Source organism: Pleuronectes platessa, chromosome 8 (assembly GCF_947347685.1).
Source record: "Pleuronectes platessa chromosome 8, fPlePla1.1, whole genome shotgun sequence".
NCBI lineage: Eukaryota > Metazoa > Chordata > Actinopteri > Pleuronectiformes > Pleuronectidae > Pleuronectes > Pleuronectes platessa.
The window spans coordinates 18,333,121-18,404,490 of record NC_070633.1 but is presented as its reverse complement, the minus strand read 5'-3'; the positions used below and the strand labels follow the sequence as shown (position 1 = coordinate 18,404,490).

Here is a 71,370-nt window from a genome sequence, read left to right as displayed (position 1 = left end):
CTTCACAATGATCTGGCATTTTGACTTGTTCTTCAGTTATAACACTCGTTGTTTACTGCTCTGGTTCAGTGGCTCATTATTAATACCCGCGACCTCCACCTCGGTGAATCATTATTATTATTATGCTGCTCCATAGAAGTGCGTGCTACCAGTGATGCGATCAAAGCGACAGTCAGACACATGTTCTCGCCCATATCTCATCACCCTGTCACACTTATAATCAGTGATTTGGACTCTGCTGAGACACATGGTGAAACAAAGGAGAGCAAAAAGCAATAAGGCGTTAGGGATTGAGGAATCGAACATGCTCAGGGGAGATAAAGTCAAAAGCTCCGTCATTATGTCAGAGTTAAATTTTAATAAAGCCAAGTAGATGCTGTGCACTTTTAAAGATGTTGTGTGTGTGTGTGTGTTTATGTGTGGAGAAGATCGGTATGGCTCTTTACTTGTCTGATATCGGATAAATAAGTTAGAAGAAAAAGTTTCTCCTCTCTGCTAAAAGAAAAGACACAATCTGGCAGTTGTCTAAGTAGAGATTTTCAGTCAGTTGTGCCTCTGCAGCGGGTTTGGATTCAGGCCCTGAGTTTCTCCTCTATCTCTGGAGTAAATACAGAGCCTGCAGCCAGATAGGCTTCCCAGTCCCACCGTTTCGCCTTAATTAACACAGGGCCGGGCTGAAGCATGGTGCCTATACCCATTTTAAACTCCAGCAGTAAAAAGGGACATTATCTGTGCCAAAAAATCTTTCTATCACTGGCATCGTCTTTTTTTCTGCTGCTGATTTGCATTTTGGTGATGGAGGATGCACTGCTGATTATTGCAGCCGGATAACTGAGAGACAGAACTCCGACAGTGTGCGACAGGTGTTCACGGACAGACAGAAAGTAATGCAGCTTTAAAATGTTCTTTTAATGTGCAAACTAGTCAAAATTAAGGACACAACCAACCAAAAGGTTCATTGATTAAACGAGAAAATCATCAGGAAATTAAATGCTCATGAAAATAAGGTTGAGTTACAATAAAGGCTGCCATGTCCATTCATCGAGCCTGCTTAACAATCAACAACAAATATAATGTGTAATGAGTGTAGTCAGAAATATTTTGAATACTGCCTTAATTTAGCAGAAGTGAGATTGGATTTTAGGTCTAACAAATGACCCTCATGACAGAAATTACCATTTTTGCATATAAGCTCTGAATATAAACATGAAACTTGTATAAAAATTGTTGAATTGACTGACTGTGGCTACTGGTAAACAGATTATACTTCTCCAACGTACTGTCTGTCCTTTAGATGTCATTGAATTTATTTATTTCATTTAACTTAAGCAACATTTGAGCTGAGTCAGTTGTTTCTCTCAGAAAGTTAAAACCCTCCTAATCGCATTCATGAGCACACACTCGCGCACACACACACACACACACTAACACACTAACACACACACCCAAATGCACAGAAAGTTAACCCTTCCTCAAGCAGCTCAAACACCACACACAGAATCACATTTTCAGTCCATTTTTTAACGCCCAAACCAACTCATCACTACATTGGCTGCGCTCCGTCCTTCATCATTCACCTGCTCCTGCCTGAATTTACACTTTCTCACAAATACTCAACCCGATTGGTCGATGACTAGGGAGTGTTGTGTCTGCCCCTCTGACCTTGAGCGGTATATGTGCCTGATTTTGATTAATGAGCATGCGTCAAGCTCCATTAGCTTGAAGTGCATATGGGGTCATTATTGATATTTATCTTACATTCAGTTATTACAAGGATAGATTGTATTATTTAGTGGTAAAGTCACGTGGCTAGCCTGTGAGAATAGACCCCCCCCCCCCCCCCCCCCGCCCCCGTCTCTAATAAGGGACTGTGTGCCACTGTGTGATTTGCTAGTTTACAGATGCCCCAGTTTAATGACGCTTGATGACTATGATCTGTGGAAACTCATCTTGTTTCCGCCCAATGTGTTCAGACACAAGTGTAAGTGGCTCACAGCCTTGCCTGTAGTTTTTGCCTCAAATAATATTTGCATGATGAGGATGTTCATACTACAGTGGCAAGTTATACGTTTTTATTTGCTCCGATCAAAAAGGAAAGACAATTTTTCTCAATGCATATACAATACAATAGCCGAATTGACAACACACTGACATCAGACACACGTCCTTCTATAAATGAATCCTTGGAGGCAGCCCATGTTGGAAACAATGACAGGACTTATTTATGTTGTACAAAAGCTCCCTGAATTGCAATGAGAGACCAAAACTAACAGGATCAAAGACATGAACCTTGGTCTGGACCATGGACCACACGTTCAGATGTGAAGAGGCCCTTATTCAGATCCAGGCTCTGTGCTGACACAAGTGTGTGAAATGAAAATGACCAGTGATGTAGCAGCAGATACTGTCAATAGATTACTTTAATGTTCATGGTTTCTATAAAGTTAAAATGATACATAGGGATGTATTAAGTGTACTTTCTCTTATGTAGGAGGCTTTGAAAGCTGTTGTACTACATACAGCCTGGCATTTGGCTGTTATTTTTTACTGCATGTTATTAGTTTATTATCACGCTTGATTGAATCTGTTTAAACAGCCAGCTGATCCCAGCTACTGGAGGACAATTTATTGATTAAGCCATTGCCGTAGACTTTGTAGCTGTGGATGTCAGAAATAATTTATTGATGTGAAAAGGCATTGCTGGAAGAGCAATTTATGGCTGGTTTGAGAAAAATAATAAGCCTTATTTTATAAAAGCTTGTGCTCTTTATGTCCACACTTGATATCATAATGTGTGGTTCAAGCATGATGGCAAATATAGGAGGAGAAGTGGACTCCCATTTCAGGGCTTTTATGTGATTATATGAACCCGTATAAATCGTTGTCTGCACTTTCCACATTAGGTTCAGAGGTTCCCCCATCTTATCCTCAGATGATCATCCCTTAACAAAGCCCACTTGATCTTGACACATCGGGAAATAAAGCAATTACACTTGATCTTATACTTTTAGTGAGCCTGCCCTTTTCTAAAGCTTTACTGGATACAAGTGGAGGCTGAGAGGAAAAACCCACTCTTTGTTATTTGGCCTTGTCCTTAATCCGATTAAAAACTGTTTATCTTACCCATTCCGCCTCTGCAGTCGCATTAATATTTTACCGTGTTTTGTGGTAATGAACACTAGTGGCCGCGTTCAATACTGATTTTGTATATTTACTTTGTTCTGTAACTTTATCCTCCCAGGGGCCGTTTCAAGCTTCCATCATTCCTCTCTGTCACCCCTCACTCCAGTGCTTTAATGTTTGTCTTTCTGTTTCTAAGCTCCTGTTTTTCTACCATGCAGAACGGAGGTAAAATAGAAGAAACAATCACTTTTTAATGACCGGGGAGTGATGGTCATTTTTCTAATAGCAGGAACCAGTCTCTCCTCTGGGAATGGTTGTGGAAGTGCTCACTTAAACTGTTTTGAATTGTGTTATTTGCTGTTGGAAGCTGGGCAGAGAAAACACCAGAGAGCAAAAAGCAAATACGACACAAACATGTAAATCCGACCTTATACAAGAACCTTTAACTGGCAACATATTTTCCTTAACCTGCAGGGTGAACGGCTGAAGAATATGGACTTGTCAAAGTCACGGCAGGTCACAGAAATATATCCTCATAGAGCTCTGTAGCAAATAATTAGAGGCTACCTTCTTCTCCGTGAAAGGGTTTGCTGGCAAAGTGGCCTGTTCCCTTGGACTATCTGTATTATCCAATCAGTGCTGGCCTCCGTCCAGTATCAGAGGATGAAAAGACTGTTTCATCCTTTTCTCTTCTTTTGGACTTTTGTCTGAGGACACATTGCGTTTGGAGTAAAAAGGATACAGAGCCAAAGACTGATTCTAGGCAGGGAAAGATGTCAGACACCTTTCTTGTAATGATTTTTTTTTTTATTCATGCTTTACTGTTATTAAGAAGCTCCGCTGAATGTGTTGAAGCAATTAAACAGGAAAAACTGGTTTTAAAACACCTGGACTCTGTAACAAACAACCGTATTGGTATTTATCCACCATCGATAATTATAAATCGAATTAAAGTCCTACATGTTTTTTTTTAGACTGATTCCATCTCAAGACTCTGTTAAAAAATGTCGTTATCACCTTTCACCAGGGAGGCCTTGTTTTTGTTTAGATGTTTGTCTGTGTCTCAATTCAGTTTCACTTCCTCTCAGCACTTCCAACAGCAGGGATGCAAACACATGCAAGGGGACTGGTACACAGACTAAAAAGTGAAAGTAAACCTTCTGCGTAAGAGAGAACTGCATTGCATCCACTTGCGGGTACGTGTACCACTGCAGCTAAACTAAAATGAAGTTTGACCGTCCTTCTGGACAGTTAAAACTTTATGGGCTATAGAATGAGCGAGCATGCTGCAAATAGTGCTGCATACAGCTATAAAATATAGCAACGGAGCAAAAAACTAAGTAATAGACCCTATTTTACACCAAGAACTGCAAAAAAAGGATTGGTGGATTATAAAACTGTGGGGGGACAAATTTAAATATGTTACGAAGTCATAGTCTAGCAAAGTTTTGGAAAACACTGCTTTGACAGGGCGAGTTAGAGCCTTAGCTTTGGGAGAAGAAAAGTTTTATCTTTTATCCTATCTTCTTTGTCTTTACTGCATTTTACTTTCACATTGTTTTTACTTTCTGTTTATCCATAAATGATTTTAAAGCTCTTTGGATAAACTCCTTTTTTTTATTATGTGCTAAATAAATCTATTGAACTAGACTTGAATTGACTGGAGCGGCACAACTGTTGGCCTTTTCTATTCGACTTCACATTAGTTTTTAATGTGCTTGCCGGCTCTTTCTGTGCCAATGACTGATTTTGTATTTGCCATTGTTCACATAAAACCATGATGAACATGATGAAAGTTTCAGATTCAGAATACTGCCATAAGAAAAAAACAATAGCCCCTGCACAGTATAATAAATGCCCGATTGGCAGATTCAATCATAATACTCTGAGCTTGGCTGCGGTGAGCTGATTAGTGTCAGGAAAAATACATAATCAAGCAGAAGGCAACCAGGGGACGGCAATAAGGCAGAAGAAGTAATATGAAAAATAACAGTCATCGCACTGCTGCTGTTTTAAATTAGTTTCGGTTTTGTGGAGCCGAACAAAGAGCCCCCATGAAGAGCACTTCAGCATTTTTTATTTTCTGCTGTCACTCACGCCACGTTCTTTGTCAAGTTTACTTTCACTGAAATCTTTGTCTCTGACTTCTAAATGTGATCGCTACGAAAGCTATTGAAGTCGCATTTGTATTGACTCTGCAAGGCAGGTAAAATGTCCTGAACCTAACTTCTACCAGCTCCACCACATTAAGGATCTGTAGGTAACGGCCGTAAAGGTTTCAACAGTGTCTCACATGCATTTCTCTTTCCGAGCAGATAATCACTCACAGATGTAATTATCTCTACCCCGGCAATTAATAGCCTGTGATTAATAGGTATCACGCACAATTTGCATAAATCTCCATTGTCTCCTCCCATACTTGTGGTCCTGCAGCCCCTGTTAATAGATGATGCATGTCACCAGAAAACACCATTATTGAACTTTATTTTCTTCTATTGTGCAGTAGAACAGCAGTAATTGGACAACACATCATCTATCTATCTATCTATCTAACACTTAATAATCCTGCAAATTGTACTTTAATAGACTACACTGATTATAACAGTCATCTTCTTTTTAAACTGTATTATAAGCTCACGCTAATAAAGGCTCCATTGACGCTGTAAGCTTTTATAAAAAGAAACTTGTATTTCAGATATGAATCTCCAAACTGAGGTATACTCTAGTTTGGAACGAGTGTCTTCTTGTTTATCTCACAGATATGCACATTTTCGAAAAAACATTGTACTCTCTCTTTCTGTTCCTGTAAGTGAAACCAAAATGAGATGATATATCTGAGCGGGTTTTTCCCATGACAGTAAATGTCTATGCTCTAAGATGTGAACCTGAAGTTAGCGAGCTCATTGCAAAAATATATTTTTATTCCATTTGGTCACAGTCCTCATTTCCTGTACCTAAAAATATATGATCAATATGTGACCACTCCCCTGCACTTTGTCTACTCTACAGAGGATATATTTTACTTTATTATTCAGAGTAATGTTAAAATGATGGTAACCACTTCCACTTTGAATTTTGAAAAGGCAATCCACACATTGACACATACATCATACCTCTCTTTAAGCCAGTATCAATGATATATTCTCATAAATCAAATGAGTCCCTCAAAGAATTAAGAGTCTTTTCACTGTGTTTTTATCTAAAAGCATCTGGTGAAGATATCATCGCACTAATTTAACCCTCGCATAGTCTCTCTTTATTCTGCTGCTTTTTTCTCATTTATCTGCTCATGGAATTATAATACTAATCACCATCGTCCTAGAAATCGTTATCAGAAATCAGTTCATTCTAGCACATTGGCTAATGTCAATGTCATCGCACTGTCGAGTTTGTCGAGTCTGTGATGTTTTCTGAATGAGAATAAGAACATAAGTTAATGGGAGGAATGTAGATACCAAACTGTGAGACGAGTAAAGAAGAGAGAGGAGAATGAGCAAATACAGGATGTGCAGAGTGATGGGCGACCGGGGCTTAGGTCGACCACGAACCAGAGGGTTGTTGGCCCGTTCCCCAGTTTCTTCTGTCCACTGGCTGTAGAGTCCTTCAGCATGCCACTGAAGGCTTAAGTGTCCTGATGGTTGTTGTGTGAATGATGTTTGATTTTAAAAGAGTTGTATGGATAGGAGCATGTGTCATTTGAATGTGCTTTTAGACATCCACTGAACTCCAGAGAATGTTCCTATTGTTGAGGGGCGCACCTGACCAGGGGAATCTCCTGCTGTGTTTTTTTTTGTATAGGTCAAAGGCAAACTTTGGACCCCAGATCCCAGTGTCTGGACATTTTTTGGAGTTCACACCTGGAAACAGCTTAACTGTAAAGTGTTTTGAGTGGGTGATGCTACTTTAAGAGCACTACATAGATACAGCCCCTTTACCACCCCTCATTGTGATGGCTTGACATCGCTTAGAACTAGAGTCATAGCAGGAACGTTCTAGGTTCTAGAATAATCCTGGATTTCTATATGAACATAACATGTTCTCCTTGTGCCTGGTGGGTTTCCTCTGGGTACGTCCTCCCCCAGCCTGGCGTCAATAGGTGTTAATGTTTGTTAGTTTTTGTGTGCCAGCTCTTTGGCGACCTGTCCAGGGTGTAACCCGCCCCTCATCCTGCAGTATCAGCCGGGATCGGCTCCCTTCCCTTGGTGTAGCTGATGGATGCCCACTCTACTTTTAAATGAATCAAACTTTTTGCTCTCTTAGTTATCATTCTTTGGAGCTCCCTCTTTCATCTCCCCCGCTCCTGCCTTTGCTTCTAACCTTCTCTTCTTATCAGTGTCAGTACATATATTCTTCTTTCTTCTCCACGGTTCAGTCATGCTGTCATTCTCCTCTCAGCCGTATTATTTGACTTCTCCTGGAAGCCTTTATTCTACGTATTATGCATATGTCGTTCAATCTATAGCGTTAGGTCACATTTCATATTCAGGATTCCAATGAATCTCTTATTATTCAGGTATTTGTTTCTGTGACTGTGCAGGTGTGTGCATGCTGGTGCATACGCTCAGACGGCTTACTTCTCCATCTTAAAAAGCCTTCAACTTGCCCCTCTCATTCTTTTATCTATCATTTTGTCATAGCCGAAGTGTCATATTCAAGTGAGGAGTTAAGTCATGCAACCTCGAGCATTGATAAAAGGAACTGAGGCCAAGACCCCAATCAATACGCTAAAACTTCAGTAGGAAGCTGGGCGCCCCCCCTCAGTGGTCTTTGGATAGTGTGAATTTTTATGACTTCAGAGAGAAAAGAAATGACAGGGCTTTCCTTCCCAGAGGATTCGTTTTATTTTTGATTGTATCGAAATAAGTCTTGCCAGCTTTATATTTATGTGTGGCTCTCTGCATGAAAGCCTAGTTACCAAGGCTATTGGGGTATTATTAGAGTAAGTTTTTTAAATATTGTATTTTAAGCAATGACTCGTGTTCATTTAATCAACATTTAAATAACACCGTTAAGAATATGTGACTATGTCCTTTTTAAAGAAACAAGAAACAAAAACATAATTTGTGAGGCTTAAGCTATTTCATTTTGTGATTTACCTTCAATTTAAAAACATGTAACATGTAAACAGAAACACAGAGTGTGATGAGGCCAGGACCAAGTAAATGTTCACATCAGTCACCCGCTGTGGCTAAAAAACAACCCATTAGGCCCCCAGTGGAGACAAGGCCACTCTCAAGACGTTTCCAGCCTCCAGCTAATGACTCGTACAGCGTGACTTGATCTCTTTGTCAGAAACCGACAAACCGATTAAAGACTTTTTTTTGAAATCCAGTGTACCTCACTCATAGGCTGTTTTCTGCTATGTTTCATATTTATATATTTCCTTCTCTTGTCTCTGTTTAACTTAAACTGTCAAGTTCTAAAACTTCCTCCACCTTCATTTGTTTTCGCTAAAATCACCAGAGAAATCAATGTGGACAAATGTGGGGCTGATGCACCAAAATCGTTGTCATTAAGTTCCTTGTACTGCAGGAGACCCACCCTACAGTTTATTTAGTGTATATTAGTTAATATAAAATTAGAAAAGGGTTTATTTTTACATTTCTTCCATAATTTTCTACTTTTTATGGCCTTTTTCATTGGTAATTGAGATAACAACCTCTTTATTTGCATGTGGATCTTGAATTAAATTGTGCTTTTAAAGCTCCCTGAAGCTGCATTGTTTTTGGATTCCTTCTGCCCCCCGATGGCCATAAAATGCACAATGCAGGTGTAATTGATTAAAAAGGCAGCATGTACTGCCCCCATCCTGAGAGGAAATGATCTTCACTGAGACTTTAGTTTAAGAAAATGATAATGCAGATGCATGATTTCACGATAGAATAACAGTTCATGGATTGTGTCTACACATAAACTATAATAGTGACTGCATTTACTGTCACCCTGGTTTGTTTTTGCTCCTGCTCTCCCACTGTTCCTCTCCCAGTGTGATGCCCAGGAAAGGAAGCCTCGGCCATGAGAGCAAACAAAGTAACTGGTGCTCATGGGAGATGAGGGGCGTGCTCTCAGCTTCAGTCCAGTCCTGTGTGTTTATCTGAAGGCCTCCTCTACTCTTATGAATAAAGGATCACATGTTAAATATTCCTCGTAACTTGTTGTAACTTCTGAAGTGTTCAGTGCTTTCACCGAATGTCCTCTATTGTCCACGTCACCTTCACTGTGACACAATGATAACAGAATTATGGTCTAGGGACAGAGCTACCGCTGCTGTTAAACACACATGCATGCTTTAAATAGAGAGGAAGGAAAGTGAGTGACTGTCCTCGCCCGTTTCACTCCTCTTTGTTTTTTGGATGATGAATTGAGACAATATAACCCCTGAAAGAGGGAGTTGTAAAAGACCATTTGAGATGTTTTCAGTGTGCCGACAGTAACGGGGGGAGGTGATCTATCTCCTGGGTTTTCTCTCTCACCTCCTCCCTCCCCCCGACAGATAATTAAATATGATGTGAACACAGCACTGTTCTTTTTTCAACATATTCAAATAAAAATACAATAGCAGCACTGTCGAGGAGGTGAAGGGTGCAGAGAGATTGAATTGAGTTTTCTTTTACTGAAAATACAGTTTGGAGAAAGTTAAGGCTTTGTGCAGGATGTTTTTTTTTGTATAACGTGGTTACACATGTTTATGTATAGCTGTGACACCGTCTGAGGTAGAATTTACATAAAACACCTCAATTTTCTTTTTTACAAATAGTCCAAAACAATTTCTTACCATTGATTTACCTGAAGCTGAAATCGATACTGTTATTATAACTATATTTATTACTATAATTATTCTAAGTAGTCCATCTTACTTTTTGCTTTGCACTAGGTTTGCACTAAAGTAATGTCAATTACTTTAGTGCAAACTAAAATGTCACTGGCCATCTTTGTGTGTAATTGTGTGTCTACATGACTGCCTACCGGACACATCTGTTCAGGGAAGATTAATAACAAGTGATATTTTTTATAAGGTCCTCATATGAAGATTTAATGATCCATGCTTGGTGTTGTGTAGTTTTAAGTTGGAGTTCCTGAGCTGCCTTATCAGTGAAATGGAAGCGACTGAGACCAAACCAGACTGAGAAGATGAGTCTTCCAGTTTAATTGTGAGATAATAACTTTGTTTAGATTTACTTCTTCCGCCACCCTAACCTGAAAGTCAAAAGTACTTAAATGTCTTGTTAAGTTTTTTTTATCATCGTGTCGTCGTTATCTTTTATTGGCAGAAGTTTCTTAAAAGAGCAACAGGGTGATATTTACAATGGGATGTAAAAGTAAAAGGTTATGAAGCATTAGCTCGCCCGCTAATCAGCTTGTGTGTGTGTTTTTGTGTTTGTGGTCCGGTTATTACTCACGTTGTGGGGACCTAAATCTGTTAATACCGTCACATTACACAACCTGGGGGCTGAACTTTCATATTCGGACAAGGAGTTCATGTTGGCAAATAGTAATAGATGACCAAAGTTTTCTTGTTCGTCTTTTTCATTCATTCTCCTGTTGTCACATAACTTTATTGACACTGGCAGCATGTATGTGCATCTTCTTTATCTGCCTTAAAAGCCCAGCGCTGATCCATCTAACTCTACAGTGTGTCTGAAGCAGAATTATGGCCACTGCACATTGAAGCTTTTCAGACTGTAACCACATTTGTGCAACCAGGCCGTGGTGTAACCCTGGGACTTTAGGGGTCGTTCAAGAAGCTCTGAGAGAGAATAAAGTATATAAGTAGATAAAAGAGAATTTTCAGAATCAGGAATGATTTCTTAAATCCAGTTTCAGTTCAGCCTGTGTGACTGAGGAGCAGCGTTTGCACTATCGACACACCAATCCACTAAAAATGTCCTGATGTCCCTGCAGTATCCAGGTGATTTCCATCAGCACTGCAGGAGAGCTCGAGTTTCAAACCCCTGGTTTTTTAAAGGCATGCAGGTTAAGTTTATCTACAACTCTAAATAAGTGTTATAGGTTATGAATGTATGGGGAGGGGAGATTACAAGCTGGAGTGTTTGGTTTGTTTCTTCGTTGGAGTTGGATTGCTCGTATAGTTGAATGCGTAAGTCCACACAGTTCCAAATGTGACCAGATCCAATTTGAGTGAGAAACATATCGCTTTGTGTTTTCTCTGCTTTGTTTAGTGCCATTTCCCTATCGATCGGAGTTAACAAATACTGCATGAAAGAAAGACAGAGTGAGGGAGTGAGGGTAGAGAGCAGGCAGGAGAGGCAGGAGGGTAATTCCGAGCCATGATCCAGCGTTTGATATCTGACTTGTGGATCAGATCAATACTGTGTGTTTGTTGAGAAACACACAGCCCTGCAGCCTGACTGTTAACCGCAGCTTCCTCCTGGCTGTATATGAAGTCCAGCGACACCTGCATACACCGCCTTCCTCTCTTTTGTTTCCCTCTCACTTTCAGCCCCATCATCCTGTCATCCATCATGTTTTCACCCGTCAGTTTGTTGGTCGGTCAGCAGGATTTTGCAAAAACTACATTAATGACTTGCCTACAATATAATGCCACTCGGTGGCCAAAGGTCAAGGTCACAATGACCTCATGTTATTGTGTTTCGGTTTTCAAAGGTAAAGGCCAGAGTGACCTTTATATGAAAAGCAAATGATTAAACATGTACATAGACACTGCACTGGTTGGCGGAGGCATGCAACGGCAGCGTGGTAATTCTAGTTTTCATTTTGATGGATGGAAGGTTCAAGGCAGTCTCAATCTGCAAAACATTAGTGTTTTCATATCTTTTCATTTTCTTTACTTATTCAAATATTCAGAAATTAATTAGATCCAGGAGTCGGTAAGAGGCCAAATCAAGAGCATATTGGAACCAGGTACCCAGCGCTGTTCTCTGGTTGTTTAAAAAGCTTTTTTGATCATTTTTCTCCCCTTTCTCTCTATTTCTCGATCCATCTCCGTGTCATCCCCCCCTCTCCTTTCAGTGCTCTGTTCTTATTCGTATACTTCACTGTGACACTTCTGCATAACGGGCAGATGGATGACCGGTACATCTTGGCTGCAAAGATGAATACACCGTCTCACCAGTTCTCTCTTGTCCTGTTTCACAGTGTTTGCTCTTTGTTTATGTTCTGCTTCACTATCAGCATGGTGATTAGGTTTACATTTATTCAAACATCCTATTCTAAAGCTTACTAAACCTCAAAGAGGCTCTGCGGTTGATTTAGCAAACTATATTTTTCATGTGGACCGAGCATGTGTGGCTGTGATGTGAATGGTTGACCAACACGGGACCGCAAGCATGTGCATGTGCAGTGATACATGAATTAGGATTTATAGCGGCAGCCATATTTCTCAGAAGGGACATAGTAACTAGAGTCATCATCCGTGGGGCAGTATACATTTGCTCATGGCATTTCACATTGATTTCATACTGCTGATGATTCTGCACTGGATTACGTGTTCTCCTCTGTCGTGAAATAAGCAGAGAGCTGTGGCATCAACCGAAAGGAATAAAAAGAGATGATGGGATGGGTCATGACTCAAGCCAGGCTCACATCATTAACAGAAAAATACAGAGTCCTAAATGTCTCAGGGGCACATGAGTAATTATCTTTTAAAAATCAAATGTAAAATGGCTGAATAATGCATCAGCACACACCACAGACAAATTATCATAGAGATGAAATCAACACACATGTCCGAAAAGTGCATGCTTCAAATATGCCAAGATGTATACATTTTACCATAGTTGCTGTAGAATGGAGTTATTGCAATAATGGAATACCAAAGTGACATTTGAGGTAATTTAGTAACGGTGTTAGAGAATAATACGTTTATTCTTCACATTTCAAGTGTCCAGAAGACAGAATATCAAAGCAGTCACCTGTGAAGAGGAATTATTATATTTTCTTGCATTGTACTTTTTCAAATAAAACAAAGAAAGTCTCAAAATCTGTTTTCCATCTCTTTATTTTTACTATAAATGGAAGACTATTGTTGTATTATTATCTATCTATCATATTTGTCTGCCTGTCCCTCTGTCGATCTGTCGATCTGTCTCTCTATCCGTCTCACAAGATAGTCTTTCTGTCTGTCTGCCTGTCCCCCGGTCTGTCTGTCTGCCTGTCCCTCTGTCGATCTGTCTCTCTATTTTGTCTCACAAGATAGTCTGCCTGTCCCTCTGTCTGTCTGTCTGCCTATGATCTGTAAGTATGGGTTTGTGTGGAGAGTTCTGTTTTTTGCTCTGTCATCTCACAGAGTGCACGATCAGCCACAGTCTGGTCCCCTCAGGGCTGTTCGGTGCAGATTGTCTCATTCAAGAGGACTTCAGCAGGGTGAATGCCTCCCCTCACATGGGGCCTCTATTGAAGGTCTCTGTTAACCACTAAGCCCCCTTGTGCTCTGAATGTACAAGTGTTCCTCATGCGTTCCCTTTGGAACAACTTTGATGTCAGTTCTGCGTCTGACACTGACATCTTTAAGCCAGGCCTGACCCCAGCTGAGCCGCTGAAAGAAACGCTTAACACGACATTTTGTCTCTGCGTATCTTGTCCCATTGTGTGTGTGCCTCCCAGTGTGCAAATGGTTTCTGCCCCTTCTTTCTGACTCACTGCCCAGCAAAAGGACCTCCATCACAGGCAGCAGTGCTGTGTGCCTGTCACAAACAATCTGGGTCATGCCAAGTGAATCAGACAACGGGGGCCCCTCTGAGACTCATCGCAGGCCTCAGTGCAAAGTCTGAAGAGAGGCGAGAGGCAAGGATGAGGAGAGGGAGGGAGGGAGCAGCAGGAGAATCACAGGAGCAACAAGCAGAGCAAATGGGTGAACAAATTACGTTTGTGTCTAAACACTGGCGATTGACAAGGGGAGAGACTGAAAGAGCTAATGGGAACATTCAATGGAACAATCCACTTTCCTTAGCTCAGCTAAAATCTTGCATTATGTCTATTGAGCTGCTGAGAGTAGATTACAGTAGGGTTAGTTATCATTTTGATTTGAAATTATTGTGCTTCTGATGATTCTCTTCTTGCGTCACATTATATTTCTACTATCATAACTAACTCAAGGCCAATGTATGCTTCTCCGTTTTGACGGGCTGTCATGACACTGTTTCTCAAACACCGTCAGGTTAGAAGCAAACACGTGGTAGAAGTTAGTATCGGGAGTCCCTGCTGACTGTGTGTGGAAGCTGGGGGGATGGGAGCTAGCTGCTTCTGTGTAGCTTCAAGTAGTGGAATTAGCAACGCAGTTCGGAAACAAGACCGGGGAACCACTGCGCTAAGAAACGATAATATAAGCATTATGACCCGCTGGGTGTCACTTTATTTTATTGAGTTGCCAACATACACTGTGTGTGTGAAAAGCCGGGAGCAGCTACTGTTCTGGCGCCCAATTGTTTTCAGCTACAGAGAACTATAAATCAAAAAGCGTCCGATCCGTCCTTCCGTCCGTAGGGGACTCGGAGAAGCATACATTGGCCTTAACTTACACCTATACAACAAGTCACATCTTATCACTAACCTCAACGAGGACATGAGAAATATTTTACCTCATTGGAATCAGGCTCTGGTCCCCATGAGGTCCACCTGACCTGACCAAGTCAATGTTTATGAGGTCCTACAGAAGTAACAAAAACGAGTGTGTACACACACACACACACACAAACACACACAAACCGAATATGCAGGTCAGATATAATTTTCAGATTGTGTTCCTATGGTAACTGTCAAAACGGTGTGTTTTGTGTTGAAAACAATTTGGAGACTTAATAGAGAAAAAAATAGGTTATTTAGAAATTCTGCAATATTCTGCAAAGACGGCAATATCAGCAATTACATCTGTGTGTTAGACCTGATTGTGAGGATGTTTTTGAGTTCATGTGAAATGCAATGACACAAACACAGGACAAAGAGCTGCTCGGGGCAGACTCACACCAGCAGACGCAAAATCTTTTGCCAGCTCTGACTCTGCCACAGGACGTGAGTACATCATGTGCGTGTGTTGCTCTGACTGTAAATCTTTGTCCCAGTTTCAGCCTACATGACTCGGGATAGCTCTTTAAACAAGCCAACATTGGCAGGAAGGGGGCGACTACTTTTCGCTCATTTACTTTTTTATTTTGCATTACTGCCCCCTATTGTTCTACTTTCCATCTGCAATCAAGTGTTGTGCGGTTTGCTTTTAGAGAAGTTACTAGACAAAGACATTTTTTCACATCGGGAGACTTGAACATTAAGTCAGACTAGTGCAGTAAAAGCAGGAGACAATTAACTGTGCGATGGTTAATACTGTTTTGTTTGCATGTTTTGTTTTTCATGTGTGCGTTTTAGTCCATTTTGAATCAGTTTTAAGGACATTAGGCAGTTGGTCTTTCCACTTAAATGTAGTTGATGCTAAAATTAGTCAGTGCTCAGTGTGTTTTTTATATTTTTAAAAGCACTCACACAGAGGCTATTCATCCAGGGTTGTTTTTTTAATATGAAATTATAAGTATAAGCATGTATGCATCTTATAGCCTAACATGTCTTTTTTCGAGCTCTTATGAACTGATTGCTGGTTTAATTTGAGTCACCAAATGGATAAACACTTTCCTGAAAAGCCAAAGCTTTAATAGAATAGTGTTTTCCCATTCATTTCAATTTAGTTTGTGTGAGGATATTGTCACAGAAGGAATACAATTCACAGAGCCAACACTATGAAACATATTCTTTCTGACATGACATTTCTTGGTTTGACTCTGAAGATTCCTTTTAAGTTTAGACTGGCTTTATCCAAAATGCTACTCCTTCTTAGGATATTGTCATGAGTTAACCCTAACCTTCCTCTGTCCGAACTGCTTTCTAGACTTTGACCCACTGGGATGGATGAACTTTGACCTCCTGCTGGACCAAGCAGAAATGAGCACCGTCGACCTTGACAAGTATGAGCTGTGCATGAAGCCTCTCTTCCAACTCATCTCCTTCAAGTACTGCAAGCTGTCTTACAACGAGCGGTGTTACTGCTTCCAACAACCTGGGGGTGAGGGAGGGAGGAGAGTTTCCCAGAGCCTGATGGAGTCTGACAGAGACAATGAGGCAGTTGTTGAGGATTAAAAGATGCAACGGTGAAAGTGAATTGGACATGTTGGAGCGGAAAATTTAACTTGCACTCATTTCAGCAACCAAAAAAAGCTGCAGCGGACATTCTCTGCAAGAGCTTAAGAGACCATGATGGAAATGTAAGTGGTTGTACTGCCTCCTGCAGCCTGGTGCAGAGAGAATGACAGGAAAGATAGAGCAACGTGCCACATGGACAGAGGAGAGAGACTGTGCTGATGGAACCGAATTGCTAAGCATAGGAATGTTTTTGTATACATTTTAGAGAGGTTATGGTAAGGAAACAATGGATTCTTGAATTGGGTTATGAGGCAGACTTTTGAGTTGAATGCAGAATCATTATAAGCTAAAGAAAAGTGTATCGTATGTGTTTGTTACAACAGGATCTTGTTCTTGTGTGTTTGTAGGTTTGACCTGCCAAAGTAAAAATACGATCCAGATGCAATTGAAGGACACCCTCAGGTCAGTTTATCTGACAGCTGTCAGTCACTCATTCTGTATCCAAGGACAACATGCCCACCCACAATCAAAATCACACTGTATATTTCAAGTTTGTATTTCTGAGATTAAAAGGGATGAGTAACACATGCACATTTAAAATCCTTTCACATTGGTCTCATTAGTCACCATTAGTCTTTTTGTCGCGACAATATACCAGTTGAGTGACGGCCCTTGTGAGCGTGCATAGATGTGTAGATGCTATTGTAGGTGACTGGTTGCCTTTAAGTAGATGTAGTAGATTGTAATAAGTGATTTTTGGTCATGATGAGACATTAGTTTAATCTGAGCACAGCCATGTTTTTCCTTTTCACTGGTTAATATTTTACACGTTCCTCCTTTTAATATTTGTCTCTCCTTTCTTTCTCTCCTCGCTGCCTCTAAGTTCCTACTAAATAATTCTCATCGTTCTGTGGAGGACTAGTTCAATATAACCCAGGGTGATGGAAGCAGCAGCCACTGTCAGCGTGTGGACAGATATGGCTATTCCAGAAAAGTGGACCATAACTTACTGTGGTGACTTCAGAACAGATGGAAAATAAATGTGTTAGACAGTGACTTTGGCTTTCTTCCACAGTTCAATTGGGGTTAGGTAAACTGGAGACTGTAACTTGGCCATAGCTGTGAGTGTGGGTGTGAATGGCTGTTGGCCCTGTGATGGGCTGGAGACTGTTCAAGGTGTACCCCACCTCCTGGACAGCTGGGATTGTCTCCAGCTTTCCCACGACCCTTAAGAAAAAGTGACATGCTAATGGAAGGATGGAATTTATCATTCAAATTTCCAATAATCTTCGCATTACTCTTACAACCTAGATTTTGTTTGGACGAACAGTTGATTAAAAATATCAAATTCTCTTTGGCACATTATTATCTTGACTTTTCTCTGTCAGCCAGCCATTTACTTGTTTTGGCTCTGCACAATGTCACACTGTCTAGGAAAGGTATAGTCATTAAGTTGTATAATTTTGTTGCATGCCAGAGAGAGCAGCACATTGAAACTATGATCTGAACCTGCATCAGGCTGCACACTTAATATCTGCGTGATTGGCTGCAATTGTTAATTACGTCGCAGGGAGCCATTAGAATTCAGTGTTAATAAAAAAATGTATCTGTACGCACTGAGATCTGTTGAGTGAAGGCCTGCTCAGAGACAGGCTCCTCGTAACTTACATTATTCCTTTACTAAGAGAAAAGACACTTTTATTCCGATACCCCCTGCGTGTGTATGTTTTATTTGTGTTCCATTTCCCTTTGTGCTCAAAATCTCTTAAATCTCTATCTTTCCACCAAGGAGATAAAATGGCATACTTTGTACATGACATAAGAAAGACTGTCCAATTTAAGATCATCTTTGTGAGTTCATGTATTTTATTTTTCCTGCAGATGAGGAGCAGGAGGCCCCAGGGAACCGAGAGTCCTAAGAGAATGAACAAGTTCAAACCGTAAAGGCAGCAGAACCAGATCCACCTGAGGAGCTAATGAGGACATGGAGGAAGTAGTTCTGCAGGAGCTGTCTTGTGCATTAACACCCAGAAACCAAAGTCATAACAAAAATGAGAGGGTGAAAGTATATAAATTTATAAATTATCAAGTTAAGAACCTACACTAAATGTTTGCCTAAAGGTCTCTGGATTGAGCCATGTGCACCACTAACGTTCAGCCAAGTCAGAAACGGCTGTCTCTTTCTCCACCTCTCAACCCTGCTGAAATATATGGAATTAACTTTTCTCTTCCCCGGCACTTTTATCTATTTGTCCATTTATTTTCCCTCCTCCTGTCTTTGTCGCTGTGTCTTGGTCGGATCCTCTGGTCTCAGTCTGTGAGGGCAGAAATAAAAGGTTTAGCCCCAGCTCGTATGGTAATAAATGTTTCATGTTTCTTTCAGGAAGGCCACATTCAGTTTAATGCCTCCTATCAGGTTTTCTTCTGTATTTCACAAACAGGCTCTTCTGTAGGTTTTGCAGCTTTAACTGTTTGTTGTATTTGGGACCCTGAAAGGTGGAGAAAGTCAAACAAACAAATTGTTTTTTTAATTGAATGTTCAGATAAAATTGTAGAACACAGTAGAAAAACAGTTAATCTTTGGCTGTTTATTTTCGGCTTTTTCTGTCTTTTGCTGTTGTTTCAAGGATGCAAATGATTACATTTTAAACTCTTGCCTTTTCCACCAATCGTAGGCTTTTGTCTCCTTCCTGATGATCTTCAGTCTCTGCTCTTCAGTCTGTCTTAACCTACAGCCAGACATCACTCTGTTACAAGGCACTAGTTTTTCACGGGCTCGATTCCATCAATAGCCCTCCATGTTTGAATGTGAGGCACTGATTCATTCATTTAAGAGACATATGCGTTTATTTCGCCTCCTCTTCTCAGAGGTTCACATTCAACCATGTCATCCTGTAAACAAGGAAATACCAGGTCCTCCTGATCACTGTCTTTCTCAGTTGGTCCTAACTGAGGCTACCTGGGACACACACACTTGTCCATGTGTCCAACCATTATCTATAGCGCTGATCCTCTGAGCCAATCCCCACTGACACTGGGTGAGATGGGGCGTACACCCATTAACTTGTTTTTTCGACTGTGGGAAAACATGCAAACACCCCCATGCTGCCCTACACACAGGTGTACACATTCAAACTGACACAAACACAGCTGTTCAAAAACTGAGTAAGAAATGACCATATTTGCAAATCTTTTGTTTGCCTCATGTAAATGTATAGATTTAGGAAAATGTTATCTCCATGTTGATCTAGTAAATTCACATGTGACACTTTGTTTGTATAAACTGAGATGTGTGATGGCTGCTGTCCTCACTGTAGCTTGAGCTCTCCGTCTCTCCATGAAACCACTGTGAGCACATTTTTCAGTCTTGTTTTCCATCATATTTGAAATTCTAATGAAGTGGTGATGATACCAGCGGAAGCGCTTTGTTTTACCGTGGCACTTCCACAATGTTTGTCTGAATATGTTTAGGTCTCCTCGTTCAACTCGGCCTGTTCAGTGTCCTTACTCCAGCAGCAGCAGTCCACATGTGCCAGAACCAACACACCCACACACACACAGATAGGTTGCATATATTGACTTCAACTGCAGTTTCTAAAAGTGTTTTAAGATTATATCCCACACAATTAATCATTTATTCAGGCGTGAATGTGAGTAATGCCTTTAGGGGAGTTTTGTTCAAATGATTTCACTCGGAGACATTTGCATATCACCTAAATGGCATCAACTTTTGATTGTTCCCATCATCATCCTTCAAAGTGAGCTTGTCATGCTTTTGTCTTCATTTAATATGCAGTATTAAATCCATTGAACGGATGTTGCCCTTTCTGTAGTCAATTTGATTAATGCCGCTTAAAGAAAATCCATTTTCCACCGGGCTTCATCCCACTTTTCTCATCTTCCTTCCCCTATCAGTCCATCTGGGAGGTTGTCATGGTGGTGGCTTGGATGTAATGATTTCAGACTAGTTTAAAGCTGTACTGCATGAGTGATGGCATGGATTGCTGCACAGACTGGACTCACTGGTATGAAAACTTGATCTTTCCTGGGGAGTGACGACCAAGAGCACTTCTCTAATCCTCAGAGATACCGCGGCTGGTGAGGAATTGGTGCTCTTTCTGATGTAGATTCATCTCACACAAATTCCCTCCTTCTGTCTTTCGTTACTTGTGCTAAGAGCTAAAGGAGCAGAGAATATGTATGTGCCGGGCACTGATGGAACAGATGTTTCAGAACAGCTGGATTTAGCACAGTTTTGCATAGACAAATATGTGTTTTTCCTCTAGAAATGTTTACATGTAGACCATTTTCCAGTATAGAAAAACAATATAACCAGGCCCTGCTAATGCTGTGAGATTGATGGGAGCATGTGGTATTTTCTCCTTGGGGAGTGATGGGTGGCATCCAGGTTTTATCAGCTGGATGTGTCGACTGGAGCACAGCACTATCCTCCAGGCTAACAGTGAGAGCTAGCACATTGATTGCTCAAGCAATTCTGCTCTGCTGTTCTTTCAATATCTATTGGTCAACAAATATCACAGAAACGGACAATAAGGCAGAAAAAGAGTCAAACTTACGCTGCAAAATACCCAGCAGTCCTTTCTCCCGGAGGTGTGAAAGACAATTGGATTATGCCCACGGTCAGTGAGTTGTGTAGGCAGGCCAGCTGGTCCACATTACCTTTGGGTTTAACCCCTTTCCAATGCATCATTAAGATTGACTATGTGTCCTGGCCTCTAAATTGAGGTTATTGGTCTTAATACACTGCACTGATAAACTCCTAATAGCCTGCACTGTGTGCACATGAAGCATGTCTAACCCCCGCCTCATAAAACCTCATTCATATTTATGACAACCTTGACTCTCCATTCCTGATTAATCCACTTAATATTAGGACACAGATCCGTAAATCTCCCCGTGCCTCTGTGGAGAGCAGTAAGAGGGCCAGGGATGTGACAAGCATGTCAACAATGGAGATTTTCACAGTGAAACACATACTCACACCCAAAACCTCCCGAATCGTTGCACTTGTCCCAGAACCCAAAAACCCACAGTTGTGCAGGAGACGGCTGCCAGACACCAAGAAGAGATGCACATTCTCATGCCCGTACAGCACATCCTAAGAAGATTGGTTTGAGTCACACTCGAGCTTTTGAAGTGCTGACGATTATGATCCTCTCTTTCACGCGGAAGGACAGAGAAAGAGAGGCTGAGAGACAGACACATACTGAGTCAAGGATTAGCCCGTCAGCAGAGAATAACTGCTGCTTAATTCCCTCGGAGGAGTTCAAAGGTGTCCTCGCGTGTTGAGAGCGGCACCGCACAGACGGAGGAGCAAATGGAAGTTTTCACGGGAGGAGAGGCATCAAAGCTCCAACGTGCCCGTGACAGCGAGGTTACACGAGTCACAGGAACACGTGTCACGGTGCCTTCGATTTGTTTCATGTTTAAAGCGTTTTGAATCATTTGAGTCTGACTAACTTGTACAGGTCAGGGATGTTAGTCCTCTCTGATATGCGGCCAAGAAGTTGAACTCTGTGTTAATGTGCTTATTATGTAACTGCCCCCGTGTTTCTACCAGGGACTGAATGGACGTGTCCTCACTCCCTCACTCCCTCACTCTTTGTACCCCACTCACATTTTCTTAGTGATGACAAGCGAGGCTGTGTCCTTGAATGCCCCTGAGACTCCCTCCTCCCGTCCTAACTCACCCACAACTCTATTTAAGCAGATGGCTACAGATGGGGAAACGGGGCCCCTTGAACCTGGTGGCATCTGTTTTGGGTCACGTACTCCATAACTCTCCCACACGCATGTACACTCAGACTATTAGTCACTCCTGCTATGACATCATGACATGGTTATGAAGGTTGGTGTTGACACAGTGCAGATCACAGTGTGACATTCAGGGAAGAGACGACTGCTCCGGATTGCATAGCAATGACATGCAAATGAGTTGTAATCGATCAAGCTGAGTGTCTCTATGTCATAACTCACCCATCACACTGCAGAGAATTGTGCTGTTAAGTTGTACCGGCTGCAGAAACAATCATCTAGTTACATTATTAAAGCCAAATAGAGTGCCTCTCAGATCGAGGGGGACTCATCATGGACTGTTTGGTTGTTTTGAAGAGCCAATGTGGAAATTAAAGCATTTGAGCACTCACTCACATTATCATTTTGATATTATAGTTTGGAGTGTGTAAAATCTGTGGACAATATGTATCTGTCTTTCCAATTGTACAAAAATGCATTTAAACAAATTGGTATTTCTTCCAGAGAAAAGTGGAAAAGTATCATAACAAATTTAAAAGTCAGCAGCACCTAACTTTGTAATTACAGGTTCACTGAAAGATTACGTGGGTATAAGGTCATGAGTATGTACTAGTTAAGTGCACAGAGCATCAGCACCAATCAGGATCTGTGAGCTGTTGAATCATCATTTTAAATGGCGAGGCCACCAAAGGTATGTCTTTGTTATGTATTGAGAAAAAAAAATGATTCATTATTTTTGTAACATAATTTGAGGCTCTTTCAGAAGAGATTGCAAATTTAGAACAATTTGTTTTTTCCTTTCTCTCAAATCCTGAGGCTTCAAGAGCCTGTCAACCTTCTCTGAATGCTTGTGTGTGACAACAACCAGGTGAAATGAAGCACCGGCCAGAACAGCTCCCATCCACAGCGAAGCATGAGCCATCCATTTCCAAGTGACAGATCATTACGGCTCTGATGCTCGACAGATGGTGATGAATTGGCACAGATACCGATGCTTGACAATTTTGGAGGCAGTTCATTGCACAAACTGCTATATCATTTTTTCTCCATGATGTCGCCGTCCTGAGTGTGCCAGATAATGACAGAAGCTACACCCGCCTCCTCCCTCGCCCCCACAGTTCACCAGAGATGGTTCATACCACAGGGATGAGCACGCTCGTTGCTTCATGCACAAACAGATGTTTGTTCTGACAGAAACAATCACCATTCACTGAGGACACTGACTAATATCCAGCAAAGCTAATAAAGCATGCCGCAATTAGTTCGACAAATACACAACAAGGCCTGACTTCTTAGTGTCCCACAGAGCAACACAAAACACACAATGAATGTCTGGGGATATGATGCACCTGTTGGATGAGATTTTGTAGAAGTCTTTCATTTTTCAACTATCCAACGCTGTCATCTAGTGGTCCACATCTGTAAAGGCTCCAGTATTATTCCAAGGGCTCCATATAGAAGAATAAAATGGTTATTTCTACTTAATGACCCATTCATGCTTGCCACTCTCCTTCTGATCTAGGCCCTTACTGGTGAAAATGATATAGGCCCTTACTGGTGAAAATAAACCGTTAATATACACAGAGAACCAATGTTTTATTGAAAAATTGGAAGAAAAAAAACTATGTTGGCAGATTTTTTAAAACATCTTTTAGACAGATGTCAATGGAGAAATACCATTGTGTGTTTGATTTTCAGGGGAATTGCACAATATTCACAAATGCAGCAACTGTTCAACATATAATTCAATGTAAAAATGTCTTAATAGGATTTAGCTTATGTAATCTAAACATATTAAATTAACAGTTAAGTATAAGTGTGAGTATAAAGTATGATCGAATTGTTTTCTGTATTTTCTCTTCTATCACATCTTTTCATGTCAAATGAACAAAATGTATAAAAGTCAAGGGATGAAAAATGCCAAAATATGGTATTTCATTGAATGTGACCCGGTTCATCTACAAAGGGCTTTGCTTGTTGTATAACAGTGATCTATAACCTTAAATAAGAGCCAGGCTATACTTACGCTCCAATCTTGGCCTCACCCAGTGTCTCACCCAATAATTTTCAAGTGCATCATCAGCCTCAACAACAGACGGCGGCCGGATTACTGAGCTGCCTGGTTTAAAACGTACTGCAACGTTTTCTCTCTCCCTTCAATACCACCATCCACACTAATTGCACAGCTGGCCTTTCAAATGGCCCACTCAGCAGTCTCGAAAGCCACATTGTCCCAGAACTCATAGCTGAACAGATGATTGGACCCTGCTGACTTGGATTTACTGAAATGTTTCATGAGTGTAACATTCGAGATACCGGGTGTGTTGTTAAATGCTGCAGTTAAAGTAGAAATTTGGTACATGGAACTCGGGAAGAAAATGAGTTTTCCAACCGCCTCTGTTCTTTCTTTCCTACGTCAGCAACAACCTGACAAAACATCCGTAAAAGACAGAGGCCATCTCTGCCGGTAGCATTAAAGGGATAGTTCACCCGGAAACTCACTCATTATCTACTCACCACTAGGCCGACGGAGGGGTGGGTGAAGTGTTTGAGTCCACAAAACACTTTTGGAGTATCAGGGGTAAACAGTGTTGCAGCCAAATTCAATACAATTGAAGTAACTGGTGACCACTTCTTCCAACGTAAAAAAAAAACAACAGAAAAACATATAAAATGCCTCCATACAGCTCCTGTGGTGTCATCCAAGTAAACCCTAACATTAAAATTCATTTACACTATGTTTTTAGCATAAATGGTCAGTGTTATCCTCCTCTTGAGCCACATTTGCGTACAGCTAACAGCAGACATTTAGGCTAAAAACATGTTGTAAAGGATGCCGTTACGAGTCGAATTAGAATGTAGAAACTCCAAAAGTGTTTTGTGGCCACGAACACTTCGCCCACCCGGCCATTTGCATTGAGGTGATTGGATAATGAGTGAATTGTTCCTTTTTGGGTGAACTATCCCTTTAGGTGGTAAGCTGAGATTAACTTTTACGGAACACATCAGCCATAATGAGCGGGAGCGCTTTTATTTTATTTAGTAAAACAGATACTAGCTCATCCATCTGCCACCATTGGTTCATCTGGTTTCTGAGGGCAGGCTGGATGTGTCTCCCAGTGGACATAATTTAAACCAAGTGAGAGTTGTTGTTATGCTTAGTTTCACATAACTAACCTCATTAGACAGATTATGCTGAGGGAAACGAAGCATTTTAATTAGAAGTGAGTTGAAATGAAATGTTTTGGGGGGGGAAGTGTGAAAAAGAGTAACAGCAGCTGATGCGAGAGGAATTTATCTAGCATGCATGTTTTAAAACTGGCCAGCAGATGTCCCTGTTCTCACTAAATAGTAAATATTTATGGAAAGAAGTAACTAGATTGCAACAGGTGAAAAGAACGACTCCAAACATAGAGATAATTATTAAGTATCGACGTAAAAACTTCTTCGGGACCAATTTAAAAAATCGCTGTTTCGCTAAATCTAGTACGTCAACTAGAGCCGGGTCGTCTTCTCGCCAACTACAAGTCCCACAATGCACGCTGGCAGACGCCCGCCCGGCTTCGATGACGCTTGGTCGCGTCTGTCCAATGGCTGTTCAGATCCGTTTGATTGCCACGCGCGCCGAGGGATCTCATTGGTTTCCATGCGGTTTCCAGGAAGTGAACGCCGCGGTTCAAACCACCTCCCACATGTGCGGCCCCGTCGTTAGCACCACGCGCGGCGTGTGGAGGAGAGTGGAACCGGTCGGGAAGGCAACGTCACACCTCGGACCACCGACCCGACGTAGCGCAGCAGACTGAGAGCGGAGCGGCGTTGTCCGAGGCAGGTACGGTACCGGCTCCATTTCTACCGCTGGACGGAAATCTGACAGCTGGTTTCCATGTGCTTTCCGAGGGATCGGGGGGGAATGTAGGTCGTATTAGATAAGAACCGGGTGGACGCTAGGGCCTGGCAGACTGTAGGCCTTTCATTCTCCACGCACTGTACTGACATAGAGAGGCCGGGTAGGGTCTTTCCCTCACGGTCAGTCCAGCCGCCCGCTCTGGTCAGGTGCCTTATCGGACGCCGCGCCGCTAGTTTGGAGAGGTACTCCCCCCGCCCCATCCCCCGAGCCGGCACGAATGATCCATCTGGCCACTGGGGCCGCCAATCCGGCTCCTGCTCGGCTCACCGCATGTGTTTTACTCCTCTTTTTCGCGTCTTTTCAGGTGCTGAAGCGATTACAGCAGAAAGATGGCGGACGACCCCACCGCGGCGGACAGGAACGTGGAGATATGGAAAATCAAGAAGCTGATCAAAAGTTTGGAGGCTGCCCGAGGGTAAGTGATCGATTTAAGGTGCGGGTCGATACCGTGGTCGGTTAGCGGCACCGGGCGGTGTGGTTTCGGCTGATGGTGTGAAAGTGGACCGCCGCAACAGCTGGAGATCGGATAAGTGCGGCCGAGTTTGGGAGTGGTTAGCTTAGCTTAGCATGGGTAACTTGCTAATTGCTAGCCGCTAACTGCTGGTGCATTTGGTCTTCTCTGGAGGTCGGGAATAAAGTTTTAATGTGGAGGACTGTGGATTTTTAGCCGCCCACGGTTGTGTGGTATCGGTGACAGCGCGCGGTTGGTCGCCTCGAGTCCCAACAAAGAGTGCACAGCTAGCCGCGGTAGCGTTAGCTTAGTTGCTAATGAGACCCGTTAATAGACGTCATCTCTGGAAAGAGGCCGCCATCGGTGCCTGTATAGAGCACGTTGATGGGTAAATGCTAGGCAGGCTAGCTTACAGCCTCCACATGTTCCAGACGTATTTCACAACTTTGAATGGCGTTTGCGCGACAATTTTACACGTAGATCACATGTCAGATCTGCTCGCTACCGCGAACACACAGTGAGTTAGTTGGCCTCATGGCAGCCCGGCGACTCGGCGTTACATTAAAGTTTGGTTGCTACATGGTGGCCAGGCGGAAAGAAACCCAGATCAGTTGTTTGCCGGTAGGGACACTGTGGCCTTACTGAATAGTCAGACATGTGAGATATGGGAGCTGCTACACTGGCTCCTAGCTTGCCGTCTAGTGTTGAGCAGAATGTGCTGCCCTGTGCTTCACTGCCTGCCATGCTACACACAGTTGACCATTTGCCCTATATTCATCTAGCTGCTGCTACCTCCGCCTGTGTGTGTGTGTGTTTAGTCGGCCAGCAATGGCATGCTTTGCCTTTGAGACTAGAATCGAATGGAGGACAACTGTGTAGCAACAGAACTGTAACTCAGTCCTTGGCTTCAAGGGCAGAGATTGTTGACTGACTGAAAGCTCACCCTCAACTGTTCAGAACTAGTCACGGTGATTTCTGGCATGTGAAAGAGGTGGCGTTATATTGAGGATGTTGAAGACAACGGTCCAAGTTGCACTTCCAAATAGTTGAAGTTGTGTATAGTTGGCATGGAGAATTGTTACTGTGGTGGTACGCTATTTACAGAAGTAAGTTTTGTTAGACATGGCTTGTTTACAAATACACTAACATGAAATCATCTCTCTCTCTCTTTCTTTAGTAATGGCACCAGTATGATCTCGCTTATCATCCCTCCTAAGGACCAGATTTCCAGAGTGGCCAAGATGTTGGCTGATGAGTTTGGCACCGCTTCCAACATCAAGAGCAGAGTCAACAGGCTCTCTGTACTCGGGGCCATCACCTCTGTACAGCAAAGACTAAAGCTCTACAACAAGGGTACTTGTCACAAGGCAAACTTAAATATAACCTGCTCAGCTTGGTTTTTAGAGTTAGCTGGACAGAACTGATTCCCACTACAGTGTCTTAACATAAATGTGATCCTCATGTTCTCAGTGAAAGGGAGTCAGCTCTGGTGTTTATTGACATTTTAATGTTACCATTATAGAGACACATGAGTAGATGAAACAAACGCAGCCAAACAATCACCCAGAACAGACAATTTCATCAGATTTCAGTGCCTGTGTACACTTCATTCCAGATTTACAAACATGATCACCTTTTCGGTTACAGTAGCTCTAGATTGATCTAAAATTATAAATGTGTTCATCGAACATCTCTCCAGGCTTGCAAATCTTATATTTCTTCCACGGCAAAGACATTGATTGGACACAAATATTCATTACAATGCTATTCATCCATGTCAAGCTCCTAACCATCTAGTAAATGAGAGGGTGGTAAATGGTCTGTATTTATGTTAGGCTTTTCTAGTCTTGATATCCACTCAAAGTGCTTTACAGTTCAGCTCAAATGTTCCTTTTTACATCAAGTCAGCAAAGCAGTAAGCAGATGAAGATTGTGGTCACACATTGACTGTCATTTACTGTGAATGGGCAAGGACATGTCAAATTTGGGATTTTTAACCCAGTTAGAGTTGATGTACTGTACCATTGAATACACCCGGTACACTGTGTACTACATGTGAGTGTAGTGTACAGACTGAAGTATCTGATTTGAGCATCAAATACGGCATAAATGAAAGTGGCTATAAACATTGAGGAAGCGTGTGTCTTGCCTTTAGCCACAATGTCGGTGCATCAATATATCATACACCAGAACAATCCAGGGAGAACGTTGGACATTTTGTCACAGATTATCATGGCCTTTTCAGAGCCTCGCAATGCAACCAGCACAATGACATAGATGAATGTCAGAAAGCTTGATGATTCTTTAGTGTCTCTCTCCTAGCACCCCTCTACATTGTGTGCCACCTCTGGCCTCTCCTGCAGAAACATTGCATTGTATCTGCATCTGTACAAATGCAGTTTCTTGATTCTAATCACCTTTCACTTCTCTTTCTAGTGCCCCCCAATGGCTTGGTTGTGTACTGTGGGACCATTGTGACAGAGGAAGGCAAGGAGAAGAAAGTCAATATCGACTTTGAGCCTTTTAAACCAATCAACACCTCCCTGTACCTCTGTGACAACAAGTTCCATACCGAGGTGAGAGCTGTTGTTGCTTTCTGTGTCTTTAGATGATATATTTTCTTGTAGAGAAGATTCTTGAGATGGGAAGTTCTCTTTTAGTATCTTGCATGCACTCTGTCACATTCTTATGATCCCACTCTCCTAATACAGGCACTGACGGCCTTGCTCTCTGATGACAGCAAGTTTGGCTTTATTGTGATCGACGGTAGTGGGGCGCTGTTTGGAACACTACAAGGCAACACCAGAGAGGTGCTGCACAAATTCACTGTGGACCTACCCAAGAAGCACGGTAATGACCCACTACGCTCACACAACTCTGAGATTTAGATATGTTCAGGTTCACAAGCAGGGATCTGCAGAGAATATATAAATATTACTTTTTGTTTTGGCTTTTACGTTTGCCCTCAGCCAAGCAGATTCTAAATATTGCGTCTTTTATCTCTCTCTCAGGCAGAGGAGGACAGTCTGCTCTGCGTTTTGCTCGTCTGAGAATGGAGAAGAGGCACAACTATGTGAGAAAAGTGGCTGAGACGGCTGTCCAGCTCTTCGTGTCCAACGACAAAGTCAATGTCGCAGGAATGGTCTTGGCTGGCTCTGCCGACTTCAAGACAGAACTCAGCCAGTCCGACATGTTTGACCCAGTAAGTCTGTCTGTGTTCTAACAAAAATAAGTACTTGGTGTTTATTGTGTGATATATTGGCAATTCAAATATGGTTAACACATTTGAATGACTGGCTATATTGTGTTTTTTTCTGTTTTGTACTTTATACTTGTGTGTACATCTCAATGGTTTATCTTTCATGTGCGTTTGTTTCTATAGAGGTTACAAGCCAAGGTTCTGAAGCTTGTGGACATCTCCTACGGAGGAGAGAATGGTTTTAACCAGGCTATTGAGCTCTCAGCAGAGGTTCTCTCTAATGTCAAGTTCATCCAGGAGAAGAAGCTCATAGGTGAGTCATTGGGCTGATTACAGGTGTCACCAGCATGAGCTGGAGAAGCTTTTAATTTTTTTGTACTTAAGATTTTCCTACTTGCTCTTCCTCTGCATAGGACGGTACTTTGATGAGATCAGTCAGGACACGGGGAAGTACTGTTTTGGTGTGGAGGACACACTCAAAGGCCTGGAAATGGGAGCAGTGGAAATCCTTATAGTCTACGAGAACTTAGACACCATGCGATATATTCTACGTGTGCACGGGGCTGAGAGCAACGGATTGGAGAACGGTACACAACCCATAAACAGTATATCCTCCATTGCTGAAAGATTATTTTAAATTATAAATAGGATTACAATGTTATTGAAATGTTGTAATTTTAGTGTCCCTCTTTTGTTGAATTTCAGCTGAGAAGACCTTGTACTTAACGCCGGAGCAGGAGAAAGACAAGTCTCACTTCACAGACAAGGAGGTATGCTTTGCAAAGAAAAGACACATCCCTGTGATTGAAGTTAGACCAATTAAGGATCATGACATGTGTCTCTGACTTCTTTTTGGTATTTTTCTAGACGGGGCAGGAACATGAGCTGATTGAGAGTATGCCACTACTGGAGTGGTTCGCTAACAACTACAAGAAATTCGGAGCCACGCTGGAGATAGTAACAGACAAAAGCCAGGAAGGGTCCCAGTTCGTCAAGGGCTTTGGAGGCATCGGGGGTGAGCACACAGTTGTTTACGCCAGTATCTATGACCCTGGAATAGTACATTTATACAACATCCAGGTAGAGGGGAAGGAGGACATTTACAGCTCAGTGGTTATTCCCTTCAAGTGCGCAGAGAGTAGATGTACTGCCCTTAAACTGGAGAGGTCAGTCTCTGTCCTCTGTACCTCCCATGCTGAATAGGTGGGGGCTGCAAAATATAAAGGTTAGCTCAGGACTGCTTGTCAGCGTATTTAATGTAGGAAACAAAGCCTCAATTATCAGCCACATAAGCTTGTCACAAGAAAGAGATATATATATATTGTATTCAAGATGATCTACTCAACATTAATTCTATGCTGATATCTGCAACTATTAAGAGACTGATAGCCTATGATTTACTGTATGACTGCAAGAATGTCTCTGGCTAATAATAATTATCCGCAGAGCACTATGACCTATATGTAGGAGAAATAGCTCTGAAAAATGCTGAAAAGATGCCATTGTGGACCAGATATGAGAACAAACGGTTAAAACACAACCACAGCTATCTGAGTGAAACAGTTACTATAGCACTTCGGCACTGACATTGCATTGGCTCCTTGGTAAAGCACCATTAGATATGTTTTCTGATAGTAGGGAAGACAGATTGTTCCAGCGTGGTTCTCTTTCCTTCTTGATTCACTTCCCCCTGACTCACTCCCTGAGTAGGTATAGAAATGTGGAGGCAAAGTAGAAGCACCCTGAATTCATAATGTCCCTTTGCTGTATATGAAAATGTATGTGGTCCCCCCTTTTTGATGACCAAATGTCACAAGGAATGCCATGATATCAATAAAGGGTAACCGTAGCTCATCTTTACCAAGTGAGTGCTTGTGCGTTCAAGCATTTATCTTTAGGAGAACATTCATCATCTTGCCAACCACTCAGTGTTATAACTATAAAAACAAGTATATAATAAGTCAAAGAATTAAACATATATTTAACATGGTTTCCTGCTACAGGTAAGGCTGGTTCAAACTGTAAGGATGATTTGCTACATAGGTATTTGTGTCAGTCATGCAGAACCTTTGTATTCTGTGAACAGTTGAAATACCAGAACATAAAGCAGGACAACTAAGGAATTTGTGATGGTCGAAAAATGTTAAAAGAATGCATTTAAAGTTCTTTTAAAATTTCCTATTTTGTCTAAAATCTAATACTATGTGCGTTTTTAAACTGTAGGTAGTTCTTTAAAAAAAAAAAGAGAGAGAGAGAGAGGGGTGGAATTTCATCAATTCATTATTTTTAAGAAGGTAATATTCCCTCCCAAAAAGCTAACGAGGCTTAGCTTATCCTAACACATTCTTCCTTTAATGCTGCCAGAATCTAACTAAACATGAAATAAGCTGACTGGCCATCATATTACCCGTGCTAATCTATTATCTCTGTGTTCCTCAGGTATCTTGCGGTACAGGGTGGATTTCCAGGGCATGGAGTATCAAGGAGCGGACGATGTGATCTTTGATTTGGATGACTACTAGGTAGTCGGGGACTGATTTATTTGGAGAAAAAAAGCAAAGGAATGAATGAAGAAATAAGGAAAGAAAAATGCCACCTCTCTTGCAGCAAGTGAGAGGTGCGACAGTGTTGACCATATATATGACAGACACACCTTCCAATTAACCTGTTGCATACACAAACTTGCACATACATTTCATCTGTACACACAAGAAAAAACATCTTGCAAGCTGAAGAGGAGTGAGAATTTTTTCATCCAGAGAGGGAGAAAGCCCTTCCTGAATAAATCCCTGCCTTAGAGTGCTGGTTCCTTCCCCTAGTTGGATTGGACTCGACTCATTTTTGTTCATTTTTTTTCTCTCCTCCCCTCCATTTTGAATGAACACAACAGCAAGTTCCCAGATTCCTCGCTGCCCCCAACCCAGTCTGAAGATGGATTTTGGACTCACCCCTCACATATAGAAAAATATATTTTCCTTTCTTGCCTCATCATCTCCCTACCCTCTCTCTCTCTTCTCCCCTCTATGCTTTCTCTCTCTTTTTTTTGCATTTCATTTTTTTTACTGGTAACTGCTGCTGTTGTATTTTATGAGAGTGGGGGATTTTTTTTACCTGGGTTTCTGTAGAGAAAGGGGGACAAAGTATTAAATTTGAACTGCTGAAAACCATTTCTACCTCCTCATCTGCTGTGGTCTCAACCCTGTGCTTTTGTCTGTCTGTACCTGGAAGGGATGATGTTTTGTCTGCTTTCCTGACGATGGAGAAATTAACATGTTTTCATGGTCCTGTGCTAGTGATGAGGACACTTGCTGCTTTCAGGGAATTCGTGAGGATCCACCTCATATCGGAGCTAAATTATTTTTTAATTGCAGGAAGTAATGTAGTACTTTTATAAAGATATTCATTAGTGTCCTGCTTGATATAAGATGTTTTCTCATAAAACAACATATTGAATCCAATTGCCAGTTTTCATCTATGACATATTTTGAGAACCCCTGTAAATTACAGCTTTAATTGGGTACAAAAATTTCCTTTTTTTAATGCGTTCCTTTGGATATATTTTTTAGGTTAATACTTAATCATCTAGAAATTTAGATTTGCCAGTGGCTTGACTCAATCAAACATGAACTTGAGTTATCTATCAAGCTTTGGGGAATAAATCCAAAAAGGCGGTAAAATATTGAAATACACCAAACCCCCAAACTTTTTATAAATAATTGTTTCCCAGGAAAAGCTAAGGATGTATATGGAGCACACGATAAAATTCTCAAAGTACGATCTGTACTGGAACAAAACATACTGCACAATATAGTGCTAGAAGTTTTCTAGTGAATCCATCTGTGACTTGGGATGTGATTAATTCAAACAGTGAGTTTACTGTCGACCGCGTTTCTCTAATTCACCTGGGATTCATTGGATAGCACCAGCAAAGGTGAACTAAGGTAAAGGATGGCAGGGACACAGCTGTCTGGGTTATTTTGCTGAATCAAGCCTGGAGCGTAACACTTGCTTGAATCCTTGTTGAGCGGGAACTTCTGGGATTTATTCTGCAAAGATGCACTGTCAACTCTGTAACCCTGACTTTTGGAATAGGCACCTGATGTAATGACTGTTGCATTGTATCATCCCTCTAATTCCATTGCATTGATTCAAATCCTGCATGATCCTGTGTGGATTTGCTCAAATATTAAGCTGGATGTAAATGTATTGAAGCTGACACCCATACCTCTTCTCTTGAATTGTGTTTGAACGTATTATCTCAAAGCTACAGGCATGCTCACCTCTCAGCTGCTGGAGCTGCATTTAAAAAACCGTTTCCTCCCGGTCTCGTATGACATATTGAAAACATCCTGCAGCATCTCATAGCAAAGCTATGCGGATGATTGATTTCGCCTTAGTGTATTCCTCTTCAGGATAGCAACAGCATCTTCATCCATTTGCCCTTTTGTTTGGGGGAGTCACCGGGGAAGCCTTGGTAGCACGGACAGCCAATCAATAAATGGCTAAGCCGCGACACGACCCTCCTTTTTGGCAAAATCTGTCCAATCGGCGCGGTTCCTCCGGAGCATGGGCGTTCCCATCCCCCACCCACCCTTTGACACTGCCCTACCGGAGCTGTGTGGCTGAGCGAAGTGAATGACGTCTCTGCATTTGCGGGCCGCCGACGCAGGGCTGGGTTTCCATTTTCAGAGCGAGTTTCGGGGGGGATCGTCAACATGGAGCCGGAGATGGAGGACAAAACGTTGGAACTGATGGTAAGGATCGTGTCGATGCGGCACCACGGACCCCCGCGGGCGGCAGTATCGGTGTTTTATTCGGGCGGGGGAAGCGCCGAGGCTCGATTCGACGGCAGGGACGAGCTGAGGCGGCTTTTCGGGAGAGGTGGAGGAGAAAGGAGGGGGGGGAACCAGAAATCAGAGGGAGGGCCTGAAATGATCGCTACATTTGGTTAAGAACGCTCCGCTTACGAGCCGGATAGCTGAACAACACCGAGACCATATCATCCGACAGGTGTAAAGTGTGGGGGTCTTGAGGTAATATTGGCAATCAGCGGGGAAACGAGAGGCTCGATGGGCAGCCGTCGGCCGGAGACAGCGGAGGGTTCTCGGTGTAGCGTTCACTGCGGTGACGCTGCGCCACTTTAACTGGGCCCTGTCTGATACTTAGCCATCCGGCTAACGCTGGCTAGAAGGCGACGAAGCACTTAAATTCACGGGTAATGTCACATTATCCCGTTTATGTTCGGAGCCGCCGACACGATGACTGGCATGTGGAGCAGTCGGGTCGTTTCCACAGCTCCACGGAATACAGCTGATATCGTAACAATGCGCTGCCTACGTGTTTATATTTGTCAAGTGCGTAGAAGGAAGTGTTGTGCTTTTTCATTCACACAGGCGAGGTAGCAATTAGCTTCATAGGTAGCGTGCTAAAATGCTAAGTATCCTTGACGTTCATTTACATATCAAACAGTCCATTGATCAGGGTGGTTGTAGCTAATTTGGCGAGCAGGAACCTTAACAACCGTTATAAGACAGTTTCCCTCCACGTGAGGTCAGGTTAGGACAACATGTAGCCTAGGTTTCTTGTGAAATGATTAGCTACCCCGGTAAGCTAGCCAGCTAGGCTAACTTTAGCTGACTAACAGCTAACATTAATATTACAGGGGTCGAAGTGGTCGCAAGGAAGACGTTAGTTGGGATGGGGCCACAACATGTGTTTGGGTCATTTTGCTTCCATGGAGTTAGTCTCAGTTTGACAGATTAGACAATATAAACACCACATCTGAAGTAGAGAACATCCTTCAGGTTTCCAAGCAAACAAATCCATGTTTATTGTCAGGCAGACCAACGATAGTGAGATAGGCTTAGAAAACGACAGTGTTTTGTAGATGTTATGGACTTAACGCATCCTGTGTGGCCTGATTGGTTCTTAAGTTAGTAGTGTGTCTATTCTTGCTCAATAACCCTCTCTACAATCACTATAGATGTCTATATGCCATGAGAGGAACTATGACACAAAATACATCAACGTTACGAATAGATTAGTTTGTTTATATCCTTTTTAGAAAGGGCACATGCTGGTGTCTATTTCCCATCCCATCTCTGACTTCACATATTGTAATATTAGGCCTTACATAAACGCAGGGTGTGAGGAATTACATTCTCCAGTCCTGAAGAAAAGTTCGAAATTTGTCTGGGTTGTGTCTGTGTATTTAATTTGAATTTTGAGTTTATTTTCTTCCCAGTGTTATTCAATAACCACCCATGAGAGTGGGGATGGCAGAACAGTGGGTCGGGATTCTGTCAAACCAAAAATGGCAATAATTGACAAATTAATCCCATTGCCCCTCCCTCTCCTCTACCTATCCCCACCCAGTTCACGTCTAATAATGCTTCTGTGTGTGTGTGTGTGTGTGTTGGTGTGTGTATGTGTTTACCAGTCTGTATCTTGTGTGTGAAAGAGTGTGTTCCTGCGCTCACTGTGTCAATGTGTGTGTAGCTCTAATACTGGTTTTTCCCCTCACTATCCCCCACCTCCTTCCTTCTTCTTTTCCCCTCACCTTTTGATAATGTCCCTACTCACCTCCTCAATATCAAACCAAACCTTATTTATTTACATTCACATTATTTCTGTATTCCTTACACTTTCCCACACTCTTGCTCCTAAACAACTACTCACCACTTCCATCTGTCCATCCATTCATCGATCCATCCATTCACTCGTCTCCTTTGGTTTCCTCCTCTGAACATCCCTCATCATCCCCCGCCCCCTCCTCTTTTCCTTTACTTCCCATCTCTGGTCTCTTGCTCTTCCCTTTCTCCTCCTCCCTCACCCTGTCCACTTCGTTCTCCTCCTCCCTTCCTCCCTTACTCTCTCTCTTTCACACAGTGCTCTGTGCCTCGCTCTCTCTGGCTGGGCTGCTCCTCGGTGGCTGAGAGTTTGTGTGCACTCAGGTGCCTGCAGAGCATCCCCTCCACCCGGGCTCACAACCAGGTTCTGCCTCTCTCCTCCTAATTCTGCTGCTCCTCCTCCTCCTCCTCTCCCTTTCCTTCCTCCCTCGCCATCTCCTCACCCATCACTTTTCCACACCCACTTCTCATGAGTCCTAATACCACCAAGGTGTGTAATGCACCTACTCACCCTCCCCTCATCCTCTCACCTCCTCACCTTCCGTTGTCCTTTCCTCCCTGTTTGAAGCATACTGCTCTCAGGTTCTTCTCTGGTGTGTCCTCAAACTCGCTCTGCTTTAAACTTAATTTTAGCTGTGCAAACTGTAATTGGCTTCTTTATAATCATGTTAAATCACAGTTCTTGCATCTAAATTAGGTCACAGAACGTTTAAAAAGAAAGTCAAACAGCGATTGTGCCCTGTAATGAAAACAGGACTCTTTTATAATCAGTTTAGTTTGAATGGTAAAATACTTCCAAAGTACTTTGGTGTGGGTAGAGGGAGGCTGCTGGGGGTACCAGAGAATAACCCTGCATTGAGGAGTAATGTTTTCTCCTCTTCTACCTGGAGATGTGAGGGCCGAGGTGGGGGGTCTTCCTTCAAGCTCTGAGAGGCTACATGCTTGCTTGCCTGCCTGCCTGGCCAAACATGGTCTGTCTGTTTTATTTCTCCTTTCTTCTCTTCTTCTGCTCTGCATGACCATTAACACCAGCAAACTAGCTTCTTGTCCTGTCTGCTTTAGTCTTGGTACCTGTCCTTTTGTTTGTATGTTTGTTTGAATCTTCTAGTGGCAACTACTAACATGTTCTATGTTGGTTTTGCTCTCCACGTGTAGCAGCACGGAGTTAGATGGATAACTAAAATGAGTAAAGCCTGGCATTGCACTCTATGATCCAAATTTGATGGGGTTCTCTGTTTCATTAGAAAAGAATATCTAGATAATTTAGCAATAGCAATTTTAAAGAGGCCTCAGGTAGACCACCTATGGCGATTCTTAAGCTTCTGGAGAAACAACAACAGATGAGCTATTACAATAGAGAGACAGGCCTCTATTCTAGCTTTTTCTCCAGCATAGACATTTCCCGACTCTGACCTTGTACAGATATACAATAGCTTTGACCCTCTCCTTGGCAAAGGCCTTGTGTGTCCCATTCCCCCGAATTAGCTTGTGATATACACTGTTAGGAAAAAACATATATACCTAGGAGTGAACCTGCAATGGATTATTGTACAGTAGTCCCTTTTTGCCCTCTGACACGGCTTGACTGTATGTTTTCATGGCGGAGAATTAGCAGTATCTAGAGCCGTCATTTTTTTGTATAGGACAAGATGGTGAATATCCGTTGTACGTTTGAAGGCTTTGCCAGTCAAGTATGTGCTAGTTTGATCAGAATCCTAATTTTCATGTTGACCTTAGAACTAGTCCTTTGTATCTTCAGTCACAGCTGCAAGCTGTAGATAGCAAGCACCCGTAAGAGGAAAACAGATCTCCATGTTGGTGGTGTATGTATGAAATGATGAATGCAACAAAATGATATGGCTGCCTTATTGAATATGACTTCCAAAGAAGTTTGCATGCCATAAAGAACTTGCGATTTCCCTAATAATTCAGATACAGTCCATTCTCCTGATGATGATTTAAATTATTAATAAGAACTGGACAAATGGTCGCCCCCTGTCATTCTGTCTCTGTGGATATGTGAACTTAAGGCTCTAGGCATGATAGAAATGACTGGGATCCGGTTGCCTCTCAGTTTTTTCCCCTGTATTCCATATATGCTGTAAGACAACTATCTGACTAAAGTTTCATTACAGTCATGCCTGAGCTTCTGCCAGTGACATACCCAAGATGCTGCAGTTTAATTTCCTGTCCAGACTACATAGCCCACATCAGACGAGCAAGCCGATAGATTCCTTTTGTTGCAGCTCAGTTTTTTTCGCTCGATATGTTTGTGTGTATGCACGTGTTTTTGTGCGTGCACGCCTCAGAAGTCATAATAGTTACCCTTCCTTGGCTGTCTCTGTGGCACTCATGTGTCCAGCACTATCTACACCGCTGCCCTGGTTCTCACAGTGCCTTCAGCACAGACACAAAAAGACTAAGACACTTACCTGCACCATTTCTTTGTTTTGTCCTTTTTCTACAGAACACATCAGGGATGGAGCCGCAGAACCTTGTGGACGATCTGTCGCCAAAGAAGACCACAGTTATCAAGGTGTGTGTGTGCTTGAGGGTAATATGTGGGTGTGTGAACTGTTCGTGTATCTGAGACCAGAGCTTGGCGAAGAGTTGAGATCTGCACGCTCATTGATAAAGTAACATTTATAGCAATGTTAACTGTGGTGATTTTTGATTTAACAATATACAGTGACAGCAGATTTTTTTTCTCTGCATGGACAGTTCCCTTCAGGATATTATACAAATAAACACTCAACACTGATGTTGACATTAACATGTTTTTCTTCTGTTCCCACACATACACCACTGATACACTGCATTGAAAATGTATTTTTAACTTAATCCATTCTACAACAGCGAGAGACTTGATTAAGTGCATAGAGTGCTGTAAGGCCCAGAACAGCTACATTGTTACACCCCCCAGTCTGATCTGATTTACTCTTTTCATACATGAAAAAAACATTTTTAATTATTTTAGGTGTTATTAGGTTAGTTCCACTGTAGATGCTCGATTTGGATTTAAATAAGATTTTTTTTTAAACTCATTCTAATCTAAGATGCTCATACTGACATAACATCATCTGACAATTTCTCCATATGCGGAAATAAAGTTTGATATACAGCCCAAATAAGTGCCCCCCACACGACTGACATTTCTTATTCAGTATTTTAATTAATGTACTCTACACTATAATAAAGATATTATAATTATATTAATGATAACAGAAACTTTCAACACGTTTTTAAATGTCTAATATTTATGTGTTCCTCATCTTTATAGCTTAGTAACGGCCCTGTTGTGGGGTCCCGCAAGCGTCCATCGGAGGGAAACTATGAGAAGGAGAAAGATAACTGCATCGTACTGTTTGACCAGTGGTCAGAGGCCGACCAGGTGGAGTTTGTCGAGCGACTGATCTCCCGAATGTGCCACTATCAGCATGGCCACATCAACTCCTACCTCAAACCCATGCTACAGAGGGACTTCATTACTGCGCTGCCAGGTACACATTTGTAAATGCAATATTTACACTACAGTCCGATGGGACACAGTTTAGCACTTCTTTTTTTTTTGGTTTAGCACAAATTTCCTTCCAATCATATGATTTTATAAATAAAGGGAAATCCTACTTTACCTCGTAATAATTTTGAGGCAAAAAATTAACTCTGATCCTTTTCTGTAGCCCAAGGCTTGGATCACATAGCGGAGAACATCCTGTCTTTCCTGGATGCACGCTCGCTGTGCTCGGCAGAGCTGGTGTGTAAGGAGTGGCAGAGGGTCATCTCGGAGGGTATGCTGTGGAAGAAGCTCATCGAACGCATGGTCCGCACCGACCCGCTCTGGAAAGGCCTGTCTGAACGACATCAGTGGTGAGATTTTGCTAACACACATAGTGGTGCCTATCCTACTACCATATATTATATAAAGATATAAATAGCTGAGGCTGGTATAAATTAAGTGGATGCCTGTTGAGATTTTCAAGTAAACACTTAGTTATTGGAGTGTTAGTCTTGTTTTAGAATTTTAAATGAGCCTGACTGAAGGAGAGAATGAGGAGGTCAGATTAGATTCTGTTGTCTTAAGTGTGTGTTGTTGAAAAATCCCAGTGGACACAAAGCAGGCAAAGCACTTATATTTTTTTTCCCCCCCAGGGAGAAATACCTGTTCAAGAACCGAACATCGGAAGTCCCACCCAATTCCTACTATCACTCCTTGTATCCCAAGATCATCCAAGACATAGAGGTGAGACACAACAGCTAAATGGATTTTAGTATTGCACTTGTTTGTGAAGAGTAATTTATTAACAGTTTATTAATACAGTAAATTGTCTTTAAACCAGAAAAATACTATGAACACTTTCCGGCTATCTAGATCTTAAATATTTCTCTCAGTTCTAACCACATTACGTTGTACAATATGCAGTGTTACGAGTCTTTGGATGCCTCCTGGTGTTAATCTTTTTCGCTCTTTCTCTCTCGTCCCTCCAGACTATTGAGGCTAATTGGCGGTGTGGCAGACACAACTTGCAGAGGATTCAGTGTCGCTCAGAAAACAGTAAAGGGGTTTACTGTCTCCAGTACGATGATGACAAGATCATCAGTGGCCTTAGGGACAATTCCATCAAGGTATGTGTATTTGAATGGGAAAAAATGTCTCAGAAAATCCGAGGTCTAATCGCGATGGCTCTGCCCCCTTTATTTTTATTGTTGCCACTGCAACCAACGATCACCCTCACTAACTTTTCAGATGCAAAACTACCTCAGAGGTGGGTCGAATACTGTCAGATCATTTCACTGTCGATTTCATAGATTATTTATTTCATTATGAAAGGTAAAATATCCCCTTTTTTCTAATTTTTCTCATTGACAGCTGCGGAAACAAAAACTAATTTCCAAGAATTACAGCTGATGACCCCTGTTCTGTACGACAGCAAAACAACAGGATGTGAAAGTCGTGTTGAGTTAGTGCAACTATTTTACAAAATACAAATGTACTGCCCCACAACTAAGTCATCATGTTAACATGGACAGCTGTAATAGTTACAATACTACGACAATAGACTAAATAAGACACTCGTGTAAATTGCGCGTTCTGATTACCTGAACTTTAACGTCCTTTTGGGGTTTTAAAACATTTGCGTCATGGACATAAAGCAGTTACCAACTCCTTGACAACGCATGTACTGGCTTCCAGTGTTAACAAGATTGAAAAAATAACAAGGAGTTGAAGCTTATACAAAATCAGAAAGAAAAAACACAATAGGATAAACATTACCATCGTGCATTTAACCATTTCAGGTTGTGGTTTTGAAATTGTGGTCGACTGTATGAAGGCATGGATGTTGATGGGAGTCATAATCAGACTGTGAGCTGTAACATGTAAACAGCAATATGAATGGTTTATTCTTTTAGCAACTCATCTTAACATCATACCTGGAGAATGTCTTGTACAGCATAAGGTTCAATAGTTGTAATATCACATTCGATGTAAATCTAGTCAGTGTGTTTGATTTATTTAATCAACATAAGAGCCAGAATTAAATTTCAATTTGTGCAAAAAAATAAAATAAGGGCCAGTTTCGCAACTTTTTTTGGTTTGTTGCTACTGAAGCAGTGAAAACATATTGTAGACATTTGCCAGTCTGCCCTACTTACCCAAAATGACTTAAAGGAGTAATTAAAATGGATTCCATTTATGTAAGCACCAGTGGTGGAGGAAGCCAAAAGTGTAAGCTGTGAGAAACAATGTATGCTGCGTGTGTGGTTGTTTTCCTCCATCCTATCTTTGTGCATTTATGAATTGAATTTTTTCTTCTGGCTCAGAAGGGGCTCAACGTCTCATTGTCTACGTTGCTGAGCTAAACCAGCAGACACGGAGACATAACACAAGTGAATTATAGGTTTAAAGGGCTCAGCTCCAGACCCGTTGTGTTTTCCATTTATCTGTCTGGCCTGGGAGAGCGAAGAAGATGATGAAGAAGAGGATGGGGGGGATAGAGGGGAGGAGAGGGAGCAGATTGGTCTTATTGTTCTGGAGGAGGCTGATGCACACCCAGGGAAGAGCTGAATTGGTCTTTTGCTCACACACGCACAACCCAGCACAGCAGTGGGGAAATGGGGCATGAACAGTACACACTGTAAGAATAGGCCATTCTTGGCATGACCCAGATCTGCAACCTTTTCCAAAACCTCTTCTTTTTCTCTTCTTTTATTTTCTCTGTGTGCCCACTCTTTCAATGTCGCCCTCTGCTTCACCCTCCTTCCTCCTCTTCATCCTCATTCTCATGCTGCTGTGTATTCTCCTCACAGATCTGGGATAAGCAGTCACTGGAGTGTCTGAAGATACTGACCGGTCACACAGGCTCAGTGTTGTGTCTGCAGTATGATGAGAGGGTCATCGTCACCGGGTCGTCTGACTCGACTGTCAGGTAAGGCACATGTCTTACAGAATGAAAACATAGTTTAATATAAAGAAGAAGTCAAAGCTGTGTCAGCAGAAATAAAAGTGATTCCAGTTGCTGAAGAGAAAGTTGTTACTCACCGCTTATTAGGCTTAACAACTCAATGGGACTTACTCTGTCATATTTACTAACCTATTATTAGACTTAATGAGACGCAAAACGCATGGGGATTTATATATACTTACTTTGGTATCCTCAGACTAAAGCTAGCGATTGTATATTATTCAGTTTACAAGTCAAAATTCATGCAGCCTATTGATATTTCTGAGGGTTGCGAAATCACCCAGCATGTATTAGTACAGACACGTACAAGAGACATTTGATTCCACCACCAAAGTACAAAAACAGATATGTAAACATTTTCTTTAGCTCAGGCTTTGTTATAGTAGAAAGGGGTTTCTGCAATGTAGGCTTTGTAATTGAAGGTTAAGTCAGGTCGGACACGGAAGAATACACTCATGGAAGAATTATATTAAATCCTACTTATCAACAAAGCACTTTTCCCTTTTAAAAGGGAGACATTAATTAGCTGTTTACTTACCAATAATATTCTCCATCTCTCTTGAGATGTGAAAATCAATAGTGATTTGTTATGTTGTAAAATCACAGTACATAGATAGAACTATTTAATTTTTAGAGTCTATGATCACACAACAGGTAAGAGAGGTGTTTTTAGTCAAATCACTCATCCTGAGGGTTCTCTTTTTCTTTTTTTTTAGCACCTCATGCTTGTTCAGGCATTCAGAATTAAGTCCCTCTGAAGAATATAGTAATGAGCTCATTCACACAACAAAGTGTACTTACATTGTTTGTATGAATAGAGATATGGCAGCTGTGTGTTTTTCGTTTCTTTAACTTTATTAACCATATGTCATGCAACATGCAGGACTCCCACAAAACCTATCCAGTTCAGGGTATATACATATTAATTATTTTAAAAAACATAACATGGAAAACAAATTCTAATATCAGTTTATTTATTTTCATAATGTACAACATAGCTTTTAATTCCTCATTCCATAAAATTAGTTTCAGGCTCAAAAGATGGTTCTGCTGCTGTTCACATTTCTATAATTTCTACACACTTTCATTCTCTAGTCTGTTTCTCACAGTCAGGACCGAAATTCCTTCTGCCTGTTTTGAATCCCCAGTTTACAGTTGGGTTCCCACCCAATCTACAGCTACTCCTCACAGTCAGACAATAAAAACACTATATACAGATGCAATATAAAACACTGAGGATTATTATTTCATAGTGGGTTAGATTTACTTTCATTAGCAGAGATAGCGGGATATGTTTTATTGCAGATTTTTAAAGACCTGGCTGGTGTGTTTATGTCGACACTTGCTTGGCTACTGCACACAGAAGCTCAACATTAATTCTCGTATTACTTCACACTTCAGCCGTACTTGCTGGGCAATATCCAAGGAAAATGTGACTTCACTTCCTTAGCAACGGCTTGACAGGCACTTTGTTTTTACATTTGGTTGTAAGCTTTTCCAGTGTTTTCTGCATTCCCTGTTCAGTTACATGTTCTTCAGAGTCACCCGTGTGTGTGTGTGTCTGTGTGTGCTTGCATGCACGTACGTGAACTCTCCATTGTAAAACTAATAAACATAATTCTCTCTCATCTCTCCATTGTTTTCCTTTTCCTTCACTCCCACTGCATGTCTTTTCCACTCTCCCTTCTTTTATTTTTCGTTTCGACAACTCTTCCTGCTGCCCTCATCTTTCTTTCCTACACCCCTCCCTCCCCCTTGTCATTTTCCACTTTCCCCCCCCCTCTGTCATTCCTTCTCTCTTTGTCTCAAACCCATCCCCTTTCATTCAACATCCCCATTTTTCTTTCCTGCCCTACCTTCACCTTCTCTTCTCCTCCCTCCACTACCTTTGCCCTCATCAATTGGCCACCCTGCCATCTCTCCATATGTCTGTTTTCATTTCCTCCTGTTTCCCTCTGCGGCTCTCCTTCTGTCTCCTCCGCAGGGTGTGGGAGGTAATGACGGGTGAGGTACTTAACACACTGATCCACCACAACGAGGCAGTTCTTCACCTGCGCTTCGCCAACGGTCTGATGGTCACCTGCTCCAAGGACCGTTCAATTGCAGTTTGGGACATGGCCTCACCCACTGACATCAGCCTACGCCGGGTCCTGGTGGGACACCGAGCAGCTGTCAACGTGGTCGACTTCGATGACAAATACATTGTGTCCGCCTCAGGGGACCGCACCATCAAGGTAACAAGAGAACTTGACTTCTAAAGATATGTTACTGATAGCTGCTGGAGGGTAGGGTTTTGTAAAATATTGTTTAACTGGTAAAGTTTGGAGCTCTGACAGTAATACAGATGACACAATTTCTTTAGCAGTTTTCTCCATATTTTTACAGTCTTATTTGAATGATTAACAGGGGGATAGATTTTTATATAATTTGTTTTAACGGTGACATTTTCATGGCATCACAGTATACAATATTTTATTATATTATCATTAGTTTCAAATTTAGGAATTATTTACATCCCTTAAGTAAATAAAAGTAGTGATAGCACTTTATAAAAGTTATCTGTGATAATAATTATGGATTCATGTGCTGATTATTTTTTTCATCAATCAATTTATTATTTGATTTGTGAAAAATTCTGAAAATAGTTCTTCACAAGTTCTCTAACTGCATAAAAGTGTAAACAGACTGACCTGTCTGACTTCAATACGCACACATGCATATCAGCCCCGAGGTGGGAAAGTTGTGTGTTTCTTCGTGCAGTGTGTGTGGTCAAGTCAGAGGTTACTGAACACTCAGACAATGCAGAATGTGGGAAATTATTCTGATATTCCTCACATGTTATGATCATTATTTGAACATTTACATGTTTTTTTTAAGTATAAATCAAAGTTAAAAACCAGACACATACTTCTGCACTGAGCAATGTTGTTGTAAGTGATTGAGAAACATGCCTGATGTGTTCCCCCTTTCGAAAAACAGCACATTCAGGTTTTGGGAAATCCAAAGTATTCCCACTCTGCTGATTTTAGTTTCTTTTCTGGGGTAGGAAGAAAGGTGATATCTCTCTGCCATTGTCTCTGCTACGTGTGTGTGTGGTACAAAGGAAATGCTCAGACACACGTGTCATTCTCTATTCAGTAGCATTTTTGTCCGCCTATTCTGTGTTAGGAAGCAAATGGACACAGTAGGCTACCATCAGTCTCATACCATGGTGTTCAATGAAACCAGAGCACTGCTACAACCGATTGTGATGTGAGCTTTATGGACTAAGACAGTTAAATGAACCAAATACTTACCTTTCTGTGTTGTGCTCCCCCCCCCGCAGGTATGGAGCACCAGCACCTGTGAGTTTGTGCGCACTCTAAATGGTCACAAGCGGGGTATTGCCTGTCTACAGTACAGAGATCGTCTGGTGGTCAGTGGCTCATCTGACAACACAATCCGGTAAGCATGTGAGACCTGAGCATAAACCAACACATTTCAGCCACCAGGGTGTTTTTACAGGAGCCTCTTTTGTTAGCGGTCTAATAAAGATGTATATGGTTAATGTATTGAAGTATAATTATTAATATTAAGAAATAATAAATCATTTTGTCCAATGATTCGCAGCTTATTTACTGTTTAAACATCGTGGATCTCTTAACCAGACATCGATGAGGCCTCCTGGGCTGAAAGCATTATATAGTAAAGTGTAGCTGGAAAAATGTATCTTTGTTCAGACCAATACTCGAGTGGTGATGTAAACATTGTAGAGTCTGTTTATTTCTGTTTGTAAACTTCGGCTTTTCTCTCTGTGCAGGTTATGGGACATAGAATGTGGGGCATGTTTGCGAGTCCTGGAAGGTCATGAGGAATTGGTGCGCTGCATTCGCTTTGACAACAAGAGGATCGTCAGCGGCGCCTACGACGGGTGAGTGTTGTTAATGAATGGGTTTGTTGTTAACATGGAAACACGTGGTTTTTTTTGCACAAAGACTGAATTTGTCCCTGACGTCTTGTCATGTTTCACTCGGCAGTAAGATCAAGGTGTGGGACCTGCAGGCAGCACTTGACCCACGAGCCCCCGCCAGCACATTATGTCTGCGCACTCTAGTGGTGAGTACCAGAGATTTACTGTGTTGACACATGGTTAACAGCTGGGGCTAATGCACAAGCGTCTTTAGCCACTTTTTTTAATGAACTTAGGTTTGGTTATAAAATGTCAGCTGTAAAGGATTGAAAAAGTTTGAACTAGTCACTACTAAAATGTTAAAGCCTTTTTTTTATAGTTTTTATATAATTCTCTCTCATACAAGCTTAAACTCCTTTCATATTAGAAATTCATATGAAAACATGAGTGAGATCCAGTATTTCCCAAACTTTGAGTTTCAAGTGGTTGTTGTCTTGTATGGGGAAATGGATCCTGTAAAAACACAACTGAGTTCATAAGCTAATGAACAATCGCACAACACTAGTCCATCAACCTGCACTTTCAGCTTCAATGGTGACATCCCAAACGTCATAACATCCTAATGATGTGTTTGTGTGTCTGCAGGAGCACTCTGGCCGCGTGTTCCGTCTCCAGTTCGATGAGTTTCAGATCATCAGCAGTTCTCATGACGACACCATTCTGATCTGGGACTTCCTGAACGTCTCAACCAACGGGCAGTCAGAGGGACGGTCTCCCTCCCGCACCTACACTTACATTTCTAGATAGCAGGTACAAAAACACTCTCACACACGGCTGGAAAGAGCTTCCTGTAAACATGTAATGTCCTGCATCACCGATGAGGTTGACAGAATTACTTCCTGTACTGTGCATAATGTATTTATGATCCCTGAGTGGACCTGTGTGTGACTGGGAAACTGCTTCTCTGCCTCAGGTGGCGCCGTCCACTGCACCCTTCCTTGGAGGAGCCCAGGGCTGATGGGCTGATGGATGCATCCATCATGGAAAAGGAGTCCATCTCCTCTCTTTCCTCTTCGTCATCTCTCTGTCCACTTCCCCACCCTGCACCCCGCCACCTCACCCCTCCTCAGCCCGTTCTGACAGACTCTAAAGCTTGTGCCCATGGCCTGCCCAGTACGGTGACATGTACACACAGACACGCACATATACACACAGGTCAACACTGATGAGGACGCCCTACTACGCAACCAATGCAACTCTCCCAAGAAGTTCACCTTCAACTCTTAATTTATGTTTTGTAAAGTACACTAATGACAGTATTACCGTAGATCTTATATAAGTCCCAAGCTCCCTTTTTTCCCTTTGATAGAAACTTCAAGCAGCTTCTGCTCCTCGGTTTTCAACCCCCTGCCAAAACAGGTTCCCACAGATATGGAATCGCTTATAGATATATATTTATATATACATATATATTACACACATACACACAAACACACACAGTGGCGCAGTTGGACAGAGGATGACAGGAGCTGTGATGCGGGAGACAGAGACTCTTTACTCAGCTCTAGAAAAAGGAGGGGAGGATGGGAGACGGAGAGAGTGAACGAGGGAGAATGTTTAGGGAATGACCTCCCTGCTCCCTCTCACTCCCTCTTACTCTGCCCTGTCTCTCTCGACACCCCCCCGAGCCCCACCTCCCCTTCGCTCCCCCCTTCGCTCTAACCCCCAGAGATGCACACTTGCTTGGAACACGGGGGGGCACGCACACTCGAGTTTTCGAGTGCGTTTGTTGTATGTGGACTTATGTGAAATGGCCGAACAGAGCAGAAGCGTCAAACAAACAGACATGCATGTGAGGTTGCCATGGATACAGCATCCCGGCGCACCTCTGCTTTTTTTTTCTCTAACTCTTACTTTCTTACTGTTTTTTATTACTGTTATTTTCTAATTTTATTTGAGTATTTTGGTTCTTAGTACCAACATCATACTAAGCGTAGTCCTCTTTCTCTTTCCCTCTCTTTCTCTCTCTCTCTCTTACTGTCTTTTTCCTCCTTTCTTTCTTCTAACTTCCTCCCTTGGTCATCTGTCCCTCTCACTCCATCTCTCTCTCCCTCCCATCATCTACGTGCTTGCTTTGGTTATGAGAGAAGCTGGAACTCAAGAGCTCAAATTTAGCTGTAAACGGAGTTGTCTTGTCAAAAATTGTGTTGTATATTAAAAATGATTTTTTAAAGAAGAAAATGACCTTATTGTGAATAAAGTACTTGACAGTGGTGGAGTGTTGAGCCAACTGTAACATGAATGAGTGTCTAATTGTCTGTGTGTGCGCGAGTGTGTGTGGGCGTGCATGTGTCTGTGTCCTATGCTGCCTCTGTATCTGACATGTTCCCAGACTGTTCCTCCTCCTCTTCAAACTGCAGGGAACAAACCGCTCAGTTTTCTGGATTGCTGACAAGAATACTTGAAAATGAAAACAAGATAATTGATTGTCAAAAGAGGTTTTTAACTCCTGATCATGTGACTGGATTTTACTGGAAAATCTTGTATCTTTGAGTGTTTTCCTCCAGCAGCAACTCGACTCAGCAGACATCATTTGGTGACGAAGACGATGGAGGAAAGTGCAACTGAAAGCTCAGGGAAAGGGTGGGTAGTGAAGCTTTTAGTGTTTTTATTTTTTTATTTTCATAAAAGGCTGATTTGAATGTTTACTGGCCAGTGTTTACATGTGCACTGGTATCTGGATGGAACATGAGAAACGTGGTTGTTCACATCCTAGATTGTGAAAGCATGTGTGTACAGTTATTCATCTCGCACCAACCAAACCTGGGTGAGGTGTTTTCTTGCCTTAGAGTTTTGTGTATTGGAGAACTCCACGCAGCGGTTTTCAGACATCGGGATGAGACCTCGAGGTTAAACATCAATTATTCAAATAGAAGTTGGTAGAGCGCACACCTCTGCTCAGGCCTAACGGGCCCATTAAAATTATATCAAGCTGCACAATCACAGATATCAGTTCCCTTTTTTTCACTAAGATCCAGGAAAATATTCTGGGAAAACTGAAAATCTTGAAAAAAAGCTCTCCCGATGTTAGAGAAATGAGTTGGATCTCTCCCCTTGATCTGGATCCACACCAAATGTAATGTTTTCCCTGACCCATACAAACCACATCCTTCCACCAAGTATCGTGGAAATCCAATTAGCTGTTTGTGTAATCTTGCAAACAAACCAACGAAATGCCCAGATCTGTGGCAAAATGGAAACCATCTTCTATAGGTGACGACTGGATGTAAGTCGGTTCTTTGAGTTCTGGTTGTTATGGATCACAACATGAACTTTAGGTGGGTATATGTTTGTCTTCCTGTGAGGAATAGACTATGCATTCCACAATAAGTTTCATAATGTTAGAACATGTTTGATACAAGTTTTTTTTTAAAGTCTGTTTTTGTAAAGATGTGAGAAAGTTAATTGAATTGATACAAACCGGCACTTAATGACATTTCCCACATTTTGAATCTTCATCAGGTAGATTGAATTTAGACTGTCAACAATAAATGTTAATAAAAGTGTTCAACTGCAGAATATTTTGCTTCTGTGAAAGTCAAAAGTTGTGTCAAGTAAACATTTCTAAAGACCAGTTTTCATCAATTAAAATGAATACTATTCTCTTTTAATCACATTTTATATGTATTAAAACAAAGTGCCTAAAGTGACATTATGCACCTGTCGAACAAGACTTTCCCGTGTAAATTTCACAATTGTTTCCCTTCACATGTTAGACTTTCCTAAAGCTTGCTACATGTATTTAGTTTGGCCACTAGGTGGGAGTATAAACTCAGCTATCTCCTCCAGTCTAATCTGTTTATGAGACTTGGGCTCTCAGTGTTTGGAGTCTAAACAACCTGTTACAGTACAACACACACTCAATCTGGTAAACACAGTAATCGTGAAGGACCAATGTGTGTTTAAAATCCCCGGTGTGATGCATTTACAGTGTTTGAGCTGTGCAGTGCGTCCGCCCGGTTCTTGTGAAGTGTGTATTCTCTCTGCCCGGAGGAGGAGGAGGAGGAGGAGGAGGGGAGTTGGCCGGCTGACGGGGGCTGGTTTTCAACATTTCTGGGTTTAGTTCAGTATAGTAGAATGTTTTAAATTCTGGGAATAAGTTATGTGGGATGGATTTGTGCTCGGTGGAGCACCATTAGTATATGATGTGTGTATGTGTTGGATATGGGTGTGTGTGCTTCCTCTGGGTCTGTGGGATTTTGGCCCATAATTCCTGCAGCTCTCAGGTCACAGCTCCGTTCTCACGCACATATTTGGCATTCCTTCCCCGACATGATTACCATACACCTTCCACTCTGGGTTTGGCTATGCGGGATATTTCCATCATTCCGGGGTGGAACTGGAGCAACGTTCCAGAAATGAGCAACTCACCCCCACCACCTCCCCTACCCCCCCAAAAACCAGTCTTCTTTATCCCACATCCACACCTCGATTCCCTCCCACCCTACTGTCCTCTTTATACACCCTACCACCCCCCCCCGGCACAGATTCCTGCTGCCTTGCAATGGGAATCCTCCGGTACAACCCTTTTCTCCCCCTGAGTCAGCTGTTTGTGTCTGCCGGCATGATTGGGTCATTTGGCAGCGACATCTCTTCAGTGACCTCCTGCTAGGAGAGGGAAGGAAGGGGAGGGATGGAGGGGGGGATAAGAGCAGGACAGATGAGACGAGAAGCAGCCATGAAACTCTATCTAACTACTGCACGTTTCCCTTCCTCTTTCTCGGTCTGACCCTTTGTGCTGCATATTTCTTGGCCTAAACCTCGGTAGATGTGGAGCTGACTGTTGACAGTCGGGGCTCGTCAGTTTTTCTAGGCAATTTCACGGGGTTCCTGAGCGAGGCCGGTCCACCTCCGACTTGTGTTTGTCATGTAATTTAATACACCAGAGTCGAACTTCAGTGACTACCTCACGCCAAACCAACAAGAAATATGGAAACTTGAGAATCCATTCTTCTGTGGCCTTTCGGAGTCTGCACCTTGTCTCTATTACATATCTGCCAGTCTGAGAACTTTTCCCAGACGATGAATTGTTGTGGGAAATGCAGAATTTAATAGTTTCAGACTCAACTCATACGTCTTAGGAAAAACAGAGCTCTTGTCCCGTGGTACTTGCCTGGAGAAGATTTTCAAATCTCTGATAAACTTTTCTAACATGTTTGAAGCCACCTATGGCTGCAATCAAATAATTTTAATATATATATATTTTGAATTAATCAGTATCTATCTTTAAAAATGCCCCATAAAAAGACATATCTATTAGGATTGGACAATAGGGATCAAATCTATCACAGTAGGTGTTTTTATATAAAATTATTGATATATATATATATATATATTGTGAAACAGTAGATTTCTGTAGTGAATAATGAAGTATGATTTTGCTGCAAAAATCCTGAACGTTGCCACAATACACTCCAACTCAATGATTTACATTCTCTATTGTATGGTACCATCTCTGGTGGTTAGATTGGATCGTGGACAATCTCAAATTGCCCATCTTTAAACCCTCATTCGGCATAATATATTCCGAATGTTTGTTTTCTTGAACCAATATTCCCAAACCCAACGGAAATCTGTTATTGATTATTGGAAACGGAGAAAAGCATAAAACCTTCACTTTATAGTCATTTTTTTAAACCCAAATATGAAAAATGTCAGATTACCCAGTAAAGCCAGCCGAACACATCTGGAGCAACTTGCATGTCGTGTCGATAGAAACCAGTATGAAGAAGAAACAAATTTAAAGAGGCGTGGAGACACAGGAAATGTTTCTGTAAGGTTTACTGAGTCGAGAAAGACCGCTGCACACAGAGCTGAAATAAATAAATGAAATAATTTTATCATAATAATTATAGTAACCATCATATTAAGATTGCTTATTTAGGGTTTCTGTCTTCTTTTTTTTATATATATAATATATATAACTTTCAATAAATTGTTCCCTTTAATATTTGTTTTTCTCCTGGGTGTATGCATGAGACTTTGGTTTGTTCCACTGAATGTCCTGGTAGCAGCACTCTGTATCCAAGATATCCGAGGGAGCATCGTCCCCTGGGTTGTTTCTATAGCAATGGTGCTAATTGAGAAGGCACCCTCCCCGCCATGCTCGTCCCTGCGCTCTTCACCCGCCGCACCTATAAGCGGAGGGCATTGTGTCCTTGGGGTGGTGGTGGGGGAACGTGGGGGAGGAGTCGTGAAGAAGGTCTCCAGTTGTCTTTGGTCGGTTGTCGGTTTGGTTCGCTGTGACTGGCTGGCTGTATTTGGTGCAGCTTTTTTTTTTTTTTTTTATACATTCCAGTTCCTAAAGCTTCAGTCCCTGCGGTGAGTTGTCACGGGTTCATGCAGGGACTGCGTGGTCCCTTTCCAGAGTCCCTTGCGATCCAGCTTCACTCATGGTTGTTGGTGCACTCACTCACTCATTCACACACACACACACAAGCACATGCACAACCGTACAAACGTTTCCTCGTCCTCCTTCTACAAACATGCATTTATTCAGTAAGACACTCACTAGAATCCTCTTGTCACTCATCCTTCCGCTCGTCCAACAGTCCCACTGGTTCCCACCAATTTAGCAGTGAGACAAATAAGTGCGTCACATGTCAACAGTCAATTATTGGTCCATATGATCCGCTGCGCAGACCACTCTATCCCTTTGTCCACTCCGCCGTTTTCCTGTCTTCTCCTTCTTGCTTTCCCTTTATCCGAAGGCTAAGCACCCGCTCTCTTGTTCAGTCAGTCGTTCCCACCCTTGTTGCCTCTGTATGGTCCAGTTGTAATCCCGACAGTGTCAAGCTGGTCCAGAACAGGAGATGTGAAGGCCTTGAGGTTTTTGTGGTGGGGGGGAATAAAGGCCTTTGTCGAGCCTGGGAGTCTGGCTGCCCTTCAGGTTTCCTGTCAGTATTTCTGTCCAGCGAACGGAAGCAGACCAGGTCCAGCCATGAACTGGTAGTGCTCCAGTTGGTCCAGTAAGGGAACTAAAACTGAGAAGAATGATCAATAACTAAGGGGCTGTAGTGGCAAATTAGTAGGTGTAAAGCTAAACCCCGTGAATGATTCATCAAGTTTCTGGTCAATGTTTGTCCCAACAAAGGGAGGTGTTGAGTCATGTGTGATAGAAGTGATGACTGGGTTAGCCATTGGCAGGCTCAGGTCAAGGCTGTGGACGACGAGACAGCGGGTGCTAGCGTTAGCCACTACTAGCGGGGTCCAGTAGCACGCACCCTCTTGCCCCGCTTGCTGATGGTGGTGAAGCGGAAGGGGGTGGTGAGGTCGGGCTGCTCTCCGGGCGGGAAGCGCTTCATGAAGTGCACGTCCTGCTGGTTGGGGAGCGTGTGGGGGCCGCGGCGAGGACGCCCTCTTTTGGTGAAGCCCACGTACCAGCCCGTGTAGCGCGCCGACATCAGAGCTGTGTAGTGGTTTTCCAGAACCTTTTCCACAAAGACGCAGTCTTCGCTTCGATTACTGGCCTTCTGAGAGCGCAGAGAAACCACACACATGTTCACACATTGGGAGAAGAAAGAGGAAAGAGAGGCTGGTCAGGAAACTGGTCGGATTCGATTTGCTTTTTGAGGAAACACGTCTCAAGAAAAAAGAGAAGTCTCACCTTTCCAACCAGCTTGCCGCGGCGGTTCATGCACAGGTAGAAATTGGTTTCTTTGCCCCGGATTCTCACCTGGCTACCAAAGGTATCGGCCTCCACTACGAGCTGGGCTTGTAAAGGGACAGACAGAGAGACAGACAGACATTAGAGCCAAAGGGAACACAGACAAATACAGTCCTGTGTGTGTGTGTGTGTAAGGCTGTACAACAAGATTAGGATAAAACAAATTTAGAGATTGTTTAATTTCCACATCTAAGTATAAACTTTTACACATTTACAACATCAATGTGTTTTTACACTAATTGCTCAGATTACCAGCGACCGTTAAATCAGATTTGGCTTTTAAACCTGATGAGGCATTCACATCGAACCCCTGTTTTCGGATTCACAGTTGCTATTAAACGTGTTGATAAATCCCAAACAGATGTCAAGGTCTCTGGCTGGACAGATGGTTGTCAGATAAGCCCGGTCCCACACATGGATGTGAGGCTGCTGACCACAAATGGACCTCGTAAAAAAGATAACAGCCAGGAGGAGACGGAGCCCGGTGAGCCAAGAGGAGCGGGAGAATGGAGCTGCTGAGATAGTATTGTTTTCAGGTGCGAGCATGTGTGTGCGTGAAGCTCGGTGTGTGCCTGTTTGTGTGTGTGTGTGTGTTTGTGGGCAGGTGCATACATGTTCATCCTTCCAGGCAACACTGCTCCGCCAACTATACATCTTCAGACAGCGCTAGTGCCTGTTTAAAAATAAATCCCGAAAATGGTTCCTACATGACCTCAGTCAACAAAGGGGTCAAGAGAAATCAATACCTCCCTCCCTCTTGCCCTCTTCCTCTCTCTTCCCCCAACTCTCTATGCGTCTCCCTTCTGCTCCTTCGCTTCATGTTTATACCTTCATGCATGTGCTCCTTCTTTTCTTTATTTTTCTTTTTGCTCTTGGTTTCCCCGCAAAACCTTTTTTCGCAATCAGTCAGTTTAAGTAGGATTTGTTGTGCTTTTTTCGATAGGTATAAAAATCTGACCGGCCCCTTGCATCTATGATCCCATCTCCGGCTTGGAGTGGTGTGAAGAGAAACCTGACATGTTTGTGAATGGAGCGGGATGTGCAACATGAGCTGGGGCATGTGCCGGGGCCACACACAGAAACATGAACTCCAGCTGTACGGCTTGTATGTATGGCTTTCGACTGCCCATTGATTCTGTGTGTGGTTTAAGAATGGGTTAGACATCATTACAGGCAGGGAAGAGGAGGGGGAGGGAGAGGGGGATGGACATGAGGGAGTGTTAGGGGATGGAGGGAGGGGAGGGAGAGGAAGCCTGCTGTTTTAAATCCAGAGGAGACAACAGGGAGGATGAGAAATCAATGGAGGGATCGATGGAGGAGATGAGTTTCTAACACTCGCTCCGACACTCTACCTGCTGGGCTTCTCCCTCTAACTCACACTTTTTTTTTTTTTTCACTATCACCTTTTCTTTCTCTCTTCCTTTTGCTCTCTAGTGAATCATTGAGTCAGCAGCCAGTCGATGAGGTCTTTGTACTCCCAAGACAAGCTCCACTGCCCCTCTGCCAAAGCCTGGGGAGGCATGTGTGTGTGCTTTTGTGAGTGTGCACAGTTGCATTCTGTATCCGCTCATGCATGCACTTGGTCAACCTTTAAGTCTTTGTACTTGCAGCCGTTAGATTGTGAGAGGCAGTGTGTGAGGGTGTGTGTGTGTGTGCGTGTGTGTGTGCAAGTCAGCGTCTTTCTCTGTGTGCATACAATCGCATTCGCCAAAGCGTTTCCCTCTGTTCTACTGTGTGTGTGTGTTGTTTTGTGTGTTGTTTTGTGTGTTTTTGTGTGCTTTTGTGTGTTTCTGTGTGTTTGTGTGTCTTACCATATTTGTCTCCATCTTCTCCCTTGGCGCTGATTTTGCGCCCCAGCACCTGGACATGTTTACCGCTGGTGCGGCTGTAGAGCTGGTAGACCCGGTGGTGTCGCCGGCTCATGGTGTCTCGCACCTGAGTCTGGTTCTCCACATGCACGCTGAAGTTGACTCCATCCACACCAAGTACCTGCTGATAACACATACACACACACACACACACACATAGACACACCCAGAGGCATACACAGAAGATACAGAGATTAGTTAACAGGCTTAAATAAACTCCAGGTACAATTTAACAATACAACTTATCTTACAATCACTCTTTGTCATGCATGTAGACTCTAACCTGTAATGGATTGCACATCACCAGCAACATCTGGATACATCTGGAAAAAGGAGAAACAGATGAGTTTAGAAATATGCAAGCAACATTGAATGCTGGACCAGTTAGGGCTTGACACCATCGTTTCCATCTCTTTCTTCTCTGCCGTTTCTCTCTGCTCAACATCTCTTTTCCTTATTGGGTGATTACTCACACCGCTGGGTGTGCAGCTGGCAGAGCGACTTGACAGACCGGCAGATGTCCAGGGATCAACAGACCGACGATACCCACCGCACTGTTTATAGTAACGCCACCAGCCTCCTGTCCAAACCCATTTTTTCTGACCCGTTTGTGACTTTCGCCACGCTAAAATCTGGCCTCCAAATGACCCGATTGGGCCGTGGCGAAATGGCAAACATTCCGAGACATCTAGAATATGTTTTGGTTTGGACATCTGAGGGAAACGGCTGGCTTATTTGGCTGCTCCCTGTATGTAGACAGCTGGGCTGGACTACAGGTGTACACTGGGCTGTGATGTGGCTTTGGAGCGCGTTGGACTGCGGTTACATTTATAGATGCTATGAATAAGTGAGAACACGAGCTACCAAAATGTGCGGAAAGATAATTTATGGAGGAAACTATCGGTGAGGAGTAGTCATGGCGATGTTGCAGACGGAATCCATTTGTCATGGACTTGTACGTGAACGAAACTTTTCTCTCTATTTTCCTTTACAAACTATCTGAACACTTTGACACATTAATGGTTGAAACAGCTGGTTACAGTAACAATTAAAATTCTTCTTACTTTAGCACATTGCTTAATTGAAGTTTAGACCTTGACCTTGGATATATCAAGTGTTATTTACAGCTTTGGTGAGGGAGTGATTGTGTTGTGCAAATTCTACTCTGGCAGTCCTTGAACTGCTCTGAATTAGTGGCTGAAGACTGGATGAAGTTCAGAACCAAGTGTGTGGGCTGAAAAAGCAATTCTACACATTGTGTCTTTCCCCACCTCATCTTTTGCTATCTCCCTGCATGCCTCTTCTCTCTCTCTTTCTCTGACTCGTTGTCCTCCCTCTCTCCTCTACTTTATCTTTCCCTCTCTGTCCACTCTACCTTTCTCCTATCGTTCCCTGCCTCCCATCTTCCTTTATGTTTGGGGTTAGCACAATGACTCCTCCACACTGTCATGGGCATGCACGCAGATGTGCAGGTGTGTGTGTGTGTGTGTGTGTGTGTGTGTGTGTGTGTGTGTGTGTGTGTGTGTGTGTGTGTGTGTGTGTGTGTGTGTGTGTGTGTGTGTGTGTGTGTGTGTGTGTGTGTGTGTGTGTGTGTGTGTGTGTGTGTGTGTGTGTGTGTGTGTGTGTGTGTGTGTGTGTGTGTACAGGAGGAGCAGGCAGCTGACAGCTGGGCCAAAGCAAAGACATACGCGCTGCTGAGAGAGGGAGATAGCGAGAGAGGTAGACTGAGAGGTACACAAAGGGATAGGGAGAAAGCAGGACAGGAGAAGGGGATGGTAGAATAAATAGAGGGGAGATGAAGCCAGGGAAGGCTGACGGCGAATGAAAGACGTGGGAGATAAAATCTGAAAGAAGGGGCAGATGCACAGATGTGAGACGGAGGAGAAAAAGGACTAAGGTTACATCTCGAAAGGCAGGAGGAGAAAAAGGGGCTGAATGAGAGACAGTAGTGTAACCACTGAGTGTGGTCTGGCCTGAGAAGTAGACAAAAAGATAAATAATGAGAACGAAGAGGAAGAGAGTTCAACTCATGCACATCGTAACACATGTCACTGCCTCTTGACTCACACACACACACATGCTCACAAATGCGCGCACACACACACATACCATATACTCTTGTTTCCTCCCTCTTCTCCCTCCTCCTCAGTTTCTTTCCCAGTGTGTTGGCCCCTGAGTCCCTCTAATAGATGCAGACATCCCGGGCATTGCAGTAAAGTGTTGGCCCTCACATTTTGCCTGCGCAGCCGAAAAAACCTGAGCGCCTGTGCATTGTGAGGACTCTCAGCTGTTAAAACACCACGGCTGCACTGCCGCCGAGGACACTGCAGGAAAAGTGCCTCAGCGCTGGATTCCCCTGCTCCCACAAAAACCACAGACACTCCATATTATGCCAGCCACAGAAAGAAAAAGAGAGGAAAGAGGGGGACAGGATCGGCCGGTGGTGGGGGAGGGATGAGAAAACTAGAGAATAAAAGATCGCAGGGTAAAAAGTCGGGGAGAGTAAAGGAGGTATGGAGAGAGGGAAAGCCCGGTGCACCTTGGCCGGTGGCCAAAACAAGCAAGGGTCTGACATCATAAACCTGCGTCCCAGCAGATCTACCATATGGACGCTGCGGTTAGACTAGCAGGCCTCAGCACTGAGGACTGGGCACCAGCATGGAGTGCGAGCGGTCGGCCTGGTGGGACTCAGCACAGAGCAGTGGTTTCAGCTGTGTGTAGCAGTGGTTAGCGTGGTAGGCCAACACTGGAGCAGTGGGCTTCGGCACAGTGCAAGACTTTCAGATGTTCAGCAGTCGGCCTCGGTGAAGACTTGTGGTTAGGCCAGTGGGCGTGTGAGTGGTATCAGCAGTAATAGGGCGTATGTTGGGGCAATGGTAAGCGATGAGGAAGACCTCGACACGGAGCTGTGGTTTTTAGGAGTGGAGCAGGTTGCTGTGGCAAAAGGCCCTTGGCTTTTTTTTTCACCGGCTAAAAACTTGTGATCAATTTTGTAAAACAGCATGTGGATGGAGTAAAGTGTCTGCGGTAAAACTGATCGGCAAGAGGGAAATGAATGGAGAGATGATTGGCTCTGGTAGACCTAAACCGAAACCAGCAGACTAAACAATGAGGCTGCTCTCTTCAGATACTGCCAGGGGCACCATCATTCATCGGTTATTAATTCATACTTTTTATCGGAGCAAATATCTGTGGAAAAAGGGGTATGGGCAAGACAGGAAGACAGATGTGGGTAGTTAGGTGAGTAAGCGGAGAGACTGTGAGGGAGACAGACGGAGAGGGAGAGCCAGGCAGACACCAGCAGCAGCAGCACACACCCTGTCCAGGTTGTGTGAGGAATGAGAAGTATCTGGAGATGACTGCCATCTGGGAGAAGTACAGCCGACACAAAGAAAGAAAAATAAATCCCTTGGCTTTTAACAAGACACACCTCGAATGGGCAAACTCAAACCCCCGAGTCTGTATCCTCCTCCCTTAGATTTGCTCTTGGCACTTTATCATTTTCCTATCCCACTAGATAAAGCTGGTGTTATTTGACTCAACTTCTGAAATATTTTCAATAGGAAAAAAAAAAAAAGGCATTTTTTTGGCGATGGGAAAAATGGTCTTCTCCAGGCCAGCTTGGTCATCCCTGAAGTAAGTGCAGATGGTGATGGAGATGTTTATGGCAGCTTTTATGAATAACATGGCCCTGACTCTGACCTAGTGACCTTGAACTGTCAGCCAGCCAATCAAAACAGGGCTTTCCATGGTATGTTTTCTATGGGGATTGATGCGGAGTGACGTAATCGTTAGACACTGCAACCCTCCTCTCCATCATCTTCATCTCAGCTCGGGCTATCGTGATACAAGTTTACACAACTGATGACAGAGATAGGACCAGAGAGGATGCATGAGATTAGTGCGTGCGGAGGTGATAAAAGTGACTTACAAGACGGTCAGCGTGGAAAGAAGGGGCCACATTGCTTCCCCCCTCCACTATGGAACTTGGCCCAGAGACAGTCTCCTCGCTCGGTCCGAGCCAGTCCGACAGTCCGGAGAGTTCCCCTGCGTGGTTCGAATCCGCTGGATGTTGGGCAGAGTCACACAGTCAGACAGTCCCGTTGGCATCGGCGGCGGTGTGCCCAGGTCCCCCCGGCGTATGTAAACGTGCGGGCGCGGGCAAACGGAGGTGTGAGGCCGGGGTGAGCGTGCCACTGTGACCGCCGGGCAACCTCTAACAGCTGTCCAGACCGGTGGAGACAGATGGGCGGGGGAGCAAAGGGGGGGAAGGTTAGGGGCTTTAAACGCCGCGCGTCCCCGACGAGGAGAGGAACAGGTGAAAGCGCGCTCACGCCTCACAGATAACCAACTCCAATCGACCTTGCTGACCCTAGGAGGGACGCTCGGCCCCGTGGACAGCTGCGGTACGCGCGTAATCTCCTGCGTAATCCAATGCGTAACGTTTCAGAGCAACAGCAATCTTCTGATCTCCAACTGGAATTCTGCGGTAGGTGAGGTGATAAAAGAAAGTGGCGGAGAGTTTGTCCCGGCACAGACACGCAGGTTCAGTCCCAGCAGAGCGGGGCCAGGAGCTGTTGGATGTGGGGTACCTGGGCTGGCTGATGGAGCAAACGGCGAGCTGGAGACGGGGGCTCTGCGGGCGCAGGGTAGTGCAAAGCGCCCTCTGTCATGTCTGCTCCCCCACGCTGGTTCAAAGGGTCTGTGGCTCAAGTGACACCGACCGACACTGTCCGGCACAGAGGCTGATAAGGTCCCGGGGCGGTCCAGCTCAGAGAGGTATATGGAGAGTGCTGAATGAGAATGGGAGGGGATAGTAAAGTGGAAAGAAAGACGAGGGAGGGAGGGGTGGCTGGAGAGGATGGGAACAGCTGTGACTGGGTGGCGGACTTAGCCACCCGCGACACGGCGAGGAAATGACAGCCGCACTTTGCACCTGATTCTCCGGACTTCCCCTCTCGCCTCAGCCGCTGGTTACCGCCTGGCTGCAGCAGCAGTCCTCCCTGCGCCCTCTCGACACAATACCAGTCAAAACACAGCACGATGACATCACCTCCGAAATGTTTGAAGGGGGGAAATGCAATCTGATCTTTTTATTTATTTTTTTACACGTAGAAAGTTTTAGGCAGTTTCTCTGAAGAGGAGGAAAAACTCGAAAGTCTCTCCTCGTTCCGAGAATAGGGGGAAAAAACCAAGTCCGCTGCTCAGAAGGGGAGAAGAGTCGAGCTCGCCAGTTTGTCAAGAAATAAAAAAAAAAGTTAAAAACGGGCGCTTCTGGGAACGTGTTTACCCCCAAATCCCTGTGACAGATCGAGAAGCCGTCCACAGCCTGCAGCGTTCCTCTTCACCTTGTGTCTGCCTCCCTGTTTCATTCAGACACCATGGGGAGAAAAACGCAAGAAGAAGCCCAGCCGTGCGTTGTTATCCACTCCACTTGTGTTGTGCAGATCCTTCTCCCTTTCAGGAAAAAAAAAAATCCAAGGTTTGCTTCCATTAAAAGCTCCTCTTGAAGGGGGGGCTACACAGGAGAGGCGCGTCGGCAGGCACAGACCTCACTCCAAGAAAAACCAGAACAAGATTTTAACAGACGCGGATCAATCCTCCCTCCCTCCCTCCCTCCTCTCTCCTTCCCTTCCTCCCTCCCACCCCTCTCTCTCTCTCTCTCTCTCTCTCTCTCTCTCTCTCTCTCTCTCTCTCCTCTCCCCAGTCTCTCTCCCCTCACACACACGCACATGCACACTTATTGGATCAAAATGGGATTAGTCAGTCGCTATGCGATGCCGACCAAACTTACACTGCAAAAATATCCATCCTAACCAGTGTTCCGTCCTATGTGAAAAACATCTGGTGACGAGGTGAGATAATCTCACTTGTTTACAAAGCACAACCCAACTTGTTTCTATCATTTCTCCAGCATCCAGACAATCCTCTTTCCCCCCCTCTGCCTTGTTCTGTCTTGTTTCAACTAATATTTGTGTATGGAAATTGTTAAAACGAAGTAATTGGAAGCAATTAGGGATGATGTCATGTTATCGGGAGGAATTCACTTGTTTCCAGAGAAAGCGATTTTAAACTGCGCGCCAGAGCAAGTCATCCGTTCAACGTGTCTCAGACCGACAGAGACCGTGGCAAACAAACGGTACACGTCCGTAAAACGAAGACACCTGCCTCGGTCAAGTGAACATCTGTCTTGAAACCAGCCAAACACTCCTTGCCCTCCGCTATCTCAGCTGAAGATAACCCCACCCCTGCGGCCTCAGTGGCCCCGCGCACGGGGCGCACAGGGCGGAGGGCAGCGCGCGGTCTCCTGCACACCCTTCGGAGTCGCCGCGCTTTCAAGTGATGTATTTGGACTCCCCGTTTCATAACTTTTGAGTTAGAACTCAAGAAGGACAAATGAAACGGAGAACGAGAGACAGTCGGGAGGGCGGTATGTAAGCACGGACACGGATCCAAAACGAACATTTCTCAGGGATTTCGGCAGCAACGCCCGCTCTGCGCTCCCAAAAAACTCCCTCTCACCGCCGCACAACCGCAGACGGTCAGCCAAGCCAACACAACACTCCTGCCATACCTTTCACACACACACACACGCACGGGAAGACAAAGAATAGAAAGAATAGGCGTGTGTGTGTCTGCGCAAGCGTGCGTGCATGTGTGGTGGAAGTGGGAGGGATGGGGGGGTGGGGGGTTTGGCCTCATACATCAGGGACAGTTATCTTGGCTCCGAATCTAGGCTCCGAATCTAGGCTTATTCTTTTCAACATTGTACTTTCAAATCAGTCGCACACGCACCAAAGCACACGCACGCCCACCGACAGACTTGTGCGACTGGACAGGGTTGAGCTGGGCTGGGTAGGGGTACTGTGGTTGAATGCCTTTCCAGTCATGCTCCATAGAGAAGCCTCTGGCCTTCTTTCCTACTACTGGCTCTCGCTCTGTCTTTGCACCTGTGTCTGTGCTTTTTTTAATGCGCTCACTGCACTGCTGCATGGGACACCAGGGTAAATGTTGTGGAGAGGGATTGGAACCACATTCTGGTGATAAGGTATGGGTCTGTCTGGTGCTCTGAAGCCCAGATGGAAGGGTTGAGGCCAGTGGCTGCAGCAGATCTCAGTGCAATGGGAGAGTATGAACCACATAACTCCATTCACATTCACTGGGCTTTTAAATTAGTAACCGATTTATAGATGGAAGGCTTTTCCAAAAAGGGATCCTGATGCTTAGAGATTCTTACACCAATCGTAAATCCATGAGATTTATGCTACACATAGATCCTCCAGGGAAACGAGAGCCGGTGTATATGAACTCTGATTGAGGCTGAGGTGCCAAAAGAAAAGAAAGGACAAAGAATAAAAGGTCTGTTCTCTAAAAGCCCTACCTACAGTAAGTTACCAAACTATTCTCATTGTCTGTCTTTTCACGAAAATAACTGACTGCCTGCTGTTTGTGAAGACCTGATGATGGACAGAATGATCAGCAGGTGTTTGCGTTTGCAGATTTATGGGATTAGATTGAACTCAATGGTGCCTGGCTTTAGAAAAACATTTTTCTTTACAATACGCTCAAAATAAGATAAAAGTAAAACAAAACTGAGATAAACCGACCAGGCCTCCCCCCTTTGCTTTCTCTTTCCTTCATCACTCTTTCTCTCATACATTCTCTGTCCTCCCTATCTGTCTCTTTAATCTCCCGGCTGTTTTTTATCTGCTCCCTCTGTCCCTCCCTCTGTTTGCAGTCAGCATATTGATTGCCCATGTCTTTGCCTCTGCAGCTCCTGCCTATTGATCCTTTGCTCACACACACACACATGCACGCACGCACGCACACACACAGACACACACACACACACACACAAGTCCCCTTCCCGTTTCCACATACTAAAGGAACTGTCTTACTTTGATGCAGACAAAAGTTTGCCGCCTTCATAATTCACAAAAACACTCACACACGTGGATGCACTCACGTGTGCACACAACACACAAAGGGGCACACACTAGGACACGTATTTTTGCATATACCCTCGATTGTGTTGAATAGACTTGGCATTGATGGACGTTATGCCTTTGTGTTCCTCTCGCGAGTCATTAAAGTGAGTGAAAGCCATGTGTGTGTGTGTCTGTGGGAGCGTGTGTGTGTGTGTGGATGGTTGTGCGTCTTGGGGCCTTTAAGCTGCTGTAGGTCCAGGCCCAGCAGTTTTCTCTGTGCATCCCTCTCTCTCTCTTTTGACTGGGCCTGCAGCCTTCTTCATCCAGGGAGCCTGGTCAATATGGCCATTCTGTCCAGCAATTAACATCGATCAGTGCTCGTCAATACCGTCAGCACCGAGACAAAGACCCAGGGTGCATTGCGTGTGCTTGCCCTTTCTCTATCACAGTCCAACAAATCCCCAAACAGCACTCTCATTATATGAGGGCATTCTGGCCTGACCCCAAGGTCACCGCGGAGGAGAGGCATGGTGTGCTGGACTCTATGTTATGGGTGACTGGAGTGGAACCTAGTGCGGAACTGTGAGCCACGGGCCAGTTGTTGCCTCATGTTCTTGTGTGCGTGTGTGTGTGTGTGTGTGTGTGTAGAGGTGCGGGTGAAGAGTCGAGTGTAGATATGCTTTGGCTTGGTTTTCAAAGACAAGTTGGCAGACAGGCGATATCATCCCCATGCTGTGTGCTCCAGAGACTTCAACACTTTGAAAAACTTTGAACGGTATAAATGCAATCCATCATCCTGGTGACACACTGAGCAGATATTGGGGTTTCAGATGTGTCAAGTGCAGAGGATTGTGTTCAATTAGCTTTCTCCATAAGGTATGGGGCTGTATATGTTTAGATGGGAGGAGGGACAGCGGAGGCAGGCCTGCGGGATCTCTGGAAGGGGGGAGAGAGCGGCTTGTGGCTTTGATTAATACCTGCAGACATGGGCCTTAAACTGCGCATCAGATGTCGAGATGACAGCCTAACATCGGTCTCTGGTATGGATATTCCCACTCTGTTAATCATGGGCCAAGTTTAAACTGTTCCCCAATGTGTAAATGTATGAGACACTTAATAAAGTCCCTTTGATGACAGGGGGGCCCATGCAAAGTCCAGGAATGTGTACAGTGTGCTGCGCTTTGAAATGAGAACCTGTTTGCCACTTGTCCGCGTCTGGGAGATGAGAGAATCAACAGCTGCAACTAAGCAAGAGCAGGAATTAATTAGTGGAGCAGCCGTATGTGCAGCAGTGAGCTCGAGTGGAAAGTGAGATGAAGAGAAAAGCTAAATATTGTTTTTATTAGCGGCGATGTTGGTGGTGCGCAGCCTGCTCCCCTCGCTCGCTTAGCAAGATTAATCCTGTGAATATGAAAGTTTACTCTCCTCTGTCCCGGAATCCATTGCAGCTGTTGTCTCTATACATAGCCCAGCTGAGGCACTGGAATAACTTTACTTTGACACTTTCAAGTTGGAGGGTTTGATGCTGCCTTGGACGCGTGTCAGGGTAATTTTTCATGCAATCTCGCCTGTCATTGTAAGGCCAGAGCCGGGTTTCACGGAGGGAATCGTGCCCAGGTAGTCGTGTTCTTCAGGCTACACCTGCCTTCTTAGCAGCATTCATGGCACGGCTCTCATTCTGGACCTGATTCAGTGGATTCAGGAGTTTGTCATTGTTGCGGATGAGAATTGCCAAAATGTCTCATAATACAAAACATCTGGGCCTTCCAGATTAACCGAGTGCATAATACTGACCTTAAATCCAGCAACACATGCAATCCAGCAGCTAGGCTGTCTCATCTTCGCCTCCGTGCCATCTGGCAAGAATGCTGCTGAAGTTTGGACGATCCGCATTGATGAAGCGGTGCATACAAAACATAAAGACATCAAACTTGGAATGAGCCATATTTATGCACCTGGATCATATATCAATTTGATCAGGAACTCTTGACAGGACCTCGGGCGGGGGCCAACTATTCAAGAACTTCTGACCATCCCACTAACTAAGGCAGGGACAGAAATGCCAGCAGCTACAGGGAAAAAACTGAGAGTTGGATCTCACATTCAGATACACACAACTACTTTACAACAGGAGTGGCACTGCATGAATGGCAGGGGCCGGTGAGTGCGCTGCGCGAGGATGTACAACGTAATTGCTTCTGACCAATGAGGTTGTACATAAATATGCAACGCCGAGGGACTGGGTGGATGTTTGTTTAATTATGGTCCTTGTGGTCGCGTGTGTTTGGTTGAGTGCGAGTGTCATGACCCTCAGTGACAGAGTGTGCACAGTCGAGTGTGTGAGGTTTGTGGCTATGGTGTAAATGGTTACAAATATATGCAAAGATTGTGTCAACTGGGGTTTTCTGCATAAAGTTGTACAAGTGTGTGCTTTATGGCTGCAGTATGCATGTGTAAATGTTTGTGTGGTTGTGTGTGAGTGTGAGAGAGAGAGAGAGAGAAAGTCATCCTGTGCTCTCCATACATAGTGATGTGAAATGCAGCTGTGGTTTGTGTTGGACACTGATCCGGCATGTTTTTCTTTTTTCTTCCTGTTTCATGTTCAGGCGCTCAGCGATGGAATCCATGAGCATGGCAACCTTCACTCCTGTCATCTTTTCTGTTCATCTCTTCCACACCCCTCCCTTCTAGTTACCTTCCCCTCCTCTCCAGTAAGTGCCCTTTTAACTTACATCCTCCTCTCCGCTCCCCTTCGTGCCGCTCCCGCTCCCGCTCCCTGTGTCCATTTCTCTCATTCTGTTATTTTCCCTCTCCCTGGCCCTTTAGCCTTGCCACCGGGCAGAGGAGGAACTGTAATGTTTATGAAACCCTTTAATGTGCTATGTAATTACCCTGGCAACACCTCCCATCATTACTCATGCCAATAAAGTACCTTTGAATTGACGTGTCAGAGTGGGAGAGTGAGAAACAGAGTGAGAAACGGACAGAGAGAGAGAGAGAGAGAGAGAGAGAGAGGGGGCACAGCACACAAACTTTTCCATCATTCACCCCCTTCTAACACACCCACACACACACACACACACACATACCCCCCCCCTCCCATTAATCTCTCCTCCTTTCTTGTCTTTCCTCTGTATCCGTTTATTCATCCCTGTTTTTGTCGTTTCTTTAATTCTTTCCATCTACAGCTCCTTCCTCTACCTTCTGCATCCCCTTCTCTCCGGCTCTCTGTGACTCCTGCCAGATGCCCAGGTGGTGGTCAATTACAGCGCAACTCCTTTTGCAATAACAAAAGCATTCTTAAAACTCGCTCCGCCAGGCCTATTTTGGGAAGGCTTCTCTGCATGTTGGGAACTGGGTGAATGGGCATGAAGGGGGGGGGGGGGGGGTTACACTCTTTACACTAAAAGAGTGTAAACAACGATGCATAAAAAGTTATGTTCGTCTATGCAAAGCTTTTCCATATAATTAACATATACTGTCGGTTTAAAAGGTCTAAGACCAACAGTCATGATACCTGTGTCGCCTTTATTTCAAATGTAACAGTTATTATCTATTACTAATGTTGCCCCGATGATATCAGTGATATTTACATTAATTAACATGTCTTATTTGCTGTATCCCCCTTTTGCTAAATTTTAACTCGCATCAACTCCACAAGTTTGTTTAAAACCTGATAACCCACGTTATCCCTGTATCATTTCTACAGAGCTTGTTGCAATGATTTTAGATTTTCTATTATATAATTTGCTTTCTTTGATCGGTGTTGTACTGCGTCACAGGGTGCTTATCTTCGAGCGCTGCCATAAATAATTCATGTTCGAGGTCAGGTAACTCTGCAGTAAAGTCCATGACAGGTCAGGCCTACATCTTCTTTGCTCTTCAAGTACTTCATTCAAAGTTTTCATGTCTCGAGGTCACGCTCCTGCTGCAGATATGAATCATTCTCCCCAAAGATGCAAACCAGAGTGAACGGCATGTCTCTGAAGAATGGAGTGGTATTTCTCCTTGGTCAGGGTGCAGTCAAATTCGGTGCAGGTGTCCAACTCTGGAGCAAAACATCCCCAGACTTTAATATTCCCACCAACATGATTCACTGTCAGTTTGATACACTGCAGTATCATTCCCTCTCCTGTTCGTCTACTTACATACACCCTCCTGTTACTGCCATAAATCTCGAACTTGGAATCGGCCGTAAACAGGACTTTTTCCAGTCATCTGCTGTGAAATGCTGGTATTTCTTAGCCCACCCCAAGTGTTTGGCCTTGCTTCCCCTCCTGAGAAGTGGTTTAGAAACTGCTATTCGTTGTCTATGATCACTACACAACAACTTTACTTTGACAGTACGTTTGCTTACTGGAGTTGTGCATTCTTTAATCAGTAAATAGTGTATGTGGTTAGGTCTTTTCCATCTCTCAAGGAGGTAAGTTTGACGAATTGATTCTCTGATGTTGTTGCCGCCTCAACAACCTTCTATCTTCAAGAGAATAACAATTCAACATGTGACACTTTCACTTATTTCTGAGGCAGGTTTTCTCACTTGCACAATGCCGCGAATAAGCCCTGATCTGATCTGATCTGATGTGCTGGGAACTGGAGACAGCCTTATTTATAACAGGTGGCAGTTTGAGTTACTTGACCGGGCCTCTGTTGAGTAGATCAAATCCACCTGAGTCCCATCCGATCGCATGCTTCAGTGGAAGGGATACAACCCATGGAAATCTGACCTTTTCTATGAAGGAGTTAAGTTGTTCAATGCCCCAAATTTGCTTGAATTTCAGGGCTGACCTAGAAACGGTCGGAATCCAAAGTATTTCCTCTTCATTTTACGTGACATAAATTGTGTTTTAAAATGTTCCTGAATCCTCAAAGTTTATGATTATTTCCAGGTTTGCATGAAAACATGAGACATTTTCAGTGTGGTCTCAGACTTCTTGGACCCCACTGTACTCCGTGCCTCTTACAGCAGTCCCTCCCTTTCCAGCGCTCCCACCCATGTTAGTCCTCTGGTCACCATACCTCCCACTTAGACAGCTGAGGCCCTTGGCCTTATTGTGTTAGCACTTATGCTAAGTTCCCTAGCTTTCCTCTATCTCCACTGTTAATGCTCAAACCCCATTTGCTGCCTTAACATTTGGCTTTTACCATAATTCCCTTTGCCCACCTTTGGTTCATCTGCTGCTGTAGCCCTAACTCCTCCTCTGCCCCGACAAAATCCTCATTCGTAAGACAAATATTATAACAAATTAAACAGCTAAACAACGGGTGGGTGTCTGCCTGACGTCAGCCTGCATTTCATTAGCAATCGCTAGGCTAACACGTTCCATATGGAGGAGCCTGCAGGGTAGCCCCCTGCTGCCCAGCCCAGCATGGCCCAGCTCGACTTGGTTGCCACAGTTGGCCCCCGCTCTCACACTCAGTCAGCCCCCAGTTTGGACCCCATCCGGGCCCCCGCCATTATGTCATCTTTAATTTGGACTTGTCACACATCACCTGACACCTACCCCCGTCATGCTGTAACCTTTTGTCCCACTGGAGTGAAAAAGGCTCTCTCCCTCTCCTTTTCTCCCCACTTTGCCTGTTGTTTTATTCTCCCTTTTCTTCTCAATCTTTCTCTCACGCCTTTTCCCCCCTCACTTGCACTCGCTCTGTTGGCTTCTGTCACTTTATCCCTTTTCTCTCTTCAGACTCTCTGCTCATGAAAACCCACCTGCCTTTCCCCTCTGCCCTTTGTTATTTAAACTTAAAAATGTGTGTGTGTGAGTGTGTCTGTGTGTGTGTGTCTGTGAGAGAGAGAGAGAAGAGCACATGAAACAACCAAGACAGGAATCTGATGACACCTCGGTTCAGTCCCCCATACCCCCTTTTCCCAGACCCCTGACAGATGAGCCGAATGACAGTGATGTATGGGAAGTGACAGACAGCGGGAAAGTAAAGCGTTCTGGAAAGAGCTAAATTAAAGCACATGACAGGATCCTGGAGTCGGACCTGTGGGTTGGACAGAGCGGCGGACTCGTGGAGTGCGTCGGGGCCCTGTGGCTGTCTCCTGCGATGGAAATATGGAACGTGAAGGATCTCTGGGATTTTTATCGGCGAGGCAGAAGGGCAGTGAAGTAAAAGATGAGAGGAAACATGCAGATAAGAGAGGATTCGCAATAATGAAAAAGAATATCACTACAAGTGTGTTGTGTATGTGATTTCGTCTGTGGGGGTACTTGTGAGCACAGCCTGTGTGGTTGCATTTACACACTTGCCTTCTCCTGGCCTGTGTAATCATGTGTGCATTTATGGCCTTTGTGCACTGGTGTGTGTGGGTTGCCGTGCACACCCATGTATGTTGCTGGGTGTCTCTGGTACCCGTCCCTCATCGCTGCTCTGTTCCCCCAGGTCTCTGCTGTTGGCCTCACTCTCCTCTCCTGTTCTACTGCGATGCTGTATGCTCTGCTTTACCCCTATTCTACCTTATTCTAATCTACTCTATTCTGCTCTATTCTGCCGTAGAAAGGATGACAAACTAGTGCAGTTGTAAAGAGCTAATGAACATATACAGTAGTATATTTTATGATACAGATAATACTTTTAGGTTTGACTGGTTTAAAGCTCACTGTGGCATCGTTGGATGATTGAACATTGCAGTCACAATAAATCCTCGAGCTTTGAAAGCTCTATTTTTACATCATGCAGGTCATAACTCCTCTCGCTTCACAAAGTGAATGAATCAAGTAGTGACAGCTGGTGGACGAGCATTTGGTTAAATGATTATCTTCATCATTCAGCTCAGTGTATTCAGCTTGCTTGAAGGAAAATGGTTTTTATTATGGAGTAACTATTTTGGACTCTAACGGTCTGGTGAGATCTACGCTCATCAACGTGAAAGGAAAATTCAGAGACTATAAAGACCCAATTGACTACATGTGCTATTGAATAAAACACTAATATGCAAAAGGACAGATAAATCCATATTAAACACTGCACATACAAACCCGTAACACTGATAATTCAAGGATCTGCAGATATAAACGTTAATGAAAGAAAAGTGAATAAATGAGAAATTTAACAAATGCAAATGGTTTCACTCAGATTAGTCAGAGGCAACAAAAATGATGACATTTACAGGATGATGTGTTCTTCAGAGTCACCTGAAGGTCTCACGCCAACTGAGACACCCGAGGAGGATTTGTGTTAGATTTTGTGTGCTCTCTGCTTTTGTAATCAAAACCCCAAATGAGGATTTACAGTGTGTTGCTCGTTCCTAGTGTTCAGAGACTTCACCTTTGTCGGTCAGTTTCATTTCCAGCTTTACTTTTGTC

The 71,370-nt window shown here is 43.6% G+C and overlaps 3 protein-coding genes across 4 annotated transcripts; 2 read left to right on the top strand and 1 right to left on the bottom strand.

Moving 5' to 3' along the window:
* Nucleotides 1-25,698: 25,698 nt before the first annotated feature.
* Nucleotides 25,699-32,726, top strand: LOC128446222 (eukaryotic peptide chain release factor subunit 1). 2 transcript variants are annotated; one of them, XM_053429218.1, is made up of 11 exons: nt 25,699-25,831; nt 26,214-26,324; nt 27,538-27,713; nt 28,797-28,936; nt 29,072-29,210; nt 29,372-29,562; nt 29,743-29,872; nt 29,973-30,146; nt 30,265-30,329; nt 30,427-30,574; nt 31,999-32,726. In XM_053429218.1, the coding sequence occupies exons 2-11, from the start codon at nt 26,239-26,241 to the stop codon at nt 32,079-32,081; spliced, it is 1,332 nt and encodes a 443-aa protein (XP_053285193.1). In that variant the 5' UTR covers nt 25,699-25,831; nt 26,214-26,238; the 3' UTR covers nt 32,082-32,726. The 2 variants fall into 2 exon arrangements, with proteins under 2 accessions (XP_053285193.1, XP_053285194.1); XM_053429219.1 differs by lacking the exon at nt 25,699-25,831 and adding an exon at nt 25,938-26,091.
* Nucleotides 32,727-34,157: 1,431 nt separating this feature from the next.
* fbxw11a (F-box and WD repeat domain containing 11a) lies at nt 34,158-48,811 on the top strand. Its single transcript, XM_053429008.1, has 13 exons — nt 34,158-34,313; nt 38,656-38,724; nt 39,469-39,688; nt 39,869-40,055; nt 40,338-40,428; nt 40,674-40,811; nt 42,495-42,613; nt 44,634-44,883; nt 45,975-46,093; nt 46,449-46,559; nt 46,666-46,744; nt 47,184-47,348; nt 47,512-48,811. Exons 1-12 carry the CDS (start codon nt 34,275-34,277, stop codon nt 47,343-47,345), a joined length of 1,584 nt encoding a protein of 527 aa, XP_053284983.1. The 5' UTR covers nt 34,158-34,274; the 3' UTR covers nt 47,346-47,348; nt 47,512-48,811.
* A 3,601-nt stretch (nt 48,812-52,412) lies between these two features.
* fgf18a (fibroblast growth factor 18a) lies at nt 52,413-60,246 on the bottom strand. Its single transcript, XM_053428988.1, has 5 exons — nt 60,064-60,246; nt 56,416-56,455; nt 56,076-56,256; nt 54,205-54,311; nt 52,413-54,070 (listed from the first exon to the last, which is right to left on the bottom strand). The coding sequence occupies exons 1-5, from the start codon at nt 60,093-60,095 to the stop codon at nt 53,798-53,800; spliced, it is 633 nt and encodes a 210-aa protein (XP_053284963.1). The 5' UTR covers nt 60,096-60,246; the 3' UTR covers nt 52,413-53,797.
* Nucleotides 60,247-71,370: the final 11,124 nt, after the last annotated feature.

Bases quoted from the DNA above. Each gene is read 5' to 3' on its own strand.
- LOC128446222 (XM_053429218.1), top strand. From the start codon at position 26,239: ATGGCGGACGACCCCACCGCGGCGGACAGGAACGTGGAGATATGGAAA. The intron at 28,937-29,071 runs GTGAGAGCTGTT...CTCCTAATACAG, and splicing joins ACAACAAGTTCCATACCGAG to GCACTGACGGCCTTGCTCTC. The intron at 30,575-31,998 runs GTGAGCACACAG...TGTGTTCCTCAG, and splicing joins GGGCTTTGGAGGCATCGGGG to GTATCTTGCGGTACAGGGTG.
- fbxw11a (XM_053429008.1), top strand. From the start codon at position 34,275: ATGGAGCCGGAGATGGAGGACAAAACGTTGGAACTGATG. The intron at 34,314-38,655 runs GTAAGGATCGTG...CTTTTTCTACAG, and splicing joins ACAAAACGTTGGAACTGATG to AACACATCAGGGATGGAGCC. The intron at 38,725-39,468 runs GTGTGTGTGTGC...TCATCTTTATAG, and splicing joins AGAAGACCACAGTTATCAAG to CTTAGTAACGGCCCTGTTGT.
- fgf18a (XM_053428988.1), bottom strand. From the start codon at position 60,095: ATGTGGCCCCTTCTTTCCACGCTGACCGTCTT. The intron at 56,456-60,063 runs GTAAGTCACTTT...TCCTTTTTCCAG, and splicing joins CTTTCCACGCTGACCGTCTT to ATGTATCCAGATGTTGCTGG. The intron at 56,257-56,415 runs GTTAGAGTCTAC...ATGTGTTATCAG, and splicing joins TGATGTGCAATCCATTACAG to CAGGTACTTGGTGTGGATGG.